Source organism: Ambystoma mexicanum, chromosome 9 (genome assembly GCF_040938575.1).
Source record: "Ambystoma mexicanum isolate Mex_15411 chromosome 9, UKY_AmexF1_1, whole genome shotgun sequence".
NCBI classification, from domain to species: domain Eukaryota; kingdom Metazoa; phylum Chordata; class Amphibia; order Caudata; family Ambystomatidae; genus Ambystoma; species Ambystoma mexicanum.
In genome coordinates, this window is record NC_090931.1 from 119,467,832 (window position 1) to 119,539,920 (window position 72,089).

The window sequence follows — 72,089 nt, forward strand, 5'->3', positions numbered from 1 at the left end:
GTCTATTGATATATGCTGACTACTGCCGCATCTGCAGCATCTCCTGACTTTAGGGTTGGCATGATGTCAATCATTCTACTCTCAGATGAAATGACTACTAGGACCGCCTCCTCCCCCTTCCTCTCTCCCTCTCCATCCAGCATCTCAGATTTGCATACTCCAATGTGCATCTTTCTTCCCAACATGCTTGTTGTAAGTGCTCTTATCATTGCACACCGTATTTGTTTTCCCCAGCCTCTCCATTGTTTTTAACTAGTTATTTGCCTAACTCCTTAATGCATGACACAGTATGCTCCACATGCTTTGCTATTTTATTAGTTTATCCAAATCATACCTTCTCATTGTATAGTAGCAAAATGGCCATGGGCAGACAGGAGGGCAGAGCCAAGGAGGAACTCTCTCTGGTGTGGATTCTAGATTGATTTCATGAATCACAGCACTGAGTTTGGAGCTGCGTCCATCCCCTGCCTTATTTACAACACTAGGAAAATACTTTGAGACTTGTTCCATTCTGGATTTAGCCTTGGAATACGGTTATATGGTTTTGCATATAGGTACAGCATATTGGAGAGGAGCGGAGCACTTTAGCATAACATGGACAATGTGATAAGTGAGTCTGTAGACCAGTCAATAAGGTGGTACATGATGTAGCGCATTCAAAGGCAAGTTATCAATATATTTATTTAAAGCAATATATAGTTCTCATATGCATCAAAACCCACAGAGATCTTTGAACACTAATGTGGAATGGAGATTATAACAAGAATTGAATGTCAATATAGCCCTATTCTGCTCAAGTTACACTTTATAACTTTTAAACAATTGTTGTACTGTTTCTTGTCTACAGTTTTACAATTTCTTTAGTGAAATGAGGTGTGAGTGAAGGATAAGAATGAGTCAGAATTAATTGTTGAATTTATATATATGCATGTATTTCTTTTTGTAACACAAGATCATTGTAATTCATCATTTTCCATAAGTATAAAGGTACTGCATTTCCTTATAAGTAGATAGCGATACACATGTACCAGTGGACCGGTCACATAGAGCGTTGATGTAGGCCATATTGACCTCATAGGAGGCCTGGAGACATAAAAGATAGTAGCAGCATGTAGAGGTTTACCATACTCTACCTAATGTGGGTTTTCCATTCATTCACACTACCAGGACGAGAACTAGCAGTCTGCAGCATTTGGCTAAATGACCTTTTTATTTTGAAATATTTTGACTACTGCCGTATCTGTAGAATCTCCTGACTTGATTGTTTGCCTCACGTCCATCATTCCACTCTCTGCTGAACTGACAACTAGGACCGCCTCTTCTTCCATCCTCTCTCTCTCTCCAACCAGTATCTCAGATTTGTATTCTCCAATCTGCATCTTTCTTCGCAATATTCCTGTTGTATTTCTTCTTATCTTTGCACAGCACATTGGTTTCCCCAGTCTCTCCATTATTTTGAACCAATTATTTGTCTAACTCATTAATGCATGACACACTATGCTCCACCTGCCTTGCTATTTCATTAGCTTTATCCAAATGAGGTTCCTTCTACTTCCACAATTCTTCTTGTACCTTGTCATCAGGACTTTTGAACATCAATTGATCCCTAAAATGCTTCACCAGACAATGGCTGAACTGCCATTGATTTCCAGGCCCCTCAGTACTGTCACAAATTCCTCAATACTTTAACCCACGCACTACTCTCTCATGGCTAATCAGTAGATGCCAAAACCATATTGTTCTTCACCTCAAAGTGCGTATCCAATGTTGCTACAAAGGCCTCAAAACTGTTAATTCCCTCTCCAGGTGGCAGAAGAGGCAGTCTTCTTAGTATCTCTTGATTACCATGAGCAAAGCAGTGATACAGGAGGGAATCTGTATGTTTAACAGGATAATTTGGCCCATACAAAGTTAGCATAACATTGAGAAAGTCCTTCTTACACTGCTTCTACCTCACTACAGGCTCACCAGCCCGGGGCAGTAACAGGGCAGGACCGGGTATGTTTGCCATCTTTCAGATGCTAGTAGCACAAGTACTGTGCCAATAGAAACTGTGACAAGAAATAGCAGTGACATATTTGGGCCTTAATCAGTACTGGGACGAGGAAGACTGTAGGAAATGAAGACAGGAGGCACGCCAACCTTGTGTCTCACCAGTGCCCTTCTTCCCAGCACTCCCCATGTCCTGAGTCCAAAAGGTGTGCCTACTAGCAACTCCCGTTATGTGAGCAGACAAGGTGCCAGACCTCCCAATCCTCTCCTGCTCAAAGCACAATGCAATCGAACCTGATTGGCCAAATCCTTATCATCCCTAGTTGCCAGGGGAACTGTAGGAATGTAAGCTCTGCATTCCATCATTTCCATTTTAGCGAGGGTTTGTATTTTAACTAGGGCCAAGGGTGTGAGACCCATAGATGTTAATCGAGGGTATGAGACACAAGTTGAATCTAAGTAGATGCCAATGCACAGAGCACATGCTAGAAAATTATCACTTTGCTCCACGATGCTATTGTGATGGGCTGAGTTGCACTGAATAAATGAAACTAACATGAAACTGAAATACCAGTTTACCCTACCCACGGAACGTGTAACTGATTCCCATAATAACATTCAGTGCAAATCAGTCCATGATATAAGCTGGATGCAGATTGACAGATAATGCATGGTGGTCTGGAAAGAAAAATAAACTTTAAATGTGCAGGCTTGAAGCTGCACTGTGTTGTAAAATGAGGAAAATGAAGATCTGTTCTTCTGAAGACATTGCATTATCTCAGGGCAGGAAGCCCAAGAGACATATAACATTTTTTCTTCAGAAATGCAGTTTGTGTTTAGGGTAAAGGTAGAGAGGAAATCACATGCTATTTTAGTGGGATGATCTTGTCAAGGAGGGGTGCTTTTTGAGTGACACAGGTTTTTGTGAAATTGTTTTGAGGCAGAGAGGGCTGGGCAGTCCATCCACTCACTGACGAAGGAGGCAGGCGTGCTGGAAGGGAGCAGAAGGCTGGTTCCTGAGATATTGAGTCTCCAGTGCTTGCAAGCTGACTCTCTGGTGGGCTATGGTTGTCTCTCTCCTCGGTTGGCAGTCCTTAGAAGAGCTGCAATCTTGAGCGACCTTATCTGTGAATGACCCTGGGTCACTGCCAAGCTGAGTCAGGGAATATCGCCAACAGACCTAAGTAATGATGTTGTTAATTGAGGGGCGTGTAAATTATCTGTTTGAAACTATGTTGCATAGGTTAAACAATTCAGCAAATTTTTAGGAGCTGCATTAGTAATACAAATTAAAAAATGCATGTAAAACTGTGTTTATATTTATCCAAGTTATGCTGTTATTCATAGTGTATGTATTCCTCCAGCTTTGTTGCAAATTCAAGGGTGACCACCGGCAAAGCTCTGCGCTTTTTCGCAAATACATCTTTGTTTATGTTTAAATTTATAACGTGGGCGCACATGTCATTCTGTGTAACTTGAATATTTCTAGTTTATGATAAAAAATAATAAATTAAAAAAAGCTAATTTACTCTCAGTGTATTTCTTCTGCATTCAGTCTCATTGATTTGGCATGCATAGGGAGATAGAACGTGCGGTAAGAAATCTCAAGGCAAAGTGAGTCACAGTAAATTGGAGAGGCTGAATGAATGTTTTGTATTTCATTTGCATGATTTATATATTTTGAAACATAGCCAAACAGGCATAAATGCGATATTGTAGATACAATATCACATGAGAGCATGAGCCAATTTTTCAGCGTGTACTAAGTCCAGTATTTGTTTACCGTTAGTGACCCTGGTGAAATAATTATTAGGCAGTGTTCTGAAATTAGTCTCACCACTATAAAAAATACCACCATAGCAAAATACAACAGAATACCATGAGATGCTAAATATAACCCAGAAAAGTCTCCTACAGATTTGGTGTATTGGGCAGGAAACTTTAAAATAATTACTGCGTGTGGCTGTGCATCCTAAAGGATAACTATGTTGTGCACTCATTATTTGAATTTGTGTTGTGAGGTAGTGCAGCACTGTGTGCTCACTTGACTCTAATTATAGTGTCATTGGCAATATTGCTGCTATGTCCCAGATACAGGATGGATTTTTCTGCATTGTCAGATTACCTTGAGGCAAAGCTTTAAGCCCATGCAATTTGGTCCTCTGAAAATGTGACAATATGGAAAAGCAGGATTAGCACAGAGGTGGAAAAGGAGGCATTTAAAAGTATTTTCGATGAAGGAAGCATTGTGCAGGTGTGTCTCCTTAAATTATTATTATTATTATTATTATTATTATTATTATTATTATTATTATTATTATTATTATTATTCTGAATGACGGACTGCACAGAGGAGAAAAACTGCATCATCAGACTGTGCACAAACCTTTGGTTACTGCTACACAGATCCATAAAGATGCAAGTGAAAGACAGTGAAGTCATCAGCAAATTACAGCACAACTTGGACAATGACTGTGATCAGGTGCAGCAAATAAAAGCAGAATTAAAGCAGAGGGAGCTAGACACAGAACTACAAGCCGAATGTAGCATTCTTGCTACTCATTTGGCCAGAGAAAGAAACAACTTGATGAGAGTGAACAAGAACTAACTGACTTAAAAGCAATATTAGATGATATAATGCAAGATAAAAGATGCTGCAGTTAACAAAATGCAAACACATAGAGAAGATAACAGGGAGAAAAATAAGGAACTCCATGCAATGGAACAAGATATATTTAAGATACTGGAAGAAAATGAAAAAACAAAGCCAAAGCACTTAATCATTCTCAGACACAAATCAATGAATTGCAAGCAATAATCAATAAGTTCAGGGATGAGAATTCTGCTCTCTGTCATGAAGCAGAACAGCTTCATGGACAGTGCAAGAACCTGGAACAGCAAATGTTTATTCTCAAATCTCAGGAAAAGCGACAGGATACTACACTCACTGGAGCTGAACGTAATGCCAGCCATATCCAAGGAAACGTACCAGCAGCTGTCCACATTGCCAGACTTGGTTATAACCCAATGGAACAGTCTGAATCACCTATAAATATTCACACACATTCTCGCCCAACAAAAGAATAGGAATGAGCAACAAAATTACACATGCCATAATGCACCATGTAGTCCTATAGCAATTATGAAATCTATCAAGACTTTGATTAAACCATTCAAAAAGGGAGGTGATAGTTGCATGGAAGAGCATTTAGAAGTCATTCATGATATATTCAAAGCCATTCAGATCCCTAGGGAACAATACAGACAGTACTTTCACCTCACTCTAGATGCAACATCTGCTAATATCATTTGTGGTCTCAATGAACAGGAAAATGTGTCATGGGCAGACTTTGAGAAGGAGGTTAGACATCAATTCTCACCTTACCAGTCTATGCAGGACATCAGTTCTTTCAAAGCTTAAAAAATTCATTTTCACACTTTAATATGACCTTTAACCCTAACTCTGTAAAATTTGAAACGGCATACTTTCTTGGGCTCCAAGGAGAAATTGTCTCCCAGTTAATGTGTGAATTTGAGAGGGAAATACCCCTGTAATGGATAAATGAACAGGGGTCCAAACTGTATGAAGTTATATTTAGTTGGAAAGAGGAGGGGCCTAAGAATAAAGAGACAAAATCAATATCTAAGGAATCCCCACTAGTGATTTTGGAGGTATGATCTGTAGAGATACTGCAAGAATCAGCCCAAACTCAGGCACAGAACATATTGACACCTAATCAAAGGGGTGTGCTTCTACAGAGGACATCATCCCAAACTCCTGTGCTCCAATCTATTGATCCCAGCAATAGAAGTTCTTAAATTAGTCCTAGATATCTTGGTAGTTCTCCCAGAGTGGGATTTCACCACGATATGCCAGGCCTAAATAACAATCAAAATCAAATGTACAATGGCCCATACCAGACACTAGGGGCCCAGAGTAGATTTGACCCTAAACAATGGTATATGGTCAGCAAGAAAGATCAAGATATGTGGATAGATTCATTGAAAATGGAAACCAGCATAGGGAACAATTCCCACCAAATGAAAGACAAAATATGGATTATGTCCCTCGCCAATATAATCAGTCACCACCACTGGTCAACCAGATATCAGAATAGGCCTTATCAGGATGAGTTTAATCATCACGGGCCAGACCACAAAGAGAGGTATTCAGAGAAATGTGCACGTTTCAATGCTTAAAGGCCCACGTCAACATGTTGTCTGAACAGAGAGGATTGTGCAATCCAAAAGCAACAGCCAAGTGAAGGTGAGACCATAGGAGTGATCTTGTGTGTAGCGACAACAAGTGACTAGCTAATGACCTCTGCCCTGATGAGAACACAGATGCCCATGAATCATCCTTGAATAAAAATACTGAATTGCTTGCTGATTTGAAAATGAGAAAACAAACAAATGAGAGTGAGACAGGGAATTTCAACACACACAAAAATGGAGTGTGGTTCAATTTAGAGTTGAACCAGACCATTCAGGCGTGTGAAGATGAAAGGCAGAAAGGGGAAAACGAACAAAACAAACCCAAAGAACAGAGAAGCATATTTAAAAACAATATGCAATGTGAAATTGAAACACAAAACAAATAATTAGGATCAACAGATAGATTATCCTTACTTGATAATCAACATACTGCTGATACCCCCACAGAGGAAACAATAGCCAAAAGGCGAATGTAGGTCAGTCACCTGAGGAATGTTTTGATCCACATATATTCCAAAGGACATAAAGGACAGGCTCTGTACAAAATGCAGATATGTGCCAAATGCCAGAAGCTGACCTGCTGTCATGTGACACTCGTGAAAATACACAGCCAATAGGGTGCTATGTGGAAGTAAGTAGAGAGGACCCAGACAATGGGAAAGGCACAATGAGAAATTGGGGTGTGAACACTAGTGGTCCCATGTCAGAGGAGCAGTCAGTGGCTATACTCCAAATGGGTTCTGAGCCCAGGAGAATAGACAACAAAATTCAAAATAAAGTGGGCAAAAAGGAGAGTAAGATGTAATTTCATATGCCCATTTGCCTGGAAAAGAGTAAGAAAAGTGAGTCCTGAAATCAGCAAAAATTTAAATTTTTTACGTATACTAGAAGAGTTTAAAGATAGGTACTATGCTCCTATCATTGAAGACAAATGTAACACATTTGCAATGATTGACATAGGTGATCAAGCAACCATAACATCAACAGAACTGCTGAAAAGTATCAATGAAGGGAGATTCCTACAAAATCATGTGAAGGTGAAGCAAATGAAGGCCCAGTGCATAATTTAAATGGGGAAGAAAAACCTATCGAAGGTGTCACTGAGGTTGACATAAAGACAGGGACGCATCAGATGAGACAGGAAGTGTTGGTCACACCCATTAATGAAATACCCTTTCTCATATGGACGAATTACCTGAAAATGTTATCGCCATTCATTGATGTGGTAAATGTGGTATTGTGGTCCTTTGCTAAAAAAGTATTGAGACCTAAGAAAATAATGACCCAAAGCAACAGTGTAAAAGAATGCCACACTGTTGCTCAATCAGAAAGTGCAGTGGAAGTATATCTTCAGAATGGGTGTGTGCCTAGTGTCAGCGTCATTCCAATGTCAGGATGAAATGCGAGGAGAAAAAGAGAAGCCGTCTTTGGAGATTTATTTGGATCCCAAGAACAACTGGCAGATAGAAATAAATGAAAACATGTTACATTTTTATCTAAAAACCTTAGGCGCATCTTTCCATATCTATCATTTCCTAACAGAGTCTCTGCGGTACAATCAATCGTCATCTCACGGCTGGACTACGGCAACACCCTATACCTCGGAATCCATGCCTACCAAATGAACAAACTTCAAAGAGCACAAAACGCGGCGGCCAAAGTGTTACTTGCGCTTGGTCCAAGAGACCACGTATCCCCAGCCCTCAAGACACTCCACTGGCTTCCAGTAGCCCGTAGGGTAGCTTTCAAAACCTTATGCCTCACCCATCGAGCAGTACATAAAACTGGACCGCAATATCTTCAAGAAAAACTAATAGCTTATCACCCCACTCGCACCCTCAGATCAAGCACAGCCGGCCTCCTAGTAATTCCTAAAACAAACTCAGTCAGGTTAGGCGGAGCATCATTCTCAGCCCTAGCCCCAACCCTGTGGAACTCTCTCCCACCCCACATCAGGCTAACCGAGGAGCTAACAGCTTTCCGCAAACTACTGAAAACCTGGCTCTTTCCCTAAAACCAACCGGTTCCGTTCTAGCATCATCAAAATAACACCGACCCAGCGAAGCACCTAAAGCAAAACCAAAAGCAAAAAAAAAAAAAAAATACGGATTGTATCAAATATTCAGAAAAGAAATTAAAGCGAGTAATGTAGATGTAAACAGTGAAGTCAATAACACAAATTGACCACTGGATAAAAGAAAAATAGAGCATGGACGAGCTTGGAAAGACGATGAGTGTGGTGAATGGATGATTGAGAAGGGCGAATGAATAAAGATGATTCCAGACAAGTATAAATGAATGTGGAGGATGAAAGCGGTTGACTGGTGCGTCTGGCAGACGGTTGGGTCTGGAGACCCGATAAATAATACGAGCAAAATCGATGGGGATGACGGATGAGTATGTAAACCAATTGACTGTAGAAAGCGGTCCGAGTATGAAGAGCGGCTATGTGTAGAAAGTGGAGGAAGGTGGAGAATTGGAAGAGCATGCAGAGCGAAGGAGCTTGTTGAGCGAAGAGAGCATTCAGAGCAGAAGAACGTGAAGAGCAGATGCGCGTAATGAATAGAGAAAAGTATCAGCGACTGAATGGGGGAGCGACAGGGTGTGGAAGAGCGGAAGAATGTCGAAAGCGGAGGAATGTGTAGGGTGAGAGGCCGGAAGTGGGAGACCGACTGAGTACCGACGAGTGGAATGCGCGTGGAAGATGAACGCTGCTGACAGATGATTACGGAGGGCGGATGACTGTGGAAGGCGGATGACTGTGGAAGGCGGATGACTGTGGAAGGCGGATGACTGTGGAAGGCGGATAACGGTAGAGGGCGGATGACTGTGGAGGGCGGATGACTGTGGAGGGCGAATGACTGCGGAGTGCGAATGATTGCGGAGGGCGGATGATTACGGAGTGCGGATGATTACAGAGTGCGGGTGACTGTGGAGGGCGGATGACTGTGGAGGGCGGATGACTGTGGAGGGCGGATGACTGTGGAGGACGAATGACTGTAGAGGGCGGATGACTGTAGAGAGCGGATGACTGGGCAGGGCGGACGACTGGGCAGGGCGGATGACTCCGGAGGGTGTGTGCCTGTGGAGGGTGTATGCCTGTGGAAGATGACTGTGGAGGGTGGATGTCCGTTGGAAAGCGGTAATCTGTGGAGAGCGGATGACGGTGGAAAACGGATGACGGTGGAGGGCGGATGACGGTGGAGGGCGGATGACTGTGGAGGGCAGATGACTGTGGAGGGCAGATGACTGTGGAGGGCAGATGACTGTGGAGGGCAGATGACCGTGGAGGGCGGATGACCGTGGAAGACAGATAACTGGGGAAGGCGGACGACTGTGGAGGGCGAATGCCTTTGGAAAATGGGTATGGATGGCGGAAGACTGTGGAGAGCGGTTGCCTGGGGAAGATGAGTGTGGAGGGCGGATGCCTGTGGAAGATGAGTGTGGAAGGCAGATGGCCATGGAGGGCGGATGACCGTGGAGGGCGGATGACTGTGGAAGGCGGATGACTGAGGAGGGCGGATGACTGTGGAGGGCGGATGACTGTGGAGGGCGGATAACTGTGGAGGGCAGATAACTGTGGAGGGCGGACGACTGTGGAGGGCGGATACCTTTGGAAGATGAGTGTGGATGGCGGTTGACCGTGGAAGGCGGATGACTATGGAGGGCGGATGACTATGGAGGGCGGATGACTGTAGAGGGCGGATGACCGTAGAGGGCAGATGAATGTGGAGGGCGGACGACTACGGAGGTCGGATGACTGCGGAGGGCGGATGACTGCAGAGGGCGGATGACTGTGGAGGGCGGATGACTGCGGAGGGCGGATGACTGCGGAGGGCGGATGACTGCGGAGGGCGGATGACTGCGGAGGGCGGATGACTGCGGAGGGCGGATGACTGCGGAAGGCGGATGACTGCGGAGGGCGGATGACTGCGGAGGGCGGATGACTGTGGAGGGCGGATGCCTTTGGAAGATGAGTGTGAATGGCGGATGACCGTGGAAGGCGGATGACTATGGTGGGCGGATGACTGTAGAGGGCAGATGAATGTGGAGGGCGGATGACTACGGAGGGCGGATGACTACGGAGGGCGGATGACTGCGGAGGGCGGATGACTGCGGAGGGCGGATGACTGTGGAGGGCGGTGAGCGTACAGAGCGAACGAATATGAAGAGCCAATAAATGTGGTGGACAGACAAATGTGGAGAACACATGAATGTAGAATGCGGCTGAATGAATATGGAGAACACATGAATGTAGAAAACGGTTGAGTGTAATGAATTTAGAAGTATTCCCAATAGCCTCGCTGGAAAATTGATTTTATAGTGCGCCCAGTAGCCTCTTTGTAGAAAATTGAATTTAGATACGAGTCCAATATCTTCTGTGAAAGCTGCATTTAGAAGTGCTACCAATAGCATCTGGGAAAGTCGATTTTAGAAGTGTATCCAATAGACACTCTTGAAAGTTGCATATAGAAGTTTGCCCAATAGCCTCTCTGGAAAACCGAAGTTAGAGTGCCCAGTAGACTCTCTAGTAAAAAAAAAAAAAAAAAAAAAATTGCGTTTAGAGGTGTACCCAATAGCCTCTGCGAGAGTTACACTTGAAGTGTGCCAATACCTTCTCTGATGAAATGAATTTAGAAGTATTCCCAATAGACTCTGTATGGAAAATTGTACTTAGAAGTTCACCCAGTTCCCTCTCTGGGAAAGTTGCATTTAGAAGTTTGCACACTGAAAGAGCATATAACCCATCACACCACACCCCACGCTTACTCTCTCCTTACATCACCACTCAACTAGAACACAGAGATACTATGACACCATTCGGTATAACTGTTCTCATACGAACATCCACCGCTTACTCCACATCATTCTATTTAAACACTGCTGGTCCCACACCCCCAGCCAGGCGTTTTCCTCAGGCCTAACGCAGCCACATCCGTTCCGGATAAATCCTGCCAGAACGAACACATTCTCCTGATCTCTCAACCACCACACCTACCGATAAGAAGCAGCTATTACACGTGTACCACACAAGCTGCACACATATCCGGTGCTCACACGCACCTTTTGACTCTCCCTACTCTCTCTACTGATCTGAACTTCGGTTCCCAAGGGCGTTCAACCTACCAGCGCCTTCAGACCATACCAATGGTATATAAGGCGCTATATAAGTGCAAAATAACAATAACAATAACAATAAATCAAGACAAATACAAACCAAATATTACTCCAGAGTTAAATCAAGAAAAACACATTTCAACAATCTTGGAAATACACACGGGAGAAGGGCAGCCATGGATCCCTATCCATGTGAATGGGCATCCTGAAATGATTGAAGCCACGTTAGTGCTTGAGCATGAAAGGAGTTTCATTAAAGAAAAGATATTCCCGCAAATACTTGACAGGGAGGAGATTCCAAAGTTCAGAATAAAGAACCGACACATTGTTGGCATAGATGACCTCGAGTTGGGACAAAGAATTGTAGGAAGATCCATGTTAAAGATAACAATTGGCTGTAAGCGTATTCATCAGAGATGTAGGGACATTGTGAGCAATGACATTACATTCAGAGGAGGCAGTAAAATAGTGGAAGGAGGATTCATGTGGAAAATACAGACATCAAATGGCTGGTGCACATTACAAATGGAAATGCATATTCTTGCAGTAAGCACGTGTTCTACTTCAGGGTAAACAGACAGTATCTCCGGTTTGCACTGTGTACATACAAACCTGAATTAACCGACTAACACACTTTCCCATTAATTGGTAACCTGTCTTTAATATAGCAGTGTAAAGCAGGCTCAGTTGACATGTCGAAATTGAAGTGCTTTTCTGCAATGGAATTAAAATATGCAAGCACAGTTTACTGGCTGTGGTTTCATTGCACAAACTGCAAGGAAAATATGCACTGTTAAGAAAGCACCATTGTGTGCAGGAAATGATTGTTGCAAATGTTTTTGCAAAACTATTCCTTAAGGGGAAAATACTGAGGCCAATCGGGTGATGGTGCACGTCAGGAAAAGAGGCAGGTTCTAGTGAGATTGACAGGGATAGTACTTAAATTCAGGAGATAGAAGGGTGTGGGCAGACAAACAGCAGACAGATGAGCAAGAGACTGTCAAGCATTGTGCAGTGCACTGGGGCAAGGTTTTACTGACAGACAGCACACTGAAGAGACGGGCTGTAGATGGGGGAGCAGACATCCTGGTAGAGAGTTTGTGTCCTTCTATCTGGATTGCTTGAATGTGCGGGGGTTGCAATACTTCTGCATGCTGCAAGGACAACAAAGAGGGGTTTCCTGGATAACAGCCCAGAAATCTCACCCACACCCAAGGTGAATATACCTGTGATAAGTGAGGTGCACGTATGAATGGATGTATTTTCAGACAGACAGAAAGGTTTTTTTTATGTCAATATTTCAATGTGAAGCAAATGGTATTCTAAGGAGTTGCATGTTTCTGTTAAGCGTGGATCCTGCCAAATCTCACGACCCAATGTCGGAGTGGGTTGAATACATTTAATTTTTGTCATTGAGCTGTGTTCATTTTTAGATTATCTTTCTTGCTGTTTATTCTTGCTGATCCACATTTGTAATTGCATCGCTGTTCAATGTTGCTTTTCATGATCAGTAAGTTTATTTGCCATGATAAATATACTCTATAAGAATCACTACATGTTTTGATACATTTTATGGTGTTTGGGTTGTGTCATTTTATTTACTGTGGGTTCTGTAGATAGACAGAGTGTGAGTGCAGCATTTCAGCTGTGCATGTTTACAGCTGAAGAGATCTGCAAAAGGCAGCAGCCCAGCCTCAGAGTTAAGTTGCTGGGTGTGTCAGTTAGCACTTTCAAGATTCGAAGTGTAATAAGCCTGGTAACCTGTATTAAGAGTTGATGCTAAATAGAATACAGGTGTTAGAGGGGAGCTTTGTCACACCATATAGGGCATTACCATAATAACGCCATACCACTTCACCACCGTAAGAGAATACCATGAGATTATATATATCCCTCTGACAAAATCTCTATCAGAACGTGTGTATCGTGAGCACAACACAAAACACATTTAATTTGGTAAATGACATCATACACAGAATGTGTAGGGTATTAGACTTTCTAAATCAAAAGGTCTGGTCCAGGTTGGTTGGAGTTGCACCTGAATTTGAAGACAAAAGACAAGCTTACCCTTGCGCCCAAATGAAGCCATATGCAATTGACTTTCAGGTGAAAAAGGATGTTACTATTCCCGCATTTACCAGACAATTTACATTGCATTAAAATACAGGAAGGGACAACAGATACAAGGTTCTGATGCATGTGTATGCCTAAATAAATCCATAACGCAGCAATGGTTAGGATGCAAATATATACCATTGATAGAGATTGGGAATGGACCCATTCAAATCCTGGAGGACAATAAAGGGTGTCAAGACATTCATTTGGAAGAGAATTCAGCATTTGAATGGCAATACATACATCTTACTACACTACTGATTTCAGTTACCCAGTAATTGGGAACATCCCTGTAAGCTATGTGATTTCACAGGGTGAATTACCAGAATCATTGAAGTATAAGCCTAAAGGAATCTTTCAAAGTTCAGTCTGTATACCCTTATGAGCCAGGTGAAATGGTGTGCTGTCATCAAGATGATTGTATTCTATTCAAATTAAGTGAATTTAAAAGAGAAAAACCACATATTGAAATGGATGTCAATATTCACAAATATTTGAGCATAGCGACTCTCCAGTGAGACACTGCCACAAGACTAGAGGAAAGTACAGAGGCTCCTACTTCGGAGGATTTCCCAACATTCTCTAAAATGGTAGACGAGTAGATTCATGCTGCAGATGCTTGCACAAATGAAGAAGAAAAAGACCAATTGAGAAACATATTTATGGAGTTCAAACAGGATTTTGCATATTTGAGTGATAAAATAGGTTACCCAGTCACGTTTGGAATCACTAGCTAAAATTATCAAAAATGTGCAATCTAGAGGAATCATTAGGGCTATTTATAATGCATCAAATACTCCTATATTAGGTGTGGTAAAACCCAATGGCCAATGATATTTGTGGGAAGATCTACGAGAATTGAATAAAATGGTACCTGTTTTATGGTGTCCTCTTCCATTTATTGATCAGGGTCTTGCACAGGTTCACGGGTCAATGGTATTTACCACCTTAGACCTTACAGCTGGATACTTTTGTGTGCCACTAACTGAAGATATTAAAAATGTATTTGCATTTTCATTTGACAAATCACAATACGCATGGTCCCGGACCCCTTTTGGGTATGTAAATCGTGGGAGTGAGTTTGGGATATTCCCGAGCAAGGCACTCCCGGTTGAAGCTGAAACAGGAACAATAGTATATTTGGATAATGTTCTATTCAAAACTGAAGATATGAAAAGCCACTTCAATGAGATTAGACATGTGCTCAGTCAGCTACAGCAGGATGGGGCAAAAGTATCTTTACAGAAAGCACTGTGTTGTAGAAAAAGGTTAAACATCCTAGGTCATGAAGTCACAATGCATGAACAAAAGAAAAAAGTGGAACGATTCAGAAACTAAAAGATCCACTAACTTCAAAAGTTTAAAAAGTTTGTTAGGAATGACAAGTTACAACAGAAAACCTATTGAAAATGGTGCAGAGATTACACAACCTTTGATGAGATTACTGATGCAGTGTGTACCCTGGAAATGGGAAAAGGAAAAAAGTGCGGCAGTGGCCATGCTAAAAGGGTGTCCAATAAAAGAACCAAGTTTGTCATATCCAATAAAAAACAGGATTTCTTTGTAGAAATAGGATTCACTTATCAATGCATGTCAGCAGTGTTATACCAAAACCATGACGCAAATAAAAAACCTGTTGCATATGCTAGCAATACATTGCTGCCGGCGCCGTTAACCCTCTACCACCTCATTACGAGGTCTGCTCGTGGGTCCCACTAAGGATGTCTAGTAAAACCAGGCGTTTTTAGAGGGACCAGCTAGCAGACCAAGATGCTAACAATGGGCCTGTCATTAACAGGCCCGTTGTTAGCATCCTCTGCATTCCCATTGAGCACTATGCGGTCAAACGGGAATGGGGATGTAGCAGGTCCGGGTCCCAGGAAAGGGAATTACCGGGCCCTCCAAGGTCGGAATGGCACGGTAATTCCTCATTCCTGGAACCCGGATCCGGTGCCCGGTATGGCAGTAGCTATGCCGCTAAAAGTGGCATGGCTACCTCCATACTCGTAATGATGCCCATTGTCACAGCTAGAGACCAAATTTAGTGAATGTGAAATAGCGCTTCTGACCACTCTATCTGCGTTACAACATTTCTATCCCATCATTCAAAGGGAGCGGGTGATTGTCAAAAAAAATCACCAGCCTCTGTAATTTTTGCAAAGTAAGAGAATCAGATCAGGTATCTTGTCAAAGTCAAGAATAATTTCCTGGACATTAGCACTTCAGGGATTTCCAGTAGAATGTTATATGGACATTATAAATAGAGTCCAGTTGCTCATGGACAAGTAGAGTTGCATGATTGTGCAGCTGTCTGTGCACCTGATGACACAGTGCTGGAGATAGGTTTGAATGAATTGGAGCAATCCCCACACAAGGCTTTCAACGAAGAAACATGTAAGGATTTACCAACTGTACATGTAGATTGATGTGCATACCATGTAGAAAATGATACTGAAAAATAACTCGTAGCAGGAATAGGAAATGTATGGTTTAAATATGACAACATTCCAAAAGTAAGCATGAGGATAGGCCCCAAAAGCAGTCAAGTGGCAGAACTGGCTGCTATTTATAAGGCAATATGTACAGCTGTAGATAATAGACTCAAAGAAAGAGTTCTAGTCATTGATTTTGATTATGAGTGAAATATTTTTGTGGAGTATTTACCTGGCTGGAAGGTGAAAGGCATGCTTACATATAACAAGAAGACACTTAAACATGGCAAAATTAATCAGGCTATAGACAAACTTGTGTCAGAAAATAACCTGATACTACATTGGAGGAAAATATGCGGTCATTTGAAAACACCATGTGAGGATAAGGAAGGAAATGATAAGGCAGATCAATTAGCCAAATTAGACCTGTAATGGCTTAATTGTTTTCTATTGAACACCTGTTTGATGAAATACAGGTGGATGCGATAACATGCTCCAAAACTCCAAAATCTGGAAAGACAAAAAAATAACTTTAAACGTGCAGGCTTAAAGCTGCACTGTGTTGTAAGTTGAGTAACATGAAGATACATTCTGCTAAAGACATTGCATTGTTTTGGGGCAGGAAGTGCAGGAGGGACATTTTCTCTTCAAAAATGCAGTTTGTGTTTCGGGTAAAGGCACAGAGGAAATCACAAACTCTTTTAGTGGGATTAAGCAACAGGAGCAACATTTTCTCTTCAGAAATGCAGTTTGTGTTTCGGGTAAAGGCACAGAGGAAATCACAAACTATCTTAGTGGGATTATCTTGTCAAGGGGAGGTGCTTTTTGAGTGACACAGGGTTTTGTGAAAAAGGTTTGAGGCAGAGAGGGCCGAGCAGTCCATCCAATCGCTGATGAAGGAGGAAGAAGTGCTGAGTCTCCAGTGCTTGGAAGCTTATTCAAGTTTTGATGTTAGTCAGAGTATATTTACTCTGCCAGATTTGTTGCAAATTCAAGGACGACCACAGGCAGAGATCTGCACTTTATCTCAGATAAAACTTTGTTTATGTTTGAATTTACAACGTCAGTGCATGTGTCATTCTGTGTAACTTGCATATTTCTAGTTTATGATAAAAAATTATAATTCGAAAAGGTAATTTAGTCTCAGTGTATTTTTTCTACATTCAGTCTCATTCATTTGGCTTGCATAGGGAGATAGAACGTGCAGTAAGAAATCCCAAGGCAAAGTTAGTCCCGGTAAATTGGAGTGCCTGAGTGAATGTTTTCCATTTCATTGGAATGTTTTATGTATTTTGAAACACAGCCAAACAGGCATAAGAGTGATATTGTAGACAAAATATCACAGGAGGGAATGAGACAATTATTCAGAGTGTACTAAGTCCAGTATTTTTTTTTTTTACAATTAGTGACCCAGTTGAAATAATGATTGAGTAGTGTTCTGAAATTAGTCTCACCCCTATACAAAATACCACCATACCAAAATACCACCATACCAAAATACCACAGAATACCATGAGATACTAAATGTAACCCAACAAAAATCTCCTACAGAACATGATGTGTTACAGTTGACAGCTGGGAGTCGAGTCCTACCATCGCCTGGCAACCGCTGACGCAGCTACGTGGCTCCAAAATGTTAATGCCACGAGGGCGCACATGTACCAACAGTATCTCAGGACTTCCCCGACACAATTTGCAGTGAAGCGGAGAACAAACCCAATAAGGCAGCAACCCTCTTAGTGGGAAACTGTTCTGGTGGTGACTTCTTGCTTCCCCAGGAGAAATGCAGTGGGGCTCCTCCAAGGCCTGCTTCTTTTTTCACCTGCCATTTTTCCTCACTTTATTTGGCACAGCAGGGTAGCTTGTCACCAATGAAATAATGATGAACATTCACAGGACCATTGAATTAGTATTGTTTATTAGTTATATATGACCGAGTGGAGTACACTTCTTACTCCAGCTACAGGCTCTCTCCATTTGACCAAACATTAACCATTCCATTCTCTCACCCAGAATTCCAACATTCAACAGCAAACATTCTATGATGAACGTTCAAAGGAAAAATGCAGTCTACATGTTGAAGTACACAATATTGATATATAACAGCTTTCATATTTTCACAGAGGGCTGCCTTGGTTAGATGGATTCTTCTGAGATTGTGCTATTTAATTCACAGTGAAACCACTGTCTCCCATTGCCCTCTGAGGCCCCTTCCATACTCTAGCAGTTCTTAAGAACATTGTCAGCCAACCCTCTAAAGCCACAAACACGTCTCTTCTGTGCCTACCGAAAAATGCCCCTTCTTTGAGGTGCTTGGTTTGACAGGATCTGACTCTTACTAGCCAGATAATACTAATTATCTAGCCAAAACAGTTCACCTCTCTTTTCCATAAGGAGTGACCCCTGTAGGATTTCAATAATGTCAGTAAAATCATAATGTGCTACATTGAATGAGAGCTATGCATGTGCCCATTGGCTTTGTGGGTTACCCAACCTCTGTGGCTGCCTCTTGTAAAGAAGAATGTGTCATCTGTTGGAGGTGTTGTGTGTGACATTTGTGGTTTGATGCAACCCTATGTAAATTAGGTTTTTACTTAATTGAGGGCCACAAATTACTACTTTTGTGCCGCCTCAAATGTTAGTAGCAGTAACTTGCAATTATTTTTATATATTTGTATAGCACAAACCTACATTGTTAGCTACAGAGCGCTATAGAGCAACATATTGTAAGCAACAGTACAATACACAGATGGGTTGTGCACAAGATAGGTGGAATCTAGGTTACACAAAGGTTTAGTTCAAAAAGCAAGGTCTACAGTTCTTTTCTAAACTGAACAAGACGTTGGGAATTCATTATTGCCAGCGGGATGGAGTTGCAGAGGACCTGAGCATAGCATGAATAGGGCTGTTTCTTAGTTTTCTTGGTAAGAGATAGTCCAGTTTCCAGTCTGATGTGGTCTTAATGTGAAATGAATGTGTGATGCCCAATTTTTTTAGCTTGCTATCAGGTAGACCAGTCTGCCAACTGTGGTTGACTGACAGGTGAGACATGCAGGTTTGAGCCAGATCTTGTCCACAAACAGGAGGTCGTCCCACCCATATACTAAATGAGATAGGATCAGTGGGAATCATCAACAAAACACAGGAGAAGATCGTATTTCAAACACTTTAAAACATGGAATGGCTAATTGCCATTTGCCAAACTTGACAGCAGAAATCTTCACATACTTCATGAATTTACAATTTGTTATTGTGTTGACTTATGTGTGAAAGATAATACAACATTGTACAATTGATTAAATATGCCTATTTGTTTCCCACTTAGTAACAAACAAAGACACTTCATAAGACAAGACTAAGACCACATTGATAGACATATACCTAAAACATCATGCAAATCCAAGCATTCAGTACAAATAACAAAGGTCAACTGATAATGAATACAGTCAGGCGCCGCTATCTACATAAACTAAACGTGTGCCACTATTCCAAGTTCGAGAAATTTGGGATAAGGTTGTTTTGGATATCTACCTGACCCACCCCAAGATCAGATCACTTGCACAATTATTTTGGTCACGTACATTCATTGCACATTTTTATAAAATCAAAATTAAAATTGTTTGCTATGACGTTTTATAGGTTTAATCATACATTTATTGGTGTTTGCTATCAGTGTATGGATGCATGATGGATGCGTGTGGACAAATGACTTAACGAGTGAACAGTATTTAGATGAATTGTTCTTAATTTGTATACTCTTAATTCTCCTGCTATGTAAATAATGTTTGTAGTGCTGATTAAATCAAGATTAAACTTGTATGTTGAAATAATGTATCAGGTATAATAAATTCCTTTTGATACTTTGTCTTAAGAATTGTGTCCTCTGGACTTCTTTTCCGAGTTAATTAGTAATACTAATACCCTAGCCCAGAGTGGAGGTTTTCCTGTGTCTTTCAGAAATATATACTATTCCAATACCGCCTAATGGCCAAGATGGCTTTGCACCTAGGGCTATTAGAATTCTAACTAAGGGATCATAATACATAAGTATAGTCTAGCTTTCAAATTCTTCATGGCCAACTCGAGTTTCGGCTGTGTGTTTTTTTTGTTTTCAGCAACCCAGCCTTCCTCTTGGCAGTATTCCTTCATCCCAAGGTGAATGTATTGAAATCTCTTGTTTCCTTAGTTGGAAAAGTCTTCAACATTTCAGAAGATGAGTCTATTCACTAATGAAACAATAAAGGGTGTCCAAATCCGGCCCCCAGAACAGGGGGGCTGGATGTCTTGTCTTTTCTTATATAGTGTCTTTGTGTGTTGCTAAGGGGGAAAACTTGGGTGTGTTGATTTGATGTTTAGTGTTGTTTATATGCACACACATACGGTTCAGCTCCTCAGAGCCAAGGCAATGTATCACTGCTGAACGTCTTGAACATACTCCTCCAGCTTTCTCTGTTTACCTTTACCTGTACACCACCTTCCCCCTTTTCCTAATGTAACTATTGCTTGGATACGCATGGGTTCAGTGCTCTGCTACAAATGCAAAAATAAATAAATAAGACCTTGCTGTTTATTTAATCAATTTTACAATTTTGTATTGTCTGTCACTCATAGGTCAACACAATACAATCATGTCAATTCATGAAGGATGTGCAGATTTCTGCCGTCAAGTTTAGCAAATTGCAATTAGCCATGAAATGTTTTGCAATTTTTGACATAGAATCTTCTCTTGTGTTTTGAACCCGATCTTAGCCTGGATCGGGAGCCAGTGTAATATGTGCATGATGAGGGTTAGGTGGTAAAATTTCCATTGGCAGATAATGAGGCGAGCCGGGACTGGTGGGCAGATTTGGGGTGGGCCTTGTAAGCAGACGTTAGCCCTACGAGGGGGGTTTTCTTGTCCTCATATAAAAGGGATGAAGGTCTGTCATTATGATGCTGCAGATGTGGCAATGGCCGGGCACTTTCTTTCCAAGGCTCCAAGCTGTTCAGCAACTGGCACTTAACACCAAGGAAGGCTGAGTTACTTTAGGACACTGCAGGGGTGCCATGTGCTTACCAGTTGTTGTCCCAGTGGACTGTGGGGGGTGGTGCGGGTAGAGGGGGGTGCTTTGGCATTTAAGGCGTATCAGAGCCTACCGTCAGTTATCATACTATAGTGGGAGGCATTAAGACATTTCACTGGTGTCATGAATCTCGAATCAGATCTTCCAGCAAGACGTGTATAGAGGTGTAAGGTAGTCAGCTTGTTCTCCATGGAGTGATTGGCTGACCAGCGCACAGAGTGGTTGTCTGACATCCAGCATGATTGGCTGACCTGCCCCACCATTGCTGTAGAGATCTGGACTGTGGCTTCCAGCCCCATTGGAGGTTGCTCACGTGGACACAGAGACACAGGGAACCATTAACATGCTATGGATCACAAGGAGAACAGGTTGAGGTGCACATCGGGACAGTTGTTGATCAAGATTCCGGAGCTCTGTAATACTGATCCTAGACCCAGCAGAGTATTGGACACAGCTCATCCACAGCAAAACAGCTTAACCCAGGGGCCTACCATCGAAATAGAATGTTTTCACATTAGGACCTCCAACCATGGTCTTGGTTCACTCATGAACTGAACCAGACAGATCTCACTTCTGACACCACTTCTCAAGTGGCAATTAATTATGGCAGTGGAGTCTGGGTCACAAACTAATTTCGAAGGACATTTCAGTGACATTAAAGAACAATTTAATTTTGCGCAGCTAGTTCCCCAATGCTATCTCCTAATAGTTTCAGAGGTCACAAATAGAAAATCAGGATAGTCTGAAAATATTATTACATAAAATGTGCTGGAGTAATCTGTTGATGAGAAACACAGAACTGTTTCACTCTCATCTGAGTGGAGAAGCTGTAGCTGGTCTGTGTGCTTAGTCATCTCGAGAAATGAAAGATCACTTCATTACAGTGAGATGGAAGTGTACAAAGTCTGGCAAATTCTGCTCTTTGACCTCGTGCGCAGGGTGAAGCTTGCCAGACGAGCCAACCTTGCTGATATCTGCTGCTGTCACCGGATGATTATATAAATTAGCAAAGGATGGGAAGCTCTCTTTGCGCATAAGCTCAGCCTGAGGGTGAGAGTTAAATGGAAATGAGCAAACAAATAAACTCCATCTCGATAATAATCAGTCTAACATGACTGCACAGAGAACATCTTTATGCATGAATTCACCCCTGTCTTTGTCAGTCTAACCTTTTGTTTCTTTGCCTACCAGATCTGCCTGTGTTTTCATTTAATCATCTTTAGTTATTGCTTAGTCATAATCTCATAATTCTCTCTGTGCAGCGCCCTTTCTCGAGATTAAGGCACAAGCTGCCAAACTATTTCCTTTTATTCAAAATTCAATTTCAGGGAGATGATATGTCCAGGATCACACAGTGTGAGCGCATAGCCTTGGCCTTCTTTATGCCTCTGCTTATATTTATTATACTGTCAATATTATTTCACTCATTGTTTAATGGCTATGAGCACTGCATACGAATGAGAGCGTTATTTGATAACAATTGGGACATGCACAGAATAGCTTTGCTTTTATAAATTACTGCAGTAAGTTTACTTTAACATTTACTATGTCGTCCTGGCTTTTCTTGCAGTCGCCGTTTACTCTCGCAGCTTCTTCTGCCTGAAGTTGCACGACTGCAAAGGAAGACCAAGGACTGTGAAAAAAGTGGCTTTATGGGTTTCATGTTTTGGGGCTGATTTCCACTGGTGTCTGCAGCCTTTGGCTCTGCAGATGTTTTAGGCTAGAACTGCCAATATCCTTCACTGTTGACTATGCAGGCTATGGTAGGTCGGAGCTATGGTTCAAACACATCTGGAGAGACAAAGTTTGCAGCAGACCCCTGTCATGACCACAGGTTAGGTTCCCATTTTAGTCCTAGGAGATACAGGTTCATATGGGAATTCATGTTGCCTTAGCTGGTTAATTGATTCTAATTCCCTCATGTTAATGGTTGGTTGGGGTTTCCTTAATGGCCGCTAGGTGGTGCCTCTGAGTCAGTTAGCTAGCAGGTCTAGTTGTTTTCATTGCCGGCTATTTAAGCCCCGCCCATCAGGAGACTTGTGCTTCGCGTCGTTCGTCTGAGTACAGATGGAACGCTCGCCGCGTACCTCCGATTTCTGTCACAGTTAAAATATTTCTTGTCCACAGACATTTACCGTAGTTCCGTTAGTAACTAATAACTAGTTCTCAGTTCCTTTCCTGTATCCCCTGTGCAGCCGCCTCTGCTTCCATCACAGGGCAAAGTTTGGAGTTCTGTCATAGCGGTCTCCTCACCTCACAGCCTGTTTGCTCTGCTTCAGTCACAGTCCGTAGTTTGGAGTCCTGTCATAGCGGTCTCCTCACCTCACAGCCTGTTTGCTCCGCTTCAGTCACAGTCCGTAGTTTGGAGTCCTGTCATTGCGGTCTCCTCACCTCACAGCCTGTTTGCTCCGCTTCAGTCACAGTCCGTAGTTTGGAGTCCTGTCATAGCGGTCTTCTCACCTCACAGTCAGTTTGCTGCTTCTCTCACGCAAGTACTCCTAGTGATATACGAATTTATTTGCTTCGTTTTGTTGCCTTATCAAATACTCCGAATTGTGTATAATTGTTATTAGGCTACCATACGCATTCTATGGTATTACGCTGTCATTAGCGGGTTCTTGCCAGATTGTGGAGTTTGCCTTGAAGGGGTGTTCTAGTCAGAGATAATAGTTCATCACTGCTCTCCAGTCTGCATTGTCACACACGCCTCACACCACAGCAAACCTTTCCCTTTTTAGGTTATATTAGGATAGGGGTAACCTTCATTTTGAACATTCCTATTCCCAGTGAATATTGCCCGCCAATATTGAGCCTAGTTCCAAATAATAAAATAAAAAGAAACATTCTCCTGTGTCCCATCTTCAGGACTTGCGCCCCTGTATGAACAGGATGGAGAGCTCAACATATTAAATACCAAGGTGAGCCTTTGCTGGTCCTATAGTTACAAGTTTGTTCTTCCTATTTAAGAAGAAAACTAAGGAAGGGAATATTGTTATTTTCTCCACAGAAATTCCGTGTTAGCTCCCAGGAATGTAGAAGTTAGTTGGAGGTCCAGAAGGTCCCCACAGAGTTCAGGTGAGCGTTACAGAAGGCGAAGCCAGCTTTGAAAAATACTCTCCCTGAACATTATGGAAACTCCAGAAGTAGAACAGTTGGCCCATTTATTGGGGGAACTAAGAGCTGAGGTCCATTCAGCCCGCCCTGAACCCAGTGCTTTCCGGAGAGAATGAATTGTTAAGCGGGATCGCACTGATGATTTAGCTCGCCAGATGTTGCAAGCCCAAGCAGGGCTGCCTGCGCTTCTGCCCCGTTTCAGTCACGCCTCCTTCACCAGTTCAAGTAATTTTTCCCGGCAATATCCCCTTAGCTCCTCCTGAACGCTTTCTAGGAGATCCTAAGAAGTTTGCGTTTTTTCTTAACCAATGCAGGCTTCATTTTCTCTGTAGCCCTGGAGTATTTCCTTCTGATCAGGCCAAGGTAGCGTTTATATTATCCTATTTGGGTGGTTATGCGGCCAATTGGTCAATTCCATTAGTAAACAGGGATGATCCGATTTTGAGAAATCTTTCAGACTTTCAGAAGGAGATGGAGAAATTGTTTGCACGTCATGCTCAGGGTCAGGCTCTAGATAATGAGTTACTTTCTCTTCGCCAAGGTAACCAGGAATTGTTGGCGTATGTAGCAACCTTTAACAGATTGCTGGCAGAAACAAATTGGCCCACAGAGAAAAGAACCACCTTATTTCAGAGAGGTAATGAATTGAAAGACGTCTTGGCTCAGGTGGTGAACCCTACAGAAGGCATTGCAGAATTTATTGATTTAACTGTACGACTTGATCAGAGATTGCAAGGCAGAAGGGTGGATCGCTCTCGCGCTGAAAACAGAACTTATTTTGTGTGCTCCGAGGAAAGTCAGTTGAGAGCCAGTTCTGAGAGTTCTGTTGAACCCATGCAGTTGGGAGCCGTTAGAGGACCGATATCACAAGCTGAAAGAGACAAGAGACGCCAGCAACAGTTGTGTCTTTACTGTGGTAAGGCTGGTCATTTTCTCAAGGAGTGTCCTATTAAACCTTACCGGAAGCCTATTGGAGGCGTAAACCCAGACAAGAAGTACTTCAATTCGGAAAACTCCAGTGCCCGACAAGTGTAGAGGTCAACTTGTCGAGCATGGAAAAAGGTTTGGTGACCTCACACTTTGTTTTTCCCATTACTTTATCCAGTACAGAACAGCCAGCCCACCAGAATGCAGACTTTGCAAGCCTACATCGATTGTGGTGCAGTCGGTAATTATATGGATATCGGTTTGGCAACTAGGATGGGTTTTCCTCGTGTGAACAAGCACGAAGCTGAAAACGTAACAGCAGTTGATGGTACGCCTTTAGCTTCAGGTCCTGTTACTCAACGCACGGCGAACCTTACTATGTGTTGTCAGGGGAAACATGAATAGAGAATCACGTTCGACCTAATTAGTGCTCCCCAACTCCAAATTATACTTGGCTTGCCCTGGTTGGAGAAACATAATCCAAGGATTGATTGGCGAACTCGGTCTCTGACCTTTGCTGATGAGTGTAGAGAACTTTGCTGCAAGACAAAAGATTCCCGCTTTATGAAGAAGGTCTCTGTTTCAACGTTAGGAATAATAGGCCTACTCCCTCCCGAGTATGCAGAATTCTGAGACGTCTTTGAAGAGAAATAGGCTGAGGAGCTTCCGCCACATCGACCCTATGATTGTCAAATTGATATTCTTCCTGGAAGTGAAATTCTGTGTAGTCGAATTTATTTGTTAACGGAGAAAGAAGATTCTCACCTGAAGAAATACTTAGACCAATACTTAGCCAATGGTTTCATTCGACCCTCTAAGTCTCCTGCTGCTTCGCCTCTTTTTTTGTCGCCAAAAAAGAAGGCGATCTCACAACTTGTATCGATTACTGCGCACTCAACCAGTTTACTGTCAAGAATCGATATCCTATTCCTCTCATTTCAAATTTGTTAGACCAAATTAAAGGATCCCAGATATTTACCAAGCTGGATCTTAGAGGGGCGTATCACCTAATCCGAGTTAAGGAAGGCGACGAGTGGAAAACTGCATTTCGCACAAAATATGGCCTCTTCGAATACCAAGTCATGCCATTCGGGTTATGCAACGCTCCAGCTGCGTTTCAGTGCTTTATGAATGACGTTTTGAAAGATCTACTTGATGTCTGCGCAGCAGTCTACATTGACGATATCTTAATTTTTTCAGCAAACCCCTCTGAGCATGTGAATCACGTTTCGGCGGTTTTGAAGTAATTGCGAGAAAACTCCCTTTATGTGAAAATGTAAAAATGTTCATTTCATGTTTCTGAAGTAGAGTTTCTAGGTTTTGTGCTGTCCTCTCAAGGAGTTAAGATGGATGTTCGTAAGGTGGAGGCAATTCTATCATGGCCAGTTCCAACTTCTGTGAAAGGAGTCCAATGTTTTTTGGGATTTGCAAATTTCTATAGAAGATTTGTGGAAAATTTCTCGCAGTTGGTTCATCCCATCACGTCATTGCTAAAGAAGAACCAGAAGTTTGCTGCATGGACCCCGAAGGCCACAGTTGCGTTTCAGACTCTCAAGTCCAACTTTACAGAGGCTCCTATATTGAGACATCCTCATCCTGACATACCTTTCATTGTAGAGACAGATGCCTCTAGTGCTGCCATGGGGGCTGTTTTGTCACAACGAGATCCACAGACTCAAATTTTGCACCCAGTGGCGTTCTGGTCGAAAAAAGATTCTGCTGCGGAACGAAATTATACAATTACAGACAAGGAACTGTTGGCAATCAAGTGCGCCTTAAAAGAATGGAGACATTATTTGGTAGATGCTCAGCACACAGTCACCATCCTTACTGACCATCGAAACTTGCAGTATCTCTGCTCAGTCAAGGCCCAATCGGCTAGACAACTGCGATGGGCTTTATTCTTCGCAGAGTACGACTGTGTCATCACCTTTCGGCCAGGAGTCCGTAATGGGAAAGCTGATGCCTTGTCCCGAATTGGCATTGAAGAGCAGACCTTTGTTCCCCAAGTTCCAAAAAACATAATTGCTGGAGAAAGGGTTTTAGGATTACTAAATACTTCAGATCCTTTCTATGAAGAACTACTGAAGGAAGTCAAGAGGAATTTGGTTCCTGAGGAGTTGCTTGCCTGGACTGATCGAGGCGATCAATTCACCCTACAGGAGAATATACCTCATTATCAAAATCGCTTGTACCTACCTACGGAAGAACTGAGAAGACAAGTAATTGCAAACTACCATAGCCCCCTGATTGAGGGTCACCCAGGGGTCACAAAGTCTTTGGAAAAAATCAAGAGACACAACTGGTGGCCTACGTGGCGCAAGGATGTCATGCAATTTATTCAAACCTGTGGAAACTGTGCACAAAATAAGAACACAAAGAAAAGACCGGCCGGTCTTCTTCAACCTTTGGATGTACCACCGAGTCCTTGGCATACTGTGTCAATGGATTTCATTACCGATCTTCCTCCATGTAGGGGTTTTGACACCATTCTAGTGGTGGTTGACTTATTCTCCAAGATGGCACATTTTATCGCAGTCCAAGGACTTCGACTTCCTCTGGATTGGCCAAGATATTTCTGGAGAACATTGTTAAGCCACATGGTTTTCCCTCCATTGTAATCTCAGACCGAGGTAGCCAATTTGTTTCTAAATTTTGGAGGAAATGTTGTGCATTGGCCAAGATTGATGTTCGATTATCCACCAGTCATCATCCTCAAACCGATGGTCAAATGGAGCGCACTAACCAGACTCTAGAACAGTATTTGCGTTGTATGCTTCACCAAACAGAAGATTCTTGGTTGGATATATTGTGGGTGGCTGAATATGCTTACAACAATTCAACTCATTCCTCTACTGGGCTTACTCCATTCTATACATTACATGGTCGACATCCTCGAACTTCTGCTTTTGATCCTATAGAACCTTTAGAGATGCCTGCTGTGAAGACTCTCCATGAATTCATCTCTACGGGCCACACTAGGGCTCAAGCTAGCTTATCTGCAGCCAAGGAAAGTCAGAAGAAGTTTGCTGACCGCCATCGATGTGTAGCTCCTAAGTTTCAAGTCGGTGACTCTGTGTGGCTATCCTCCAGAAATTTGATGTTGAAAGGTTCAAAGAAATTTCTTCCCCGATTTTTGGGTCCGTTCTCCATTGAAGCCATCATCAACCCAGTGGCAATGAAATTGACCCTTCCTCGGAGGATGCAAATTCATCCAGTTTTCCATGTGTCTTTGCTGAAACCAGTAAAACTAGATAATCGTTTAGAACCAGCTTCTACTCCCATTGAATTTGAAGACAATCAATCTGAATATGAAGTGAAGGACATTTTAGACTCCAAGGTTGTCAGGCATAAGGTTTTTTATCTGGTTGACCGGAAGGGCTATGGTCCCTTAGATCGATCTTGGGAACCTAAAGAAAACATACATGCCACTAGATTGTTAAAGAGATTTCATCAGAATCACCCCAATAAACCGGGAGGAGAGTTCTTGAGGAGGGGTACGGTCATGACCACAGATTAAGTGTCCATTTTAGTCCTAGGAGATACAGGTTCATATGGGAATTCATGTTGCCTTAGCTGGTTAATTGATTCTAATTCCCTCATGTTAATGGTTGGTTGGGGTTTCCTTAATGGCCGCTAGGTGGTGCCTCTGAGGCAGTTAGCTAGCGGTTCTAGTTGTTTTCATTGCTGGCTATTTAAGCCCCGCCCATCAGGAGACTCGCGCTTTGCGTCGTTCGTCTGAGTACAGATGGAACGCTCGCCGCGTACCTCCGATTTCTGTCACAGTTAAAATATTGCTTGTCCACAGACATTTACCGTAGTTCCGTTAGTAACTAATTACTAGTTCTCAGTTCCTTTCCTGTATTCCCTGTGCAGCCGCCTCCGCTTCCGTCACAGTCCGTAGTTTGGAGTCCTGTCATAGCGGTCTCCTCACCTCACAGCCTGTTTGCTCCGCTTCAGCCACAGTCCGTAGTTTGGAGTCCTCTCATAGCGGTCTCCTCACCTCACAGGCTGTTTGCTCCGCTTCAGTTACAGTCCGTAGTTTGGAGTCCTGTCATTGTGGTCTCCTCACCTCACAGCCTGTTTGCTCCGCTTCAGTCACAGTCTGTAGTTTGGAGTCCTGTCAAAGCGGTCTTCTCACCTCACAGTCAGTTTGTTGCTTCTCTCACGCAAGTACTCCTAGTGATATACGAATGTATTTGCTTTGTTTTGTTGCCTTATCAAATACTTCGAATTGTGTATAATTGTTATTAGGCTACCTTACGCATTCTATGGTATTACGCTGTCATTAGCGGGTTCTTGCCAGATTGTGGAGTTTGCCTTGAAGGTGTGTTCTAGTCAGAGATAATAGTTTGTCACTGCTCTCCAGTCTGCATTGTCACACAAGCCTCACACCACAGCAAATCTTTCTCTTTTTAGGTTATATTAGGATAGGGGTAACCTTCATTTTGAACATTCCTATTCCCAGTGAATATTGCCCGCCAATATTCAGCCTAGTAGCCTCTTCCCCTATTCCAAATAATAAAATAAAAAGAAACATTCTCCTGTGTCCCATCTTCAGGACTTGCGCCCCTGTATGAACAGGATGGAGAGCTCAACATATTAAATACCAAGGTGAGCCTTTGCTGGTCCTATAGTTACAAGTTTGTTCTTCCTATTTAAGAAGAAAACTAAGGAAGGGAATATTGTTATTTTCTCCACAGAAATTCCGTGTTAGCTCCCAGGAAGGTAGAAGTTAGTTGGAGGTCCAGAAGGTCCCCGCAGAGTTCAGGTGAGCCTTACACCCCTACCTTAAAGCAAGAGATGCTTTCAGGGATCGGTGCTAACTTTGATTGGGATCAAACAAAGCAGCATCTACATCTTTCAAATTCTGCGATCCTGTGTTAGGACTCTTGTTTTCTAGCCATTTTGGGTTTTTGCATGTGTCAATTACCTCAGCTCCGTCCACCATCACTTCATTTTAAAGGCAAATCCCATTTAGAAACCACCTACATATACTCTCCTTTGTGTGATTATAAATGCATAAAATATGATTCCACTGCACAGTGGTTATGCACTCACTATTTAACAAATTGTCACATTTTTTGTATGGTAATGTACTATTGCATGTGAGTGTTGTCAATGTGCTGAACATGTCCCCGTGGGAGTGAATATCGCATATGAGATTGCTTTTCCTGATTGGTTGGCACCCATGGATCTGTAGACAGGCTAGCTTCAATCTTGCGCACATAGGGCGGGCCTATGCACCTGATTGGTCATTAGCCCTTCCACTGATGAGGCTAACCTCACTTTTGGAATTTGCACAGGACACTGCAGAGGAATTCCTTAAAGATTTATCAAGGGAGACTGTTTGGGACCAACCACTCCTCCACCATGGTCGAATATATTGATCTTTGGACCATGTGAGCTTAGTTATAGGGGGACTTTCGGCGCTGAAAACGTCATCAGCTTTCCCACCATAGCCTCTGAGTTCTCCTCCCACTTTAAAGGATGCAAGTAACAAATTTAGACATCTTTCTGGTGCCGAAACACTACATTGGTTACACGCATGCGGAGTTGGCGCATGCATCTCAATAAGTGTGGGAGTTGAGAGCTCAATTCACGTCAGTGAAATAATTGCAGCATTTCACCAACTCAGTACAAGCACACAATCTCAGAATTTCACCCAATAAGCAGAAATACAGGCAAAAATACTGCCCCGCCTCACGAATGTTCAGGCAGAGTCAGTAGATGAGGACCACAATAGTATGTTCCACAGAACATTTCCTTTCCTTTTCCATTCACCCACTTCCGCTCTCTGCTATAGCTTGCCACTAGAGTCAGCTGACCTACTTTAATATGCAAAACATGTTTTTTTCCTGCGTAGCATATTCTGGAGACTTTTAAACAGGAGCGTGCAAAGTCAATAGGGGCAAAGGCCCACTCGGGACAATGTGCAATGGGAACACGGAGCATTGACAAGTGTTGCACAGGTCACTGAGAGGGTCTGAATGGACACTAGAAAGGCTTTCAAATGGCACTGATATCAGGAATCATTTGCCAAAAGCTGTGCTAGGAACACCATTCATTATCCAGAATCCAAACTAATGACAACATGGGCAAAGCTAATGCACCAGCAGCACTCTAAGATAGGTGCCTGTCTATGAATAGGAAGACCACCAAGATGGCCACCGGTTGTGTCTCCAAAGAAAACACATTAATAGAAGCAAAGTGTTGCAAAAAAACGGATTATAAAAACCCCACCCAGTCAGAAATACATGCTTAGCATTTCTTGCAAGTTCCCACTAACTTGTCTTGATGTTTACTGCAATTCTGTAATCCTGTTTTGTGGCCGATCCCTGTTTAATCATCATAATATTCCTCTGTGGAAAAGATCAAAGAAGACATCAGTAAGCACATTGGGGCTGCGCTTTTTGTTTTCACTCGTTGAAGCCATTAATTGCTGACTACTAATTGAAACTGTGCAGAACGTGTAGAGTAGCTGCAGAGTAGCAGTCTCTGCAGTCATCCCTATGCTTCACCTGAAAGTGTTAGTTCCTGCTGTTCCTGTTTGCTAGTCTGTTTACTAGCTCAGCTGAGAGGGTGGAACTTTGCTAAAATATCCTCTCTTGCCGCAGAGCAGCCACGGAGTAGCTGCAGAGTAGCAGTCTCTGCAGTCATCCCTACACGTCACCTGAAAGTGTTTCTTCCTGCTGTTCCTGCTTGCTAGTCTGTTTACTAGCTCATCTGAGAGGGCAGAACTTTGCTCAAATACCCTCTCTTGCTGCGGAGCGGCCGCAGAGTAGCTGCAGAGTAGCAGTCTCTGCAGTCATCCCTACGCTTCACCTGAAAGTGTTTCTTCCTGCTGTTTCTGTTTGCTAGTCTGTTTACTAGCTCATCTGAGAGGGCAGAACATTGTTCAAATACCCTCTCTTGCCGCGGAGCGGTCACAGAGTAGCTGCAGAGTAGCAGTCTCTGCAGTCTATGGCAGCGTGGGCAGCCCGGGCAGAGGCAACAGCAATCCTCGGTCTTGTCCCCCTTTCTCGACCACAAGCCCCTCACCAGAGGCAGAAGGACATCGGTTTAGGAGTTCGAAAAAGCCAATGGACAAATCAATGTCACTCGGCCCTGGCTGTGAGGCAGGGCTTTTGTGTGTACTGGATTCACAGAGACAAGACTACGCCGAAAAAGGCACATCTCTCGAGCGGGCTGCAGCTGTCGGTGTCTCTGGAGTCAGCCTCACCACCATACCTCTCTCCCCCCATGCGCACCCTCCGAAGCCTGTGGCAAGCCCGGCAGCGCACCTCGGAGGAGAGGCGCAGCCGGCTGAACCAGGTAAGGAGGCGGGGACGTGAGGGGAGAGGGAAGTTGGGGAGATGGCTCTTGTTCCTATTCCACCAACTCTACATCTTCTCGTGGGGGCTCCCACTGGAGAAGCAGTGCCCCCTGTGACTTTGCTTACCAGCTCTGAGGCGGCCGGGGGCGAAGGGGCTGCCTTGGTGCAATCGAGCGTGTCTTGTCTGCCGCCTTTTAATCAATCTGTGGTCGACATTCAGCAGCACTCCCGCCCGCCCTTAGCTGGGGCACAGGAGTTCTTGGGGGACTCGCCCTCACCAATCCTGGCTCAGACGGGGCCCATCGAGGAGTTAACTCCAGGGGGTTCTCCCCCAAACAGTCCATCTAATGGGCATGAACACCGCTGCCAAATGAAAGCACAATACACCTCCACAAACCAGCACCTCCATGAAATAAAGACTGCCCCACCCGAAGAAAGCGCTGCGTCCATCTGCGACAAAAGTCTGGCAAAAAAGCGCCACTAAGTCTACGCTCAAGACCCACCAATCCGCCCTCAAGTCCAACGAGGGGCCCCACGAAGGGTGAGACTAAAACCGCATCAGTGACCTCGCCTGTAAAAAACTTCCTTGCCAAATTCCTAAAAAGGAAAGACGCTGCATCAGAGGAACTTTCTGACGCTGACATTTTGAAAGCGGTCACCGACCAGGCGCCACCTCCCAAAGTGCTGTCAAACCTTCCGTGTTTAATGGGGGGCCTGATGCTGAGTTTGGATGGTGGCCCCAAGGTCTTGGCCCTGCACTCTCTTTCAGTCAGATGTCATTTTGGGTCACCAGGCCCTTGCATACCCTCCGTGCCGCGGCTGTTTAAACCAACCCTGCAGGCGGAGGTGGAGGGGGGATCCTGGCCAGTCCTGGGACGCCTTCCTGGTCACTGGCAGTAGACCACTCCGGTCCCCAGAAATCCTCAGCCCCAGCCTCGGTGGCTTCTACTTTTTCCCCGACTACTGTTGCCCTCCAACTGGGCAGAAAGGGGACCCTGTAAGATCAGTTACACCTACGCTCTTATCTCCTGCACATCCTAAGGAAACAAACAATCCCTGCCTATGATCTGACTTGCGCATGGCAAGTGACAGCTGTGAATTACAGTCGGGTGTGAAGTCAGGATTGGACCTCCAACCTGAATCCACCATGACTGTCATCGTCTCAAGCATAATGTCGGCGTCAGGCACAAACTCTCCTCTCCAGCCAGAACCCATAACAGGCTCAAGACCCTTCTTTGCTCCTGACCAAACCAGAGGCCTGCATACTCAGCAAAGTCCTCCTAGAAATCGACGATTAAGCGAGCTTCCAGTAAACACTTTCAAAGACTCTCCCGGTAAGAAGCCTGACATAATGTCGATTATGTCAGCGGTCCCGATTGCCCTTGCCCCGTTTTGCAAATTGTACGAGTCCATCAATGAAACTTTAAAAGATCACACATCTATTTCAGCCATGATGAACAACCTACTGATTTTTCTTGAAGGCTACATCAACGCATTCAACAACCGAGTGGAAAAGGGGTCCCGAGGCTCAAGTGATCCCGCAAAAGGCCTTTCTCAAGCTGCCCCAGCGGACGCCTTGTTCTCCCCTCCCACAAGATCTACAACAACCACCGAAATGAGTACACAGACGCTTCTGTCTTTGACAAGTCGCAAACCAGAGGACCATATCTCAAAGGAGAAACCAACTACAAAAGGCATCAGAACCGCAAACAACAAGAGCAAGTCAGGGGGCACAAGCTTAAACAGCTCTATCAACAACGAGGTGATCCTTATTCTGCCTGAATCGGAGGACTCAGTCAAAATTGACCTGCCATCAAAGGCCTTCTCAAACAGAGAGTTCTCAATCTTTGACAGTCCGAAAGTAAAAGAATTGCCAGCCATTACGCAGCCATTGCCTCGAGCTGAGGCCCCCTCAAACAATGAGGGGGGCCGTCAATTTGGCTCCCGAATCAAACGCCCGCAGAAAAAGCCCTGAGTGTTAAATCCAGCATAACTAGAGACCGGTCAACCAACCAAAAGCATGTAAGTGACGCAACTTCTTCCTGTCCTTCACCCCCAAACCGGCCGGTGTAATCAGACATCAATGACAAGCTAATGAACCTAAGAGTTTATTCGGTTTCAGAGGGGAAAGAGGATAACCCTCCACCAAGAACTGCCGAAGCTGAAGAACCTCACTTTCAGACTCTGGAAAACCGTTGCAAGAAACTTATTGCCAAACCAACCAGGGGCCCCATGGAAACAAGGAGTTCTTTGCATGAGCAACTACGACGCTCTACTCAAACAGACAGAGCAGGGCACCCGCGACCAGCTTCCTCAGGTAATAGACGTGAGGAGGCGAGAACTCGCTCCCCGTCTCTTGACCCTACATTCAGCAAGAACCAATGGGTTCATTCCACCCGAGACTGTCTGACCTCCAAACCGAAGAGGCATCCCCAAGGCTCTTATCCAGAAAAAGCAAGTCCACGTCGATAAAGACTTAATTCAAAGTTTGGAAACTGGAAATATTCCTTACGAGCAAAGACTGAGCGCTCGTTTAAGTTAGAACAACTTCTTGACAATAAGAAATACATTATCCTAAGTTGTGGCTTTATGCTCAACCTATTAAAATGTATTTCGTCTCTATGGTGGCTGAAGACCGACAACATCTTACTGGTGGAACCCATCCATGAAGAAAAAAAAGCCACTGCTTATCTCTATGTATCTTCCACCTCGGTAAAAGAACATGATCTCTGACGCCACTGAAAATCTTTTGAAACTGGTATTTGACCTTTTAAAATAAGCAGAAAATGGTCCATCTTTGCCTAAAAGGGAGAGGGTTGAGGATGTCAGGCCTCCAATCACCAAAAGTCCTGCTCACCATGAGTCTGTCTTTTCTTAACCATCATCACGGACGATCAATGAACAAACTCACAAAGAAAATCGGATGAAAGAAATAGGATCCAACCTCTCTGACGACTCGACACCCAGCTTATGCCATAGCACGCGGTACGCTCAATATAATCAACCATGTGAGCAGGGAAAGTCATCGGGTAAAACCGATTACAAAGATCCACTGGGAATAGGTCGATTTCCAAATGGACCCCTAGACAAAATCCATCGAACCATCTCACAAGATCCAAATCCCTATGAAACCCCGTCCCAACCAAAAACAAAGCAGACACCCCTTGCGCAACTCTGGTCCTGGATTCCGAAGGCCCTAACAATCAACAGGAAGCAATAGCAATGTGCCAAGCTCCCTTTGGACCCCCCAACCAACCAACCAGCTCTGGCGAAGGAGGAGCTGGCTTTGGGGTCCGGGAACACAAAGATTCAGGAATCCTGGATGATGGAGAAACCCACAATGGATGGATATGCTATAGCCGTTGCTCCAGCAAAAAAAGGGGCCCTGGGACATCCATTCTCAGGTCTCATAACCGCTATTCGCTCAGGTAGCTGGCTGCATCTTCTGAAAACGTTGATGACATCTAGGTACATCCTTGTCACATTACTCCGATGGGATCAACCAACTGGTGCAAACACTTTGTCTTCGTCATCACTGTTGATCATTATGAATACTTACTGGGATCCCCTGGCCATGGACGATAAGATTTTTCTTTCAATGATCGAACAAGCTATCGACGAAACCCTTGTGGAGTATCAAGCAACCTATGTGATAATATGTGGCGATTTAAACGCCACTTGTCGTCCACACGACGAAACCGGCCCTCAATTGATGGCCCCCTCACACAGAGAAGACAGAGGCAATAAGTGGCTTGCCCTGATGTCATCAAGAGCTCTTCTCAACACGCAACCTTTTTCCGAGGCTAAATCGAGCACAATCTTTTGCGAGAGATAGCTCCTTCGCTGACATAGACCACATCTTTCTATGCAGACCCTTAGCTGCATAAGCTGCCTCATTTGAAGTAGTCAACTCCTCCGCCAGTGACCATAATCTACTGGCTTTCAAGTGGAAATCACGCTTAGCCAAATCAAGTTGCGTGCAATCAACAAAGAAATTGCCTTAAATTGTCTGCCAGATCCCTGGCGATTATAACAACACACTACCAAAAGGGACCTGAAGCACGACATTCAAAGGACACCCCTGTAGTCCCCGCCTATCAGCCTCTCTTGGTCTCGTATACATCGTATACATCGTCTGTTAACAAGACCAGATCCACTCCCAAACCTCATAGCCATGCATACTGCAAGACTGTGGTAGGGAAACGCTGAGATCTCAGGAAACTGAAGCGGCTAGCCCGGATACAGCCCTCACAAGTCACCCTTGAGCTACTTCGCAATGCACTAACAGTCTACAAGTCTTGGGTTAGGCATCACCGCCTAAATCTTTACCAACAGGATGCAGAATCTATGCTGAGGCATATGTGTGGCCACAACCCCCGTGAATCTGGGCACTACTTAGATTTGCCGACACACCTGAGGAGGAAGTTCCATTCAACAACATCGGTGAGGAGACTTGGACGAACTTCTTCAAACATCTCTTCTAACCTCCCTCAACACCCTCTGTCACAGAGGGAAACACCCAACTGGAATCATGGATCGACCTGAGTAATAAAGAGGACATAATAGAGGTTATACGCAGACTCAAACCCTCCAGAGCACCCGGCCCAGATGGCATCAATAACTTGGACCTCAAAAAATATCCAGAGGAATGGACGACGTTGATCAGTGCGATTTTTAAAAGATGCTTGGAGGCAAAGGCAATCCCATCTTCCTGGACAACCTTCATCGTGGTCCCAATATTCAAGAAGGGCTGCAAAGAGGAGCCAAGAAATTACCCCCCACATCACACTACTTCACGTAATTGGCAAGGTCTTTGGAGCCCTCCTATTAAAACATTTCCAGCTATGTGCAAAAAATGCCCCATGTGCAGACCCCTTCCAAACCGGATTCACCAAAAATATTTGGACCACGGCAAACATTATGTTCATGAGTGCGCTAAAGAGCAAAATCTTCGACGGGGCCCCTCGAGTCTTTGTGGTCTTCATTGACCTTGCTCAAGCTTTTGACCAGGTCAATAGAGAGACTTTATGGAAGAAACTAAGAGAGTGGAATTGTCCCCTTGATATTCTTCAACCCATCCGTGCCCTCCACAAGAACACCAGGCTGAGAGTCAGATTAAACCAAGCTTGTCTGCTATCTGTAGAAATCCCGGCGGGAAGAGGAGTAAAACAGGGCTGCCCATTAACTCCGGCCCTCTTCATAGCCTACATGGGGCGACTTCAAGGATTCAGAATCTACCATCCGATCTTTTCCACCTTCCATGGGCCCGAAGAAAACTATGCGCCTGTTGTACGCTGATGACATGATTTTGATGGACCACACCCCAATTGGCCTTCAACGCCAACTTGACAACCTGGCAGCCTATATACATGGCAACGATCTGCAAATTAATGTGGTGAAAACGAAGATCTTAGTTCTGGAAAAATTGAAAAGACACAAGGAACGATTGAGTTGGTTCCTTGAAGGTGTAGCCCTTGAAAAGTCCAACATTTCAAATATCTTAGAGTGACACTTGACTGCTATAAAACAAACACAGCGTTACAACAAACTCTTCTGGAAAAAGTAGGGAAATTATCCGCCCAAGCTCGAGCACTGGACAACAAATATGGGAGTTTTTCACTGGACCCAATGATAAGATTCTATCGAGCAAAGGTGGTGCCATCTCTAACTTATGCCGCAGAGGCTCTGCCCCAAACACCCGAGAAGCTATGGATCAGGCTGGAAGGCTATTTCTGGCGCTCTGTCTTAGGCCTTCCCAAATCCACATCAATGCTGCTAATTAGACGAGAACTAGGCCTTCTCTCACTGGAAGCCATCATTGAAAGCAACAGTATGATGCTCTACAGGAAAACCCTGCTGCCCAACCGTCCTAATATCTTAGACATAATCAGAGAAGAAACATTAGGCACGCGATTCAGCATGCTGAAAACCTGGGATACAGCCTGCAAATCAAAATTGAATGAAATCCATTCATCTGAGGCTGAGCTAATACAAAATCCGATGAAAATAAAAAATAAAATGGAGGAACTCGACTGGATAAAGACTCTGGATCGTGCAGCTGAGTTCAAATCAACCAGTCACCTAACCCCTACAGCCGAGCAAACTAAACTCTGTACCGAATTACTTGGAAAAATTTCCCAGCAAACCAGTAAGGAACTTCTTTGTGAGGGCTCGCTTAAACCTCCTTGAAACCCACAAGATCTTGGCAGTAAGAGGACAAACAAACGCAAACAAATGCCGTTTCTGTCACAACGACGAGCAGATTGAAACAATTCAACATTTGCTCCTAAATTGCCCGGGAACCAAGTCAATCAGCGCAAAGTACCTGTTGCCACACCTGTCCGCCTCCCACACCTAAGATGAAGAGCTGTGGTGGAGAAGAATAATTAGTGGCGAAAGGACTGCCTGGACCATCGCCACATCACAGACATTGAAACAGATCCTTGGTTCCCTAAATCAGCAAACAAATTCAGCTTTGCATTAGAACTAGAGTCATGATTGTTTTGATTGAAAAAGCTTCAGCTCTTCTATTTTACCGCCTCTACTTCTTGTAAAAATCATTAATTTGATTCAATCAAGTAAATAAAAAATAAAAAAATAAAAAATAAAAGAACGTGCTTTGAACTGCATTGAGTCCTGACGTTCTGGAAATGCCACTATCCCTCAACAAGTAAGCAGCACTTCCATAGCACATAATTATTGAGCACAAAAGGCATCCGTGAAGCAAATGGGTTGCCCTTATATCCCGTACATCGAAGGTAGTCCATGCCAGTAATGGATTACTCTCCCCTTTCAACTAATCCAGAATAGGGCTTCAAGGCTTATCCTTGGCCTCACGCCCAGGGAGTGCATCTCTACAGCCCTAAATCTCTCCAATGGCTCCCGGTTGCTGCAAGGATCAAGTTCAAGACCCTCTGCAACACCTACAAAGCTTTCCAGGGTCTGGGCCCAGCTAAATCCAACTCTCTCTCCCCCTAAATACCTCCATGCTAGAGCCCTTCGGTCTTCTCACTCCAACTCTGCAGATCAGACGCTTTTCCAAACAGAGTGTGGCGGGTCTATCTCTATCCACTGCAGTTGCCTCCCTCTGGAAAGGCATCATGCCCCTCTCAGACTTGAACCGGATCTCCTTAAGTTCCAGAAGCTTCTCACTAGCCTCCTTTTTTGCGTCCTCCTTCCCTCTCCCGCCCCTCTGCTAATGTCCCACTCTACCTCTTTATGACTGGCTGCCGGGTTCCTTCTGATTATTACAGGGCACCAGGCCCTCAATGACCACCCTGCCATTGGTCTCCCCCCTAACCTGCAATTGTCCTTCTGGGATCCCGCCCTTGGCACTAGCTTGAGTGGGCCAGCATCCCAGTGAGCCTGACAAGCCCCGTCCCCCCCACTAAGCATGTGGACCATCTTTCCCTTGCACTCTCAGTCTTCAACTGGCACTTGTCCTCCTGGCCCCCCTTTGACTCACCTAATCCATGGACCCATTTTCCACCCAGACCGGCACCTCCACCCTCCCTTCTTCCCCACACTTTTTTGTTACTACACTTGCATGATCCAAATGACACAAGGCCTAGTAGGACCCTCTTTTTTTTCTTGTCGTTCCTTGAAACACCTTTTCCTTTATAGGCACATTATAAATATAAAATAAATAAATAATTTCTTAATCACGCTGCTGCAGCATTTACCCAACAACCCATGAGGTCAACAGGTCCAGAAACTGTGCTGCAGTGCACACATCTGATATTTACTCTCGCTGCTGCTGCCACATGTACTCAACAACCCGTGAAGTCAATGGGTCCATAAACTGTGCTGCAGCCTGCCAATTAATATAATTCCATTTGCGCATGTCACACTTGAAGCGTCGGTGTGCACAGTGGGCCTGACTCATGAAATATTTGCCCCGTTCAAAGTGAATTTGCACTGTTGAAAAGTGACTTTGCACTACGGACACAAACCCTGATTCATGGAACCGTGCAAAGTGTATTTTTACAGTGCAAAGTCCTGGCAAAGTCAGCACATAGTCATTTTTGCAGTTCCAGGCCTGATTCACAGAGCTGTTTCCAACGGTATTGTGCGATTATAAAATGATTCTGTGGATCGTGTCGGTAGTGTAAAGTCACTTTTCAGCAGTGAAAATTCACTTTGAACCAGGCAAATATTCCATGAATCGGGCCCAGTGAGTCTATGCTCACTAATAAAATCCTGTGAAGTCAATGGGACTCGACCTGTGCTGCTGTGCGTCCAGGAATATAATTTAATTCATACTCTTCCATTCTGAAGCAACAGTGCGCACAAAGACGAAAAGTTATAAAAGATACTTACCTGCTCATTTCCTTGGGGGAGTTCTGAGTTTCCCTCCTGCTACAACTCCATTCAACCTGCAAGGAAGAAAACAACATATTATATTTCAAGTGCAGATAAGGATTGAAACAGAAAGTCAAGAATAACACAAATAAACATTTCTTGCAGGAAATCACCCCAATAATTTACTCATGAACACTGTTCCTTTGCAGATAACATACACGGAACAAAACAAGCCTCATTACATCATCTGACTCCTTAGAAGTGAACTATTCAACCACGGAAAACAATTCTGGTAAGCCTGTTATTAGTATACAATTGGAGTCAATGAGGTGTAGCACGGATTAAAGCCACTACACATTCTTTGCATAAAGTCACACTACTTCTGTTCTTTTATCTAAAGAGAGTCCTCTAAAAGGAGCACAGAAGCAAGGTATATTGCACGTCATGTCACAATTTCATCACTGCTCCACAGCCCCCAAAATCCTTTCTATACTGATGAAAGCGCGGGTGCACATCACAGAACGGCACACGTGTTTGTTCCATCAGAGGTGCGGATAGTATTCATTGAGTCTGTGCCGCACAGCTTCCCGGATCAGGTAGGTCACTACCTGCCCCTCCAGAACACCAGGTAAGTGTCATGGACCGCTAAGAACACATGTTTTGTTCTTCCTGAGAGTCCTTCAAAAGGAGCACAGAAGCAAGGTATATTGCAAGTCATGTCACAATTTCATCACTGCTCCACAGCCCCCAAAATCCTATCTATATTGATGCAAGGGTGGGTGCACATCACAGAACGGCACACGTGTTTGTTCCATCAGAGGTGCAGATAGTATTCATTGAGTCTGCGCCGCACAGCTTCCCATATCAGGTAGGTCACTACCTGCCCCTCCAGAACACCAGGTAAGTGTCACAGAACGCTAAGAACACATGTTTTGTTCTTCCTGGACGAGATTGAGACCTCAGATGTAGATCAGTTTTGGACAGAGTTATTGTAGGCATATTCGGCTATCCAAAGGATGTCTTTCCAAGTTTTTTCAGTTTGTTGCAGCATGCAGCGTAAATACTGTTCCAGAGTTTGATTGGTCCTCTCGGTTTGTCCGTCGGTCTGAGGGTGGTGACTGGTCGATAGTCTCACATCAATTTGAGCCGACCGACAGCAACTTCGCCAAAAATGAGAAATAAATTGACTACCTCGATCCGAAATTAGAACCGAAGGAAAACCGTGCAGTCGGATGATGTTTTCGAGAAATTCTCGGGCCAGAGTTGCTGCTGTTGGCAAGCCTCTGAGCGGAATGAAATGCGCCATCTTGGAGAATAAGTCCACGATTACTAGAATCGTATTGTATCCAGAGCATGAAGGTAGATCGGTGATGAAGTCCATAGAAAGCGTATGCCAAGGGCGAGGTGGGATGTCAATAGGGCGTAAGAGGCCTGCTGGTCTTTCCTTTTGACTCTTGTTTTGGGCGCATACTCCACAGGACATTATAAAGTCTCTGATATCTTTTTTCCAAGACGGCCACCAGAAGTAGCGCTTGATCTTTTCTGAGGTCTTGGCCATACCGGGATGTCCTTCCATTAAAGAATCGTGATAACAAGAGATTACTTTTTTCTGTAAATCTGTGCTGGGTAGGTATAATCGTTCTTGGAAATACAATAAGTTGTCCTTTACTGCAAAGTCCTTTCCCTGCAGATGCCAATTCTGTATGTCTGCTGGAGTTACAAGTTGCCTGGCTTTATCCTTAACTTCCTCTATGGATTCTGTGGCGATTACACCCAGAATTCTTTGTTCGGGAATGATTGGTACAGGTTTAGGGTTGATCAAGTGTTCTTCCACTCCCATCCGAGAAAGGGCATCAGCTTTACCGTTTTTTGTACCAGGTCGATAGGTAATTATGAAGTCAAACTCGGCAAAGAATAATGCCCAACGGAGTTGTCTAGAGGATTGGGCTTTTGTTGTTTTCAAATATTGCAGGTTTCGGTGATCCGTAATCACAGTAACGGTGTGGCGGGCCCCCAGCAGATAATGCCGCCAAGCCTTAAAGGCAGACTTGATAGCCAGAAGTTCCTTGTCAGTAATCGTGTAATTGATTTCAGGAGGCGAGAATTTGCGGGACCAAAATGCCACGGGATGCAACTGATTGGTTACCGGGTCCTTTTGTGATAGAACTGCCCCCATGGCAAGGCATGAAGCATCAGTTTCCACGATGTAGGGGAGTTCGGGGCGAGGGTGTTTTAAGATTGGTGCAGAGATAAATTTAGTCTTCAAATCCTGGAAAGCTTGTTCTGCCTCGGTAGACCATTCAAAACGTTTGTTTTTCTTTAACAAGGCAGTGATGGGCTGGACTATTCGAGAGAATTTGGGGATAAACCTGCGGTAAAAGTTAGCGAAGCCTAACATGCTTTGCACACCTTTTACGGAGGATGGTGATGGCCATTTGAGAACTGCATCGACCTTCTTTGAATCCATACGCACTCCGCCAGGTGATAATATGAATCCCATTTGAAGTAGTCAACTCCTCCGCCAGTGACCATAATCTACTGGCTTTCAAGTGGAAATCACGCTTAGCCAAATCAAGTTGCGTGCAATCAACAAAGAAATTGCCTTAAATTGTCTGCCAGATCCCTGGCGATTATAACAACACACTACCAAAAGGGACCTGAAGCACGACATTCAAAGGACACCCCTGTAGTCCCCGACTATCAGCCTCTCTTGGTCTCGTATACATCGTCTGTTAACAAGGCCAGATCCACTCCCAAACCTCATAGCCATGCATACTGCAAGACTGTGATAGGGAAACGCTGAGATCTCAGGAAACTGAAGCGGCTAGCCCGGATACAGCCCTCACAAGTCACCCTTGAGCTACTTCGCAATGCACTAACAGTCTACAAGTCTAGGGTTAGGCATCACCACCTAAATCTTTACCAACAGGATGCAGAATCTATGCTGAGGCATATGTGTGGCCACAACCCCCGTGAATCTGGGCACTACTTAGATTTGCCGACACACCTGAGGAGGAAGTTCCATTCAACAACATCGGTGAGGAGACTTGGACGAACTTCTTCAAACATCTCTTCTAACCTCCCTCAACACCCTCTGTCACAGAGGGAAACACCCAACTGGAATCATGGATCGACCTGAGTAATAAAGAGGACATAATAGAGGTTATACGCAGACTCAAACCCTCCAGAGCACCCGGCCCAGATGGCATCAATAACTTGGACCTCAAAAAATATCCAGAGGAATGAACGACGTTGATCAGTGCGATTTTTAAAAGATGCTTGGAGGCAAAGGCAATCCCATTTTCCTGGACAACCTCCATCGTGGTCCCAATATTCAAGAAGGGCTGCAAAGAGGAGCCAAGAAATTACCGCCCCATCACACTACTTCACGAAATTGGCAAGGTCTTTGGAGCCCTCCTATTAAAACATTTCCAGCTATGGGCAAAAAATGCCCCGTGGGCAGACCCCTTCCAAACCGGATTCACCAAAAATATTTGGACCACGGCAAACATTATGTTCATGAGTGCGCTAAAGAGCTAAATCTTCGACGGGGCCCCTCGAGTCTTTGTGGTCTTCATTGACCTTGCTCAAGCTTTTGACCAGGTCAATAGAGAGACTTTATGGAAGAAACTAAGAGAGTGGAATTGTCCCCTTGATATTCTTCAACCCATCCGTGCCCTCCACAAGAACACCAGGCTGAGAGTCAGATTAAACCAAGATTGTCTGCTATCTGTGGAAATCCCGGCGGGAAGAGGAGTAAAACAGGGCTGCCCATTAACTCCGGCCCTCTTCATAGCCTACATGGGGCGACTTCAAGGATTCAGAATCTACCATCCGATCTTTTCCACCTTCCATGGGCCCGAAGAAAACTATGCGCCTGTTGTACGCTGATGACATGATTTTGATGGACCACACCCCAATTGGCCTTCAACGCCAACTTGACAACCTGGCAGCCTATATACATGGCAACGATCTGCAAATTAATGTGGTGAAAACGAAGATCTTAGTTCTGGAAAAATTGAAAAGACACAAGGAACGATTGAGTTGGTTCCTTGAAGGTGTAGCCCTTGAAAAGTCCAACATTTCAAATATCTTGGAGTGACACTTGACTGCTATAAAACAAACACACCATTACAACAGACTCTTCTGGAAAAAGTAGGGAAATTATCCGCCCAAGCTCGAGCACTGGACAACAAATATGGGAGTTTTTCACTGGACCCAATGATAAGATTCTATCGAGCAAAGGTGATGCCATCTCTAACTTATGCCGCAGAGGCTCTGCCCCAAACACCCGAGAAGCTATGGATCAGGCTGGAAGGCTATTTCTGGCGCTCTGTCTTAGGCCTTCCCAAATCCACATCAATGCTGCTAATTAGACAAGAACTAGGCCTTCTCTCACTGGAAGCCATCATTGAAAGCAACAGTATGATGCTCTACAGGAAAACCCTGCTGCCCAACCGTCCTAATATCTTAGACATAATCAGAGAAGAAACATTAGGCACGCGATTCAGCATGCTGAAAACCTGGGAAACAATTCAACATTTGCTCCTAAATTGCCCGGGAACCAAGTCAATCAGCGCAAAGTACCTGTTGCCACACCTGTCCGCCTCCCACACCTAAGATGAAGAGCTGTGATGGAGAAGAATAATTAGTGGCGAAAGGACTGCCTGGACCATCGCCACATCACAGACATTGAAACACATCCTTGGTTCCCTAAATCAGCAAACAAATTCAGCTTTGCATTAGAACTAGAGTCATGATTGTTTTGATTGAAAAAGCTTCAGCTCTTCTATTTTACCGCCTCTACTTCTTGTAAAAATCATTAATTTGATTCAATCAAGTAAATAAAAAATAAAAAAATAAAAAATAAAAGAACGTGCTTTGAACTGCATTGAGTCCTGACGTTCTGGAAATGCCACTATCCCTCAACAAGTAAGCAGCACTTCCATAGCACATAATTATTGAGCACAAAAGGCATCCGTGAAGCAAATGGGTTGCCCTTATATCCCGTACATCGAAGGTAGTCCATGCCAGTAATGGATTACTCTCCCCCTTTCAACTAATCCAGAATAGGGCTTCAAGGCTTATCCTTGGCCTCACGCCCAAGGAGTGCATCTCTACAGCCCTAAATCTCTCCAATGGCTCCCGGTTGCTGCAAGGATCAAGTTCAAGACCCTCTGCAACACCTACAAAGCTTTCCAGGGTCTGGGCCCAGCTAAATCCAACTCTCTCTCCCCCTAAATACCTCCATGCTAGAGCCCTTCGGTCTTCTCACTCCAACTCTGCAGATCAGACGCTTTTCCAAACAGAGTGTGGCGGGTCTATCTCTATCCACTGCAGTTGCCTCCCTCTGGAAAGGCATCATGCCCCTCTCAGACTTGAACCGGATCTCCTTAAGTTCCAGAAGCTTCTCACTAGCCTCCTTTTTTGCGTCCTCCTTCCCTCTCCCGCCCCTCTGCTAATGTCCCACTCTACCTCTTTATGACTGGCTGCCGGGTTCCTTCTGATTATTACAGGGCAGCAGGCCCTCAATGACCACCCTGCCATTGGTCTCCCCCCTAACCTGCAATTGTCCTTCTGGGATCCCGCCCTTGGCACTAGCTTGAGTGGGCCAGCATCCCAGTGAGCCTGACAAGCCCCGTCCCCCCCACTAAGCATGTGGACCATCTTTCCCTTGCACTCTCAGTCTTCAACTGGCACTTGTCCTCCTGGCCCCCCTTTGACTCACCTAATCCATGGACCCATTTTCCACCCAGACCGGCACCTCCACCCTCCCTTCTTCCCCACACTTTTTTGTTACTACACTTGCATGATCCAAATGACACAAGGCCTAGTAGGACCCTCTTTTTTTTCTTGTCGTTCCTTGAAACACCTTTTCCTTTATAGGCACATTATAAATATAAAATAAATAAATAATTTCTTAATCACGCTGCTGCAGCATTTACCCAACAACCCATGAGGTCAACAGGTCCAGAAACTGTGCTGCAGTGCACACATCTGATATTTACTCTCGCTGCTGCTGCCACATGTACTCAACAACCCGTGAAGTCAATGGGTCCATAAACTGTGCTGCAGCCTGCCAATTAATATAATTCCATTTGCGCATGTCACACTTGAAGCGTCGGTGTGCACAGTGGGCCTGACTCATGAAATATTTGCCCCGTTCAAAGTGAATTTGCACTGTTGAAAAGTGACTTTGCACTACGGACACAAACCCTGATTCATGGAACCGTGCAAAGTGTATTTTTGCAGTGCAAAGTCCTGGCAAAGTCAGCACATAGTCATTTTTGCAGTTCCAGGCCTGATTCACAGAGCTGTTTCCAACGGTATTGTGCGATTATAAAATGATTCTGTGGATCGTGTCGGTAGTGCAAAGTCACTTTTCAGCAGTGAAAATTCACTTTGAACCAGGCAAATATTCCATGAATCGGGCCCAGTGAGTCTATGCTCACTAATAAAATCCTGTGAAGTCAATGGGACTCGACCTGTGCTGCTGTGCGTCCAGGAATATAATTTAATTCATACTCTTCCATTCTGAAGCAACAGTGCGCACAAAGACGAAAAGTTATAAAAGATACTTACCTGCTCATTTCCTTGGGGGAGTTCTGAGTTTCCCTCCTGCTACAACTCCATTCAACCTGCAAGGAAGAAAACAACATATTAGATTTCAAGTGCAGATAAGGATTGAAACAGAAAGTCAAGAATAACACAAATAAACATTTCTTGCAGGAAATCACCCCAATAATTTACTCATGAACACTGTTCCTTTGCAGATAACATACACGGAACAAAACAAGCCTCATTACATCATCTGACTCCTTAGAAGTGAACTATTCAACCACGGAAAACAATTCTGGTAAGCCTGTTATTAGTATACAAGTGGGAGTCAATGAGGTGTAGCACGGATTAAAGCCACTACACATTCTTTGCATAAAGTCACACTACTTCTGTTCTTTTATCTAAAGAGAGTCCTTTAAAAGGAGCACAGAAGCAAGGTATATTGCACGTCATGTCACAATTTCATCACTGCTCCACAGCCCCCAAAATCCTTTCTATACTGATGAAAGCGCGGGTGCACATCACAGAACGGCACACGTGTTTGTTCCATCAGAGGTGCGGATAGTATTCATTGAGTCTGTGCCGCACAGCTTCCCAGATCAGGTAGGTCACTACCTGCCCCTCCAGAAGACCAGGTAAGTGTCATGGACCGCTAAGAACACATGTTTTGTTCTTCCTGAGAGTCCTTCAAAAGGAGCACAGAAGCAAGGTATATTGCAAGTCATGTCACAATTTCATCACTGCTCCACAGCCCCCAAAATCCTATCTATATTGATGCAAGGGTGGGTGCACATCACAGAACGGCACACGTGTTTGTTCCATCAGAGGTGCAGATAGTATTCATTGAGTCTGCGCCGCACAGCTTCCCATATCAGGTAGGTCACTACCTGCCCCTCCAGAACACCAGGTAAGTGTCACAGAACGCTAAGAACACATGTTTTGTTCTTCCTGGACGAGATTGAGACCTCAGATGTAGATCAGTTTTCTGCCTTACTGGTGGAATTCAGGGAAGATATACATGCAGCCAGGTCCGAGACAAATTCCTGTGGACCTCTCTCAACACCCGAGACAAATTCCCTATGCAGGGAATTGGTAGTGAATAGAGATAAAACTGAAAAATCAAAACAGAAGATTAACCCAGACACAAGCGGGTCAGGTTACGCTACCAGCTCAAATGGCCCCTGTCCTGCCTATACCTGCTCGTGTTCAAGTCATTACCACAGCCCCTGTTCCAAAGGCCCCACCCGAATGCTTTACAGGATATCCTCTAAAATGTGCCATCTTTATGAATCAGTGTAAATTACACTTCATCTACAGGCAATGGAATTCAATAACAAGACTCTACCTCATCAGCGAGAAAACTAATAAGCCCGGCATCTATTGAGACACACCTGTTGAGAGTTGAGAGAGGTCCACAGGTCTCACATTTTGCTATTCAATTATTCTAATTAGTTTGCGTGAGTCACAGGAAATGCACACTTTGGAAGCATATCTGGATTGCAAAGCAATTGGTAATTATGTGAACAAGAACCTAGCAACTTTTGCTGAGTAAGCACTTGTGTGCTTACTCAGCAAAAGGATGTATTAGAACATGTGATGGCGGTAGAAGGTACACCTTTGTCTTCCGGTGCTGTGTCTAAAAACACAGACACCATAAGATTGCTCTGTCAAGAAGGGCACTGAGTACCAATTGCCTTCGATCTCATTGACTCCCTGCAGATGCAAGTTATATTGGGCTTAACCAGGTTGGAAAAACATAAACCCTGAGTAGACTGGAGAGCTGTGGGATGTTTCAACCCACTAGTCCAGGCCCTGCAACATTACTGTGCATGGCTTGCAGCAGAAACATCAGAAAGGCCGCCGGAAAGCATGCTGCTCGCTAAAAGTCACCAGAAAGTGAGCAGTAAAAATCTGAAAAATAAGCCGCCATCCACTTTTGCCTATGTCAGTGGGAACACAGGAGACCACTGCCAAAGCCCATCATTTGGCTGCCCACAGAGCAAAATTATTACAAAAGAAACACAGAGCTGTTTTTCCCTGGCTGTCAAATTTGCAAAAATCATTGCTCACAAACCACCCAAAAAGATCCAACCTCCTTGTTGGGTGGTGAACATCATTCTACTTCAAGAATCCACATAAATATAATGTCAACAGGAGTATATGTTATCAGAACAAAGTCCACTTGTGAAGATGCTTGCTGGGAAGAAATCTGTCAAAAATGGGTGTAATACCGTTACTCACCTCTGTCAGAAGCCGGCGATTTAAAACCTGTCAGGTCTAAAGTTGTACATTGAACTCAAACTATGCCAAAGAAAGACTTGCTATCAGAAGCCTAAGAGGTGGATACAATTCAAAACTTTATTCTAAAAAGGCTTGAAGTAAGAAATTGTTTGATGTATTTGTTAAAAATGTAAGTTATATTTTAAGACAAGACAATTTCAGACATTGTGTTTAAAGTTAAAGTTTCCCACACTGGGCATCAAACACATTCCACACCTCCTCCCGAAACAAAGCAACCTGTTCTCCTGTGCTCTGCTAAGAAACTGGCAGGCTGGTGTGAAAAGGAACTGGGAGGGGCACCCTGGCCTGTTTCTCTGAGTGCAGACAAAAGGGCTCCCTTGAGCTGAATGGAAATACAAATTTGGGGCGTCAATAGAAACTGCCCTGGCACGAAGGAGGCCATGTGACTCTCTGACTTAGCCAAGAACTTGGAGGCGGGCCAGACTGAAAATGTGGATTTGAAATTGGATTAAATATATGTTTAAGGAAAATACTTCTAAACTATTGTACCAAACTGACAAAAATATGAAATTTAGAGATTATTAAAATGAAAAATGTGCTCACAGTTTAAAACTAATCTGGAATCTGTGCGATGTTCTGAGACTGAACCATGAACACTTTTAATATTGTGGCTATTATAGTTGTGCAAGGAACATGAAAAATTACAGAAGTATGACCAGATGGTATGTGCATGTATATGTAAAAAATTGTAGAGATCCAAAAATGTGTAACCAACCAAAAGAGTGAAATAAACTGTCATTTGTGAACCGAAACTTGTAGGAACATGAGACTTGAACAGAGACGTGCCTTAATTAATCTGTGATTTGTATATGTAATATTAACAAATTGTGCATATGGGAAATATGTTTTTTGGGAAAAATAGATTTCCTAAGTAAAAGCAAAGGGGAGGTTCTTCCCTAGGTTGTAAATGGCAGCATCACTCTGACACATGATGACACACTGTTCCTTTCTCCAATCAGGAGAAGGGGAATTCTCTGACCTATAAGATCCTTAGAGGGTTGGGCATAGACAATCAGCCTCCCCACCCACTTTGGAAAATGGATAAATAGAGACTGTTGAGGACTCACACACACACTTTCTCACTCATTAACTGATCCCCTGGCGAAGCACCTTGCAGGAAGAACCAGACTCCAGATCCAGACTCTAGAACCAGACTCTAGAACCCTGAAGCAGATGCCTAATTCAAAAAGCTGAACCCTTTTCATCAGGCCTTTAAAAACCTAGCAAACCTGATTTTAACCCCTAAACTTCCAAGGGGCATCACAAAATCCAACAGCCTGGCTGAGCTGTTTTGCTGTTCTAGCTAAGAACCTCATGCCAGAACCAAGATCCAGACCCATAGAGCAGAGCTGTACCCAGGACCAACCCGTCAATTCCAGTCCAAGAGGCCGTGCAGACCAGAGTGCCTTGCTGAGAGCAGAGTCCAGGTGCCCTGATCCTGTCCGGTGGCGAGTGAAGTCCAAACCCATGACGAGATCTTTGACAGGCCCATTCCATTCCAAAGCCATAGTTGTAAGTATTTAGTGTAGGACTGTCCATAACCAACCTCTTAGTTTAAAGTAATCCTATTCAATCCATTTCACCTTATCCAGAACTACATTATAGAATCTTGTGTCCATCCTGAATTATTCTCATTATATAGTCTGTGATAATTGTAGCGATAATCATCTATGCGCTGATATTTTCTGAAGAAAGTCAAGTGTCCTGGCGCACAGCAATCAGAGCGGAAGGCGCCCTGTTCTGGTGGTTGTCCCCTTGGGTATCTCTTACTTTCATAGCTCCTTAGTATAAGTCCATCTTGGTTCCTAATCTTTAAAGCGCATCTTTCATTTTGAATCTTGACTCTGTTTCTGAAAAATCTACCTTCACAAAAACCTCTGTAACTTTTGAACCGTATGTCATAGAAACACAATTTAAATGCCATTTTGAAGCTAACATCAGCTTTTAAACAGATGCAAAACGACATTCCAATTCCTTATAGTTTTTCCGCAATTGCGTTTCCCGCACGCGAAAAGTTGTTGCGAATTTGCAATTTGCCTCAATTTCATTCCATGTAAAACAGCTATTTCTTGCTTTCAACTTCTGAATTTCATTTTCCATCTGCTAAGCATTCTATAATCATTGCTAGTGTTGACCTGAACCTATCCCAAGCAACTCTCACTATGTAACGCTCACCTGATTCCCGTAGAGGCGCCGGTCTTGACTGGGCATATACCGTATCTTCAAAGGTGATGTGTAACACACAGCTGGCTCTTTGGGCTGGACCTCTGTGCACTGTATGTCTGGCTCGAAGGGTAAAATGTCTGCAGATAGAAAATGTGGGATTAATGAACTGGGTTATTGAATGTCTCTCTCTTCTTCCCTTTCTCTTCTCCTGTAGAACCCCAAAGGTTAACGCTCTCACCTTAGGTAAGTGAACGCCGTGCTCTCCATCTGCCTCGAGGCAGGGTGCTGTAACCAGTTTCTTCACTGGATAAGGGGAGCAGGTCTCTTGACTTCAGAGGACTGCTGTCCGTCGTTTACTGCACGAACGGTAAGTTTCGAGTAATTCTAATGTCTTTAAAGTCTTTAGTAATGATGTCTCTTGTTTTGCAGGGTTCCGGCGATGGCGGATGGCGGGCTGAAGTGAGTTGAAGATGGAGCCCGTGTGATGAATAGAAGCGCCTGGAAGCACGTAAGTAAGCGCTTGTTGCCTGCTTCACGATGCGCTCTAACTGTGTTTTTATTCTGCAGGTACAAGTTCGGGGCGGCTGCAGGGTGCCGGAATACCCACTGGGTTAGATGTGGAAAGGAGTAATGGCACGTGAGTATTAAAGTTCCCCAATGTCTTTAAACGCACCTTGTTTTGTCTTTCAGATGCGGGATGCAGCGCCGAAGGCCTCCGGAGCGTGCAAAGAGTTGGTAAGCTTTTGTCTTTCAGATGCTGGAATGCAGTGTGAAGACCTCCGGAGCGCACAAAGAGTAGGTAAGCCTTTGTCTTTCAGATGCCGGAATGCAGCGCGAGGCGTTGGTGACAGCCGATGGACCAGGTAAGTGAAGAGCTGTCACTGAAGACCGTAATGCTAACCTGTTCTTTCTTGTCTTTATAGGTTTTGCTGAAGACTGGATTCAGAATGGTAAGCCTTTTTCCTTAGGCCCAGGATCAGAAGACACGATGAGCGTTCTGCTGCTGAGGATGCAGAACAACGCAAAGCAAGATTCATCCATTGGGTGTGGTTTAAATAACCTCCTGTAGTGCTTAGGTGTCTCCTTCTACAGCCACGCCTAGGTAAGAAAAGAGTTCCTGCTTTCCAGAAGAGTTCCAGTGTTCTGAATCTAGGGAGTGGCTCCTGCCCCACCCAACAGGAAAAGTAGTTCCAAACAGAAGAGGATCAGAGACTCAACTGGCAGGCAAGTAAGCAGCATGGTCTGCTGCAGGTAAGTCCACCCAAGCAGTATGAGCCCGGCGCTTCCAGCACTGGGACTGGGCATATTTATGAGCCTGGTGCCACTGGCGCCAGGACTGGGTCCAAAAGGTCCCAATTGGGACTGGTTGGCACTCGGAACCTGGGTTATGGATCTGCTTCCAAAGGAGTTGAGAAAACCCTGACCTTTTGGAAGCAGAGATCATGACAGTACCCCCCCTCAAGGCCCCTCCCAAACCGGGCTTCTCCGGGGGTTTTGGCTTGTCAGGAAATGTTCGGTGAAATCTTTTGATTAGGCGAGGAGCGTGGACACATTCAGCAGGTTCCCAGGATCTCTCTTGGGGGCTGTAGCCTTTCCAGTCAATTAGGTAGAATAGTTTAGATTTGGAGATCTTGGAGTCCAGAATGCTTTTGACTTCAAACTCGAGTTCTCCCTCAACTAGGATAGGTTTTGGAGATTTGGTTAGTCGGGTTTGAGGTTGCACGGGTTTTAATAGAGAGACGTGGAAGACCGGATGTATCTTCATGTGCGGGGGCAAGTCCAACTTGACCGCTACTGTGTTTACTATGGTAGTGATGGAATAGGGACCAAGGTATCTTGGGTTGAATGTGCGTGGCCCTTTTAGAGGTAGATATTTGGTGGATAACCAGACTTGATCCCCTACTTGATATTGAGGGGCTTCCTTCTGATGTTGATCTGCTCCTTTCTTGTATTGTTCTTTAGCCCTTTGAAGGTGAGAAACAGCTTCCTTAAAGGCTTGGGTGATTGTAGAATGCAGGTAGTCTACTGCTGGTGTTTCAAGATCTTGGAGGGGATCCAACTCCGAGGTTCGAGGGTGACTGCCGTACAAAAGAAAAAACGGGGTTTTCCCAGTTCCCGAATGGACAGAGTTATTGTAGGCATATTCGGCTATCCAAAGGATGTCTTTCCAAGTTTTTTCAGTTTGTTGCACCATGCAGCGTAAATACTGTTCCAGAGTTTGATTGGTCCTCTCGGTTTGTCCGTCGGTCTGAGGGTGGTGACTGGTCGATAGTCTCACATCAATTTGAGCCGACCGACAGCAACTTCGCCAAAAATGAGAAATAAATTGACTACCTCGATCCGAAATTAGAACCGAAGGAAAACCGTGCAGTCGGATGATGTTTTCGAGAAATTCTCGGGCCAGAGTTGCTGCTGTTGGCAAGCCTCTGAGCGGAATGAAATGCGCCATCTTGGAGAATAAGTCCACGATTACTAGAATCGTATTGTATCCGGAGCATGAAGGTAGATCGGTGATGAAGTCCATAGAAAGCGTATGCCAAGGGCGAGGTGGGATGTCAATAGGGCGTAAGAGGCCTGCTGGTCTTTCCTTTTGACTCTTGTTTTGGGCGCATACTCCACAGGACATTATAAAGTCTCTGATATCTTTTTTCCAAGACGGCCACCAGAAGTAGCGCTTGATCTTTTCTGAGGTCTTGGCCATACCGGGATGTCCTTCCATTAAAGAATCGTGATAACAAGAGATTACTTTTTTCTGTAAATCTGTGCTGGGTAGGTATAATCGTTCTTGGAAATACAATAAGTTGTCCTTTACTGCAAAGTCCTTTCCCTGCAGATGCCAATTCTGTATGTCTGCTGGAGTTACAAGTTGCCTGGCTTTATCCTTAACTTCCTCTATGGATTCTGTGGCGATTACACCCAGAATTCTTTGTTCGGGAATGATTGGTACAGGTTTAGGGTTGATCAAGTGTTCTTCCACTCCCATCCGAGAAAGGGCATCAGCTTTACCGTTTTTTGTACCAGGTCGATAGGTAATTATGAAGTCAAACTCGGCAAAGAATAATGCCCAACGGAGTTGTCTAGAGGATTGGGCTTTTGTTGTTTTCAAATATTGCAGGTTTCGGTGATCCGTAATCACAGTAACGGTGTGTCGGGCCCCCAGCAGATAATGCCGCCAAGCCTTAAAGGCAGACTTGATAGCCAGAAGTTCCTTGTCAGTAATCGTGTAATTGATTTCAGGAGGCGAGAATTTGCGGGACCAAAATGCCACGGGATGCAACTGATTGGTTACCGGGTCCTTTTGTGATAGAACTGCCCCCATGGCAAGGCATGAAGCATCAGTTTCCACGATGTAGGGGAGTTCGGGGCGAGGGTATTTTAAGATTGGTGCAGAGATAAATTTAGTCTTCAAATCCTGGAAAGCTTGTTCTGTCTCGGTAGACCATTCAAAACGTTTGTTTTTCTTTAACAAGGCAGTGATGGGCTGGACTATTCGAGAGAATTTGGGGATAAACCTGCAGTAAAAGTTAGCGAAGCCTAACATGCTTTGCACACCTTTTACGGAGGATGGTGATGGCCATTTGAGAACTGCATCGACCTTCTTTGAATCCATACGCACTCCGCCAGGTGATAATATGAATCCCAAGAATTCAACTTCAGTCACGTTGAAAACACATTTTTCCAACTTAGCGAAAAGTTTGTGTTGACGCAATCTTTCGAGGACCATTTTCACGTGTTTCCGATGTTCAGATTCCGATGAAGAATAAACAAGGATGTCGTCAATGTAAACAACAACACACACATCTATGAGCTCTCTGAGGACATCGTTCATAAAATATTGAAAGGCGGCCGGGGCATTACAAAGTACAAAGGGCATGACCTGATATTCAAATAGCCCATACTTGGTGCGGAAGGCCGTCTTCCATTCATCGCCCTCTTTTACTCGTACCAAGTGGTAAGCTCCTCTAAGATCCAGCTTTGTATATATGCATGCTTTTCTGACTTGGTCCAGGAGTTCAGGGATCAAAGGTAACGGATATCTATTCTTAACGGTGATCTGGTTCAGGGAGCGATAATCTATACAAGTTCTAAGGTCTCCTTCCTTTTTTGGAACGAAGAACAAAGCTGAAGAAGCAGGGGACTTGGAAGGACGAATAAACCCATTTGCCAGGTATTGATCCAGGTATTGTCGAAGGTGAAGGTTCTCAGGCTCGGTGAGGGCATAAATTCTACTACAAGGAGGAGTAGATCCAGGTATCAGGTCGATCTGGCAGTCATAAGACCTATGAGGAGGTAGAGATTTAGCCTGATCCTTCCGGAAAACATCTTGGTATTCTAGGTATTCGGGAGGTAACTGGGGAGTCTCTGAAGAAATTGCTGCCAGTACAACACCAGGTGGAGGGTGACAAGTAGAGACACATTCTGGAAACTGGACCGTTCTTGCTCGCCAATCGATCAGAGGATTGTGCTTCTCTAACCAAGGTATTCCTAGAATAATCTGAAACTGAGGGGCCTTGATCACATCGAACACGATCTTCTCATGGTGTCCATCTTGACTTACTAGCGTCACTTCTTGAGTGGTATGCGTTACTGGCCCGGAGGCTATCTCCGTAACATCCATCGTAGTAATGACGTCCTTTACAGCCTTGGGACAAAGAGTTAGATTCATCCTCAAAACCAATTCATGATCCACATAATTGCCGATGGCACCGCTGTGGACGTAAGCTTCAATTGCATGTAATCGATCCGGATTATCAGTGCTAATGAGGACCATAGGTATCACGAAATGCGAGGTCAGGGAACTGGTTTTCACGCTCGGCAAGAGGACCTCTATTCTTGTCGGGCGAGGTTGTTTCCCTGCTCAGAGTTTGTAACTTTGGTAACTGCAGCTCCTGCTGCCTTCTTGGCAGGTTTCACCGGACAGTCTCGAAGAAAGTGCCCTGAGTTTCCGCAATAGAGGCATAATTGCAACTGTTTTCTCCTTTCCCGCTCCTTTTGTGTTAGAGGACCTTTCAGACCCCCTATTTGCATGGGTTCCAAGGAGTCTACTCCTTTGGAAGGAGTTGGCGGTTTGGAAAATACTCGAGCATCAAACTTGGAACGATCGGCCTTCCTGTTCTGCAGTCTGTGATCTATTTGAACGACTAAGTCTATATAGTCCGAACAATCTTGTGGGGGATTCACTACTTGGGCTAACACATCTTTGAGCTCTCCGCGTAGACCTCTGTAAAACAGCGTAATCCTTTTGTCCTCAGGCCAGTGAGTTATCACTATCAGTCTGTTGAAAGACGCAATATAAGCCAAAAGGTCTTGATTACCTTGTCGCAACGAAAGAAGCTCATTGTCCAAGGCCTGCCCCTGTGAATGTCTTGCGAACAGTTTTTCCATACTGAGCTGAAAAGCTTGAAAATCATGGAGGACCGGATCATCTTGATTTACTAGAGGGATCGACCAGTCTGCCGCATTGCCACTAAGGTACGAAAGCACGAAAGCTACTTTAGCTTGATCAGTTGGAAAGGCTGCTGGCCGGCATAAGAAATGCAACCGGCACTGATTGATAAATACTGCAAACCTCTTTGGGTCACCAGAAAATCGTTCGGGCGGAGCCAGAGGTACATTCCCAGGTAGGTTGATCTGCACTGGATTCATAGAGGATGTAGAAGGAAGATTTCCCCCAGATGCGGGTAACGGGGTCTGTCCGGCTTGTGACTGTAGCAATTGTCTAGCGAGATCATCTGTTCGCTCCTTGGAAATAATCAGTTCCCTTCTTAGAGCGTTCGTTTCCTGACAGGCTGCATGCACCTCTGCCCTTAGTTCCCCAAGTAACTGGGCTAGCTGGTCGGTATCCGAGGTTTCCATAGCGCCTGGACGGGAGTTTTGTGGTAGGCTTTGCGTTCTGTAATGCTCACCTGATTCCCGTAGAGGCGCCGGTCTTGACTGGGCGTATACCGTATCTTCAAAGGTGATGTGTAACACACGGCTGGCTCTTTGGGCTGGACCTCTGTGCACTGTATGTCTGGCTCGAAGGGTAAGATGTCTGCAGATAGAAAATGTGGGATTAATGAACTGGGTTATTGAATGTCTCTCTCTTCTTCCCTTTCTCTTCTCCTGTAGAACCCCAAAGGTTAACGCTCTCACCTTAGGTAAGTGAACGCCGTGCTCTCCATCTGCCTCGAGGCAGGGTGCTGTAACCAGTTTCTTCACTGGATAAGGGGAGCAGGCCTCTTGACTTCAGAGGACTGCTGTCCGTCGTTTACTGCACGAACAGTAAGTTTCAAATAATTCTAATGTCTTTAAAGTCTTTAGTAATGATGTCTCTTGTTTTGCAGGGTTCCGGCGATGGCGGATGGCGGGGTGAAGTGAGTTGAAGATGGAGCCCGTGTGATGAATAGAAGCGCCTGGAAGCACGTAAGTAAGCGCTTGTTGCCTGCTTCACGATGCGCTCTAACTGTGTTTTTATTTTGCAGGTACAAGTTCGGGGCGGCTGCAGGGTGCCGGAATACCCACTGGGTTAGATGTGGAAAGGAGTAATGGCACGTGAGTATTAAAGTTCCCCAATGTCTTTAAACGCACCTTGTTTTGTCTTTCAGATGCGGGATGCAGCGCCGAAGGCCTCCGGAGCGTGCGAAGAGTTGGTAAGCTTTTGTCTTTCAGATGCCGGAATGCAGTGTGAAGACATCCGGAGCGCACGAAGAGTAGGTAAGCCTTTGTCTTTCAGATGCCGGAATGCAGCGCGAGGCGTTGGTGACAGCCGATGGACCAGGTAAGTGAAGAGCTGTCACTGAAGACCGTAATGCTAACCTGTTCTTTCTTGTCTTTATAGGTTTTGCTGAAGACTGGATTCAGAATGGTAAGCCTTTTTCCTTAGGCCCAGGATCAGAAGACACGATGAGCGTTCTGCTGCTGAGGATGCAGAATAACACAAAGCAAGATTCATCCATCGGGTGTGGTTTAAATAGCCTCCTGTAGTGCTTAGGTGTCTCCTTCCACAGCCACGCCTAGGAAAGAAAAGAGTTCCTGCTTTCGAGAAGAGTTCCAGTGTTCTGAATCTAGGGAGTGGCTCCTGCCCCACCCAACAGGAAAAGTAGTTCCAAACAGAAGAGGATGGTCTGCTGCAGGTAAGTCCACCCAAGCATTATGAGCTTCCCGGCGCTTCCAGCGCTGGGACTGGGCATATTTATGAGCCTGGTGCCACTGGTGCCAGGACTGGGTCCAAAAGGTCCCAATTGGGACTGGTTGGCACTCGGAACCTGGGTTATGGATCTGCTTCCAAGGGAGTTGAGAAAACCCTGACCTTTTGGAAGCAGAGATCATGACACACTAGCTCTGAATCCCATTTAGTGAACTAAAATCAATTTTAGCATTTTCCTATTCATTGCAAATCACATTCAAAAGCATTTTGCCCTGTTTTTAAAGCATTCCTGTTCTCTATAAGCTTGCTGGGGGGGAATTGGGATTGAACTGCATTGTTGATCGTTATTCCGGAAACCTGTGTGCCCTCATTCCATATCTTCATATTGCATGTTGGGGGGAGTGAGTAGTAACAGGGGAAAGAGTGATCATATATTCTTTTGATTGAAGTCATATCAAGTTTATTTCTGTGTTGCATTCTTTCATATTCCTGCATTTCCTTGAACTACACAAAGTATTCTCTGCTACATTATTCTTCCTATTCCTACTCCTAAGTGATTAAAGAGATTGTTGATATTGTAATATTACCCATTGCTGATCATTGTTAATATTCATAAGTGTGATATTCAGATATTATTCATATTCATAAAAGTATAATCTATATATTGTTCAATTCTTCAAATAAATCTTTTAATTTGCAAAACAAACCTATTTCTTGGTTCAGTGAGACCAGGGGAATTCAAAGAGAGGGGTGTTATATAAGGGTACATCATCCAGAATTAAACAAACTTTTGACATAAAAATGTATAAATAAGGGTTTCCATTAGGCATCCCATACTAGGCATTGGCCCTCATTCCGAGCTTGGAGGTAAGTTCAGGTACTTTCCGGCATGGCGGAAAGTACGAGACCAACCTGGTGACAGACCGCTAATTGCGGCCTATTACGACCTCGCGGGCACAAGCTTTTCGCTAATGTCGGAAAAGTACCTAGCGGCATGCCGCTAAATGACCCGTAAAACCCCCTACCGGCATACTGCGAGATGTACTTAACAACACCGCCACGGAAGCAGCACATCTGTAAATAACGGTGACCGTAATTTATGGGTGCCGTAAATTACGGTCACCGCAAAATAACGGAAACGGAAATATCGTCATCGCACAGGAACGGGAAGGAGCACGGCGGCCATCTTTAAAAACACAATCCATTGCCATCCTCATCAGGCAGCACCCTTGGGAGCAGTCTGAAGTTTGGGAAAGGACTACACACCTGGGACCAGTGCCAAAAGCCCCAAAGAAGGCAGCAGACCAGCTCCGCAAGAAGCAATTCAGCCCGGAAGAACTGCAGGCCATGGTGGACAACTTGGCGGAGCACGCTGACGTCGTGTTCAGCACCAACATGCGGCAAGAGGCAATACTCTGCAAGAAAAAACATCTGGGCACAAACCGCCCAAATGGTGAGCGCAGTAGGCACCACCACCCGCACCCCAAAAGACTGCTGCAAGCGGTGGGATGACTTGCGGGTGCGGGTGCGGAGCCTCCTCTCCACCAACCGGAGTCAGGCACTGCAGACCGGAGGAGGCCCAAGTTCCCCAATGGGACTGGAGCCATGGGAGGAGACATGCGCATCATTGATCAGGACCGAATCCATAGAGGGCATCGGCGATATGAAGTGCAGGGTAACGTCGTCTGCCGATGGAGGAGAGTGTCCAAAGTCAACACTGCCAATGGCATTTACATGATGTATACACCCCCAAAGGCCGTCAAAGGCACCTTGTCATGCTGCCTTTCCCCCCATCCAAATAATGCAGAGCCAACTGCCACAAAATCAAGGGACAAGTGCACGTACATAACGCACATCAACCATAGTGCACTAACTGGCACATCCCATTATGCACACTGTGCAGCAGGTTCGGCAGTGTGCGAGTCAGACTGCACATTACCAGGGCAGGATGAGTCACTCCGACACCTGAGTACATATCATACACATGCATATGTACTAGTGCTGTTGCAACGCCCAAAAGGCCACAAACCCCAAATGACTGAAATGTGAATGCAGCCATCAATGTAATTAGCGTCTCAAACAATCACTCATGTCGTCCCTCTCTTCTACCCCCAAAGGCACTGAGCATGAGAGCTGGGAGCCCGAGACGACCTGTCCAACCACCTCCATGGGCAGAGGCAGGGTCCGCCGCATACCAGCCCGGACAAAAACACCCACCCCGGCTCCCCAAAGGTCCATGGAGCATGCACCACCCCAATCCCTCCCTGCATCGGCGCCTGCCACAATGACCACCCCAAGGTCGGAGAAGTCGAGCATTGCTGGGAAGGTGGCAGCCACGGCCCCCCTGGAGAATGTGGACAGCCCCTTGTCCATCTGTGGGGCATCCGAGGAGGACTTCTACCCCACTGGCCCACACCCCGGAGCCTAGCAATGTTCCCCAGGCGTTGTGCAGTGACTCAGGGGAGCCTGAAACACCTGGCTGTAGTGCACATGGTGATGCTCAGGGAGACGCCGATTCCGAGCCCAGTTCCCAGTCCAGGTCATGCCACGGCATGTAGGCCCAATCCCCTGCAGGGATGAACCACCATCAATGGATGCACTTCGTGTGACACAGCTGACTGCCCTCATCACTGGGTTCATGGAGGACAACTGCCAGGCCAGGGTGGAGTGGCTAGATGAACTTAGGGCAATGTGTCAGGTGGTCACAGAGAGCACCAACAGGTTATACGACGTCCTAGGACGCATTGCAGATGCCCTTGAGGCTGCGCATCCCAATCAGCTGCCTCAGCAGGAGGACACCCCCTCATCCAGTCGATCCACCCCAGCAAGCCCACCGCGACGCACTCTGTGTTCTATGCGGCACCGGTACATGCCTCCCCCGGGCCCCGGGAGCATGGATTAGTCGGCATTGCTGCCACATGTGGCCTTAATTGTTAACATGGGACTACTGTTGTGGAGTTGGGTGGAGGGGGCTGGGGGGTGAGGGTTTGTTGTGGAGTTGGGGGGAGGTGGGTGGTGGCTGAGGGTTTGTTGTGGAGTTGGGGGGGAGGTGGGTGGGGAGTGAGGGTTTGTTGTGGATTTGGGGGGGAGGTGGGTGGGGAGTGAGGGTTTGTTGTGGATTTGGGGGGGAGGAGTGTGGGGGTGGAGGGAATGTTCACAACCATCCATTTAAATTTTCAATACACCGTTGGAGTTGCAAAGTTTAACCTGCGTGGACATTCATCATTGAGCATGTGCATTCTGACGTCTGACAGTGCATGGTCTACAAGTATACACACACCCAGTGCCATGTGTGCCCATGTAATTCCGCCCTCTGCTGACTTGTGTTTTGGTTTTTATGTCCAATCAATGTTTGCCACATGACATGCCCCTCCCGTGCACCGCCTCATGATGCTGTCTTGCCCCTTCCTCCTCCTCCGTCACTCCATCTTCATCTGGTGCTAGCAGTCCCATGTGAGAAGACAGAGCCACATTCCAAGGTATGCACATTTTGTTCAGCTTTACACATGACATGGGGGTCTTGGCCACCACATTGCAGTAGATGGGTCCCCCACCAGTCCAGCTTCGGCAACTCATATGTGCCTTATGCAAGCCAGGTGGCTGCTTCATCTCCACGCATGCACGGGTATGGCCAGTATTGTAGGCCTCCTTGGGCCTGTTCTGTGGGTTTCTGAAAGGGGTCCCGTACCATGGTGTCAAGGGACAGCCACCAACACCTGCATGTCTAGCCAATTAAGGTAAGTGTTTGGACTGCCATGGTGGAGAACTGAACTTGTCTGACATGGCAGCAGGTCATTGATGCCCATACGCACATGTCCATGGATGCATTTAGCCCATTCATGTCCCCAATATGTGTCCTGAGCAATGGAATGCTGTAGGGGGGGCGCGTCTACGAGATGGTCTATGAACAATGGCACGCACATCTCGTGGTACGTGCTTCGTTAATGCATGAAGCAGTCTTGATGTTAGATCCATGAAGTTCTGTGTACTGTGTGAATCCGTAGTTGGGTGTGTTGGCTGTAGTCAGTGGCTCATATTCATCATACTGCTCTGATCCATACTATGGTGAATTCCACCACTCCTATGGGTGTGCCGAACCGGTGATGTGGTGTGGTATCCCTGCTGCCCTCAGTTCAATCCACTCCCAGGGATGACTATCCAGTGTGGTGACATGCTGGAGGCAGCCACATTCTGCATATGCAGTGTGTCTTCCTATATGCCCTTACGGTTGTGAGGGCTGCCAATGAGTGGTGCATGTGTTGTGGGATTTGGCCTTGTCAGATGTTGGTTATGTTGTGTTTGGTGTGTGCTTTACTCCATTGATGTGGGAATCTGTACTCATATGCCGTTACACTGGTTCTGTGACACAGTGATTGGTGGGGTGAACATCGTGCATTGGCTTCACCATTTCGACCCAGTTTGTTTATGCAGGCACCCACCTCATGGCACCTATGCACTGGCATGACACAGTCAGATGACTCACCAAGCAGCCAGGCACGTCATCCTGCATATCACCCCATTCGGCACGGTAGCGTGGAGTTCAGCTGGCCCATTGAGTCATGAGTTGTTCCTGGATGTCGGGCCCACCTATGTGTGATGTTCTTGCTTGCGTTGCATTCCGTCTGCACGTTGGTGGAGTGGTATTGCTTGCAGTTGTGATCCGCCACCTGCATGCCATGCAGGTCCACCTACTCCACGTGGGTGCAGTCAGGGGCACCCATGTCATTTGGCATGCCTGCCAATGCATGGGGGCCAACTTTTGTGTCGTATATCTCCTGGGTAGTCCATGTTAGGGATTTGTAGCCCCTTGTGTGCTTGATGAGGTGATCCAGCACTTGGTTCTGCATCCATAAAATGGACGGTTGTGACATGCCATGCATTGGCCCCACTGTGTGCTGGTAGGTGCCTGCGGCATGGGTGTGGGGCACAGGCACCACCTTCAGTTGAGCAGGGATAGCGGTGTGTATTTGTATGCTGCTCGCTGATCCCGTAATTTCTCAGGCCAACTATGGTGATGATGGTGTCACACTCAAGCTGGTAGGGGGTGTGTATCTGATCAGGGGTTTCCTTGAGGGACCGGACCTGCTGCATGGGAATGGAGGCTGTTGGAGTGGTGACAGAGGCTGCACTGGTGCTGCATGCTGGGCCTGTCTCACCCTCCTTCTCCCCCTCTGTCTCCCCAGTGGTGGGTCCTGGTATTTTTGGTGTTGTTCTAGTGGTTGTACCCTTGCAGGCAGGGGCCTCCTGCTTCGTGTACTGCTGCCACTATTGGTATCATCTTGGTTTGGGAAGGGGTGTGGTGTGTGGGTGTGATCCTTTTCTGCTGTGGTAGACTCCATTGCCTCCACCTGTGCTGATTGTGTGCACCTGTGGCTCTGGGAACCACTGCTCAGGGTTCTTTACTCCTTCTCTGAGATGCCTGTATGTACTCCATGCCGGTAAGGTACTTTACAGCCTTGAGGAGGCCGTTATTTACATGTGCACGTTACTTGTGATCAGCTCCGGTTTAAGCCATGCCGCTAATTTCGGCATGGTGGGGCGCGCGCGCGACCCAAGACCGATAATTACAGCATCGGACTTTACGGTAACGTAAATAGCGGTCTAACAGGTCAGAATAGCCCGTAGCGGTAAGCGATGCCGGTAATCCTTTACCGGCATCATTTTTCCCTTACCTCCAACCTCGGAATGACCCCCATTGACTTAGTTGGAGTGCTGGATTGAAATCACTTACAGATTGGGGGCTCTTGGCCGGGATTTCTGGATTAGAACTACCACTTGTGCAGCTTAATACAGTGTGCTTACTAATAGGATACATAAATCCTGTTGGGCTAACACGTTGTGTTACACTGTAAAAGCGCCCCTCAAAAGGGAACGCTCTAAGGAAACGGTCTGTTTTACAAAATAAAATAAAAAACTTCTGTAAGTCAGGAAGGAAATTAATATTTCCAAAATGGCGACATTGGTAGACATCAAGATAGCTAGAGAACACCTTTTGCATAAGTTATTTGTGAGAGGTGAATGGACTGAGCAGGATCAGAATGTGTGGCTGCAGGCAATCACACAACAGATCACTGCAACTGGGTTAGATAACTGGAGAGATCAGGGTCCTTTACATGTGGCCCTGAGTGAACTATATATGGCCGCGAAGGCCAAGGATGAGCAAAATAAGATTGCCAAGATAGCGGCATATTTATATTTATCTATGGGAGCCATACAGGACAAATATGCTGAAGGCCAAGATTTGGCAAGTAGGCAACTGATGGCATTAGAAAAGGCCTAATCTGATCTGGACTCTTCTGAGCCGAGGCTGCAGTGGAGCCAGGAGTCAGAAAATGAAAGCAGGCAGTATATAGTTAAAATAAAAGAGGATATGGGTATCCTGCAACAGGAAAAGGCAGACCAGGTTACCAGAATTCTGGCCTTGCAGAAAGAGTACCAAGAAGGTTTGGACTCCCTACTGCAGAGACAGAAAAAGCTGGAGCAACAACTGGACTTCAACAGGGCATGCACAGAGCAGGTAGTCACCCTGCAAAGCCACCTAGATAGAGAGAAGACAGAGAGCAACAAAGTAATTCTGAGAGACCTGCACACCCAGGCAGAGATTGATGAAGAGCGCCAGAAAGCTGGTGCCCTTCAAAGACAGAGGGACGACCTGGTGGCACAGAGGCAGGCTCTTGTTCAGGAAAGAGACACCTTAGGCCAGGAAGTCTGTCACTTAAAAGTGAAACTGGAAGAAAATCACCTGGCCCTCCCGGGACTGGGTGACCTCCAAAAAGAGCATGATAGCTTGTTAGAGCACACCAGGAGGGTGGAAGATGCTCTGGCAAGAAAGGAGCAGGCCTCAGGAGGTAACCCTCCTGCAGCAAAGACTGGCCCAGTTCTCAAAAGCAACCCAGGAAGCACAGAGAGAAATTGAGGCTCTCTGTGAGAATAATGACAAACTCCACAGGCAGGTAGCCATGCAAGAGAGACTGATAGAGACTAGTAAGGCCTTGATTGAGGAACAGAAAGCTCAGGTTCTTGCTTGGCAACAGGGAGCATGGGCTGATAGAGATGAGGTTCACTGGGAAAGGGAAACATCTGAGCATAACCCCAGGAACCCTAGTACCAGAGGCCTGCATCTCTCCCAGTCCCTGGACTCTGCCACCCCCATGTCCACTGGTCCACATAAGCCCAGGGCCACGGGGATGGCAGATTACTATCCAGTCAGAAGTATGGGGCTCATAGGCCAGTAGCTCCCAGAAATGGATGAGCGGGCACCTGGGTATGGGTACCCAAGTACTGTGAAGTTTAGTGGGGAACTCCAGGAGGGTAGGCCCGCTAAGGGCATCCTAAAAACCTCTGCCCAGCTAGGACAGTGGGGGGGGTACCCATCAAATCCTGGGAGCAAGGAGGAATCAGAAGATTCCTCTGAGCACCCCAGGACACAGGAGACTAGGTCCCCACATTCTGCCAGCCATTCCCAGGCTCGCAGAATCCGGGAGAACCTAGAAGATCAGACAGGCACCTCTGGGAGCATTGCCTCTGAGTCAGAGGATGATTGGACCAGGGTTATCCGAACTAAGAAGGCCAATAAGGTAAAAAGGGCCTTGCTTAAGGACCCCTTAAACAAATCAAGGCAATAATGAGCGTCATCACGCCTTATGATAAGAACGCTAAGTATTCTGTTTGGGAACACTTAGAGCTCTTTGAGCAGATGATGGAAACTTTCCATTTGAAAGACAGCAGTAGCTGCATTCAGTATGTGAAATGGACATTCTCACCAGAGTACTCCAGTTTCTTTGCGGGGCTGGAGGACCAAAATCATTCAAGATGGTCCACATATAGGGCAGCCATCTTGAAGCATTTTTCTGTTCACAGAAATCCCCAAGAGGCTGGCAAGGTAGCCTACAATTTACAATGTGGGGAGGATCAGGCCCCACAATAATTTGTGCAGGAACTAAAGCGTGCCTTTGCGCAGACTACCAGAAGGGTGCACACGGACAGCAGCGAATTTGTTAATACTTTTTTCCACGCTCTACCAAAGTACATCATGACCCAGCTAGTGAGAGATTTTCATGAGAAAAGGTCGCTACACTGGGTCATTGAACAGGCCACCTGGATCTATGAGGTGCAAAAGCCCATAGACAACAAGAATACTCAAAAAAGCCCCAACACAACAAACCCCCCTGCTGCTGCTAAGGTGGCAGAGGTAAAGGTTGCCCCCATTTTAGATTTGGAGATGGGGGGGCCTAAAAACTTGCCTGCCTAACAGAATAATCCCAAGTCCAGAAGGCCCACAGACAGGGAGCCAAGGAGGTAGTCCCACAAATGGGATCCCTCACTCCGCTGACTATGTAAGTCCCTGCTACAAGGGGAACAGACCCACCCTGGGTTATGTGTGGACTCCTCCAGCCCAAGGGGGGGTCCAACCAGGCACCTAACCCAGGGAACTTCCCTCTTATCTTCCCCCAGGAGGGCAGAAACTCCCCAAATCCTGGACAGAACTTCTTCCCCAGGTATCCACAAAATCAATCCCAAAATCATCTATCCTTCTTTCCCCAATTTCCTGAGCCCAGACAACCTAATCCGGGAGAGGGGAGGCCAAGGGTGGAGGGGTACCCAAATCTTCCCAACCCGGGGTACTACCAGAGGAGGGATAGCTACCCTTCCCGGGATCAGCCCAGGGGAGAAAATAGAACCCCGTATCGGCCTGAGCGGGTGTCACAGCTAGAGCGCCAGGTCCAAGATATGGCACAGGTTCTGGGTCGCATGATGAGGGCTCAGCAGAACCCTCAGATGGGCATGCCGGTACAGAATACCTCCAACTGTGGACCTGGTGCTCCAGAACAATGACGGGGGCAGCACCCCGACAACCCACCGGTTCCCAGGGTGGAGGCACAAGGGGAAGGAGGGTGTGAAGCCTTGGAGGAAGCTTCCTTCCCCACTTGTAAAAAGCCCCTGGAAACCCAGGAACCAGAAACAAAATCTCCTGCCCCTGAAAGCCTGCCACCCAAGGAGCAGAGGGGGGGTAGGCGCAACAAAGGATCCAAACAGACCCATTTTGTGGAGGAGGTACATACTTTCCAATTTGAAGGAGAGGGGTCCTCAGAGGATCCTGGGAAAAGGATCTTCTCCTTCAGAGATGGGGGAACTCCTCCCAAAGAAAAATTAATCCCAAAGGATTCAAACCCAGACTGGGTAGATGAGGGAATGAGCTAGCGCCACCCATCATCCAATCCCAGAACCAATAGCATGAAAATCCCCTGGTTCAAACCCATCCTGGTGACTGCCTCCAAAAGGGGGGGGGTAAATCGGCCCAGAACCAGAACCGGGGGAACTCAAAACTTCTCCCATCTCTAGTTGCCACCTTTTTCTTTCAGATTCCCAAGACTCCCCACAACATTCTGCCCAAATCTCTTCTGTCTCTATATTCAAAACTAGCAAACTAACCCACCAGTTGTCCGAAAATGTGCATTATCTGCGCCCCCTTGCGGAGAAGGAGGGAAGATACTATGCCCCGGTACAAATACAGGGGCAGGGTACAATTTTGGCACTGGTGGACACTGGATCCCAAGCTACCCTTCTGTCCAAAAAGGCCTTTCATGAACTGAATTCAGGAAGGGGGGAGAAATACCAAATTCCTCTCACCTCTCTTCCTGGATAACTTCAGAACTTTGATGGGAAGGAAATTCCCATCGAGGGGACTGCGGTTTTAGACATTAAAATTGGGCGACACAAGGTGAAACACCCGGTCATAGTTGTGACTCCAGAGGGCACCCCTTGTTCACTAGTGAATGACCTCCTGAGAAGGTTGTCACCCCTAATAGACTGTGTAAACAAGGTCCTCTGGACCCAGACTCGCCGACCAATAAAATGGAAACAGAGCGTCACCCATGTCAGTTTAAATAGCACATGCCACATGGTTGAACAAAAATCTGACCAAGTAGAATTTCACTTCCAGAACAACCAAATTCCAGACGTGACAGTAATAGCAGTAGGACAACAAACTGGTGATGGGGGGTCCTCTCTATTTCTGAAAATCAACCTTCCTTCCAGTCTAAGGTGGCATTCCACACTGGAAGGAAACACTCTGAAATTCTTTATCAATCCACAATCAGACATTCCCACTCCTATAGTCCAGAAAGATGAGAAATCAGCTCAGAGCCTGGCTGATATTTAGCAAATTGGAGAGCTGTTGTCCATCTCTGTTCAGTTAAATGAAGGGAAGGACTCTGTTTTCGCCCGAGTGTGTGTGAACAACAGTAAGAGCTTCATCAGCAAAGCCATGTTCCACCAACTCCCAAAAGATCCAGCCATTCCCACATTTAGACTGATAGACAAATGGGAAATGGATCTGGAAACACCCAAGTCCAAACATCTCCTGCCAAGCAGGTATATGCTCAAAATCTCCATAGGCAACAAGAGCATAGTCCATAATTGTTGGGTCGTGCGAGATGTCACTGCCGCCTTTTACTTAGGCAGTGACATTCTCAATCGCTTTGCCATTAGTTTGGACCTAATAAACTTCAAAGCTTGGTCCCGATTAGCAGATAATCCCATGGCTTTGATGATCCAGAGAAAGCATTTAGGTCAGCTCAACTGCTGCCTTATGCAGTTGAAATTGAGATTGGAGAGGAAGTCACCATCCCTGAAATGACCCGACAATTCTCCCTGGAAGTGAAAGTTAAAAGGGGACAGAAATTGAAAAACCCTGATGCTTATATTCATCTAAATGCTTCTCTCCAAAAGCAAGGGTTGGGGGTAAACCCAACACCATTAGTCAACATAGAACATGACACCATTCCAATAGAGGTGGATAACAGCAACTTAAAGAGTATCACTCTAGCCGCAGGCGCCATTATTGGAATGGCGGTTGATGACCAACATTTTTCCATTGATTTAGGAAATGAACTGTTAGGACCAATCCCCAAGGACTGTTTTGACAGTGACAGTGATGACAACACGATACCAGACAGGATCTTTACCCAGCATGGGGGGAACTTCCTAGTGTACACTTCCTGCCCTTATGGTAAGGAAGATGTGACTTGTGATTTTAGGGGGGGTGAGGTGATTTTCCAGGTGCGTGTGAACTGCCTTCCCCACCTGAAGCCACCAGTCCAAATCAGCACTCTGACCAGGGACTTCTCCACCCAGCTGGAGGAGGCAGCTGAGATAGCAAAACCAGAAGTCTTTCCAGGCTTCAGGCAGATGGTTGAAGAGAGAGTCAACATAGCTGATGCCTGTGAGACTCTGGAGCAGAAGCAAAAGTTGAAACAAGTTTCCTTGGATTTTCAGGATCTCTTTGCGGTGGACTCATATGACTGTGGTTGCACCGACATCCACACAATAATTCCCATGGACCCTGGCATGATTCCAGTGTTTGCGAAGCAATATCGCTTGCCTCTCGCATCAATGGAGTCCCTTACTGAAATAATTAAGAACCTTGAGTCCCGTGGGATAATCCGTCCAGTCCACAGCACCTTCAATAATCCGGTGCTGGGGATATTGAAGGCAAACGGCCAGTGGAGACTCTGCGCCGACCTTAGAGAGCTCAACAAACTGGTCCCTACTTCCCAATGGCCTCTTCCCTGCATTTACCAAGGCCTGGCCCAGATCCAGGGGTCACAGGTATTCACTGCAGTAGACCTGACCAATGGATACTGGACTGTGCCTGTCAGTAGGGAGGACCAATGGAAGCTGGCCTTTACCTTTGGGGGGCAGCAGTACACATGGACCCGGATTCCCTTCGGATACATCAACTCTGGCAATGAATTTAACATTTTTCTACATAAGGCCATTCCCGACCTGGGTGACAGGGGTAACCTGGCTTATGTAGATGATGTCCTCATCAAAAGCTCAACTGTGGAGGAACACATAGCGGAGATCCGTTATGTTCTGACACAGTTGAGGTCAGCCGGAGCAACACTTTCCTTCCAAAAGGCACAGTGGTGTAGAACCCGTGTACATTTCTTGGGGCATGAGATTACTCCTCATGGTCTCTGTCCCCAGTAAAAGAAAGTGGAAGCCCTCCAGAAATTGAAAGACCCCACAACTCTGTGGGAACTCAGGAGCCTCCTTGGACTGACTAATTACAGTAGAAAGTTCATTGAGGGCTATGCAGAGATCACAAGACCCTTGATTCATCTTTTGAAGGGGGGGATCAAGTGGGAGTGGGGTCCAGAACAAGCCGAGGCAGTAAGACAACTCAAAAGAAGCCTCTCACAAGCGCCTTGCCTAGCTTACCCTCTCAGAAACAAGGAGTTCTTCATGGAGACAGGGTTCTCTAATACATGCTTGACTGCAGTATTATACCAAAAGCATGACAAGGTCAATAAAGTAATCTCCTATGTGAGTAAAACGTTATCCTCTGTGGAGGAAAAATTCAACGATTGTGAGAAAGCACTCCTGGCAACGGTGGGTGTGGGCATTGAAGAATTACCGCCCGTTCATCCAGGGGGAACACATCATAGTGGAGACTCCACACCAGCCTCTGCAATATATTCTAAGTGACAGAATCCGGGCCGGAAATGTGAGTAATTCCCGAATTACTTCCTGGATTCTGTCAATGCAAGGCTTTCCTGTGGAGGTCAGATTTGGCCAAAACTAGAAGAGTCCCCTCACGCAAGGTCTTGCTGACTTGCATGATTGTGCCAGAGAAGACTGTCTCGAGGACGAGAGTCTAAAAATCAAAGACAACATGGAGGCATACCTTAATTCCCCACACAAAGTCTTTGAAGAAGACACGTGTGGGGGAATGCCCACTCTCTATGTGGATGGATGCTCTTACCATGTTGACAACAATGGGGAAAAAGAACTTGTGGCCGGCGTAGGGAATGCATGGGTGAATGAGTCCCAGAACCCACCGCTGGGATTGGTCCCCGAAGTAGTCAAGTGGCAGAGTTGATGGCTGTGCATCAGGCCATCGTCACTGCTGTCCAACATCAAAACCAGAGGCATGTTATGTGCTAATAACAAACACTTGAAACATGGGAAACTAATTAAAAATATTGATGATTTGGTCAGCTCGAATGGAATGACCATCTATTGGAAAAAGATCAAGGGTCATTCCAAAGTAGAGGGACCAGACAAAACTGGAAATGACGTAGCTGATCAGCTGGCCAAAACCGGGGCCATCCAAGAGGATCTAATTGAGATCGAGTCCCTGTTGGGGGAAATCCAGGTCACTTCCCTAGGGAGGTTCTTCCCTAGGTTGTAAATGACAGCATCACTCTGACACATGATGAAACACTGTTCCTTTCTCCAATTAGGAGAAGGGGAATTCTCTGACCTATCAGATCCTTAGAGGGTTGGGCATAGACAATCAGCCTCCCCACCCACTTTGGAAATGGATAAATAGGGAA